The sequence below is a fragment of the Pyrus communis genome, chromosome 14 (assembly GCF_963583255.1).
Source record: "Pyrus communis chromosome 14, drPyrComm1.1, whole genome shotgun sequence".
Classification (NCBI taxonomy): Eukaryota; Viridiplantae; Streptophyta; class Magnoliopsida; order Rosales; family Rosaceae; genus Pyrus; species Pyrus communis.
In genome coordinates, this window is record NC_084816.1 from 9,328,309 (window position 1) to 9,399,975 (window position 71,667).

Below are 71,667 nucleotides of genomic sequence, written 5' to 3' on the forward strand. Positions count from 1 at the left end.
ACATACTCTTTTTTTTTTTCTCTGACTATGAACGACAAATAAAACCTCTAAGTATCAAACCTATTTTGATACCAAGTTGAAACTAAACGAAAGGACGAGCAAACGAAATATAACTATGAACATTATTTTATTAACGAAAAACAAATAAACGAGAATGTCGAAACGGTTACAAATTGAGGACTATTAGATTGACTTATTTACAAGTAAATAACAAGCATACAATTTATAATACACTAAACTCTAATATCTAAACGAAAACCTAATTTGAACGGACGGGGCCCAAACCCTAATTATTTTCCAACAATAACAACAAATATAAAACAGCAAAAATAGAAAGCTTGAAAGTACTATGTAACATTGGAAAAAAAGGAAAGAAAAAAGTATTACGTAACCTAGAAACTACTAGAAAAAGGACTAGGATTCTCTCCCATCCTCTTTCCATCCCCTCCTCTCACATTCTCTATTTAGTCCTTCCTTTTCTATAAAAAAAATTTAATATAAAATGTTAATGTGGCTTAACCGTGACTATTCAAATAGGAAGGGAGAGAAAGGGAGGGAAAAAAAGAGAGGATAGAATCCTACTCCATTAGAAAAGAAAGTGGATTCACTAGAATGTAGACCCTAGTTTCGGATGGGGTTGGTTAGCCGTTCTCCCCTTCCTTTCATTGTCTTATCTTCCTACCTTCAGCTGCGCTTTCCCCCTGCTCTCTATTTTGTTTTGCCCTTTTCTTCTTATCCCATTGACGTCCCTCCTCCTTGTTCATCCATACTCTAATATGCAGTCATGCTTTACTGAGATGGTGTGTAGAAATTCGGTGCTTGCACAGGCTCGAGTGTTCCCAACACCACTACCTTCTCTATGTCTGCCTTTGCTGGTAGTGTTGCTCGTGGATTTTTATGGACTTCTTTCTTCTGGTAGCCGGAATTCTTCTTCTGGTCTCTTGATTTCTTCAATTAAGGTTGCATACCAGGTGGTGCTTGAGGTTGGATGCTATGATCTACAAGTCGGCATGAGGTTGGAGGCGTGGAATTGGGCGAATCATGAAATATTGTTGCAACGTGGCTGCTGCTGAATTCTCAGCTTTCTTTAGTTTTTTTTTCTGGTTTGGGCCCACGCTGTTGGTTGGGCTTTGCTTTGGTTTGCTTGGCTGGTCTATTTTGCTTGTCTATGTACTTTTGTCTTTGGATCATTGATCGTATAGTTTGTAAGTTTGTTTGCTTCTTGTGGTAATATATTTACCTTTTTACCCAAAAAAAAAAAAAAAAAAATCCATTCCGACTTTGGAGGGGCAAAGTAATGAGAATAAAAATGTTAAGCTTAATTAATCAGTTTATATGAACATTATCAGGGTCCGACCGTCATGGGCCATGGCCCCAATTAAACTGGAGCCGGAATGACATAGCGAGTGACGTAAGAAAGCTCACTCTCAAACTCAAAGTCAAAGAAGCATCTAATATTTCTATAATATTTTTATGTATGCAATAATTTGATTGTCACGACTCACGATTTGTTTGAAAAAGATTATTATGTGTCCAGCATATCGTGTCAAATAGTGAGGGTTTAGCACTAAACACTGTACTACTACTACACTATGAGAATTTTTTTTAACGTTTAACATAATCATTAAAACCAGAAAGTCCCCTTTTAAAGTCAATACGAGCCTGACGGCCCACCAAATGCAGCAACGAGACTACCTCAATCCGAAAAAATAAATTCAGGAAAAATAATGAAGATGACTTGAAAATTTTGAGTTTTAACCAAAATAACAAAAAGATATTGTAAGTGAATTATATCAGGAGTGACTTTTTAGCAGTGTTCTAAAAAACGGTTGAGGCGGCCGCCTAGGCGGCGGTGCTCCACCTCAATTAACTCAAAATCGTTTCTTAAATCGGCAAGGTCTGTGCGGACACAGAGACGGATCTATTAAGGGACCTGGGTGGTCCCAGGACCACTCGGAAGCCCAAACTAGTGGCTGTGAGACCTTCGCAGACCACCCAAATATAGGTATATGGTGGAGGAGAAAACAACGGCGATGGCTTCTCTGTTATGGTCTTCTGCAAAACCAGAAGGTGGAGAAGAACTGAAGAAGACGACTAACCATTTAGTAAAACAATGTGTTTTTGCTATTGGTTTGAAAACACTTTCCTCAGCCACGTGGGAGGCTTTTTAGCCTCACCATTCTTATTAAAAAAAAAAAAAAAAACTAAAAATCACGTGGGTTGCTTTGCTGTACAGTCCACTTTATCAATTCTAGTATGTTTTCTCCTCCACCACTTAATCCTCTCATTCCTAAATTTAAGTGTTATATTTTAGTTGAAATTAATACTATAAAATATCTTGAATGTAAGCCTTATATGTATATTCCCATCTCTACCTAGCACGAGGCATTTTAGGAGCTCACTGGCTTCTGGTTCTATCGGAACTTCGAAGTTAAGCGAGTAGCGCGCGAGAGCAATTCCATGATAGGTGACCCACTAGGAAGTTCTTGTGTGAGTTCCTAGAAACAAAACCGTGAGGGCGTGGTTGGGGCCCAAAGCGGACAATATCGTGCTACGATGGAGTCGAGCCCGGGATGTGGTGGGGGCCTAGGCGAGAATCCACACCCCTGGGCGATATGGGATGTTACAATCCAGCCCCTTAGGGGCCCGACATCCTCTTCGGCACACTTCCGGTCAGGGATTGGCTCTAATACCAAATTGTTACATCCCGGCCTAGGCCCACCACATCCCCAGCCCGCTTCACTACCGTAACACAATATTGTCTGCTTTGGGCCTTGACCATGCCCTCACGGTTTTGTTTCTAGGAACTCACACGAGAACTTCCCAGTGGGTCACCCATCATGGGAGTGCTCTCGCGCGCTACTCGCTTAACTTCGAAGTTCCTATGGAACCCGAAGCCAGTGAGCTCCCAAAAGGCCTCGTGCTAGGTAAAGATGAAAATATACATATAAGGCTTACATGATCCACTCCCCTGGGCGATGTGGGATGTTACATAACCGTGAACTTCGCAAGACTAGCAACCTTATCTTCAGGCTCTAGAACCCGAAGGCTGAGACATGTTCCTTTTTCAGCTGCAGTCGTGAGATTCAGAAGTCAGCAGCGCGCCCAACACAACATCAACTTATTTTACTCACCGGCCGAGCTCGACCATCGAGTTGGCACGCCCCACACACAACCAAATGATGTAGTGAACTGTTTAATTACTCGACCTGCGCGTCACGTAGGCTTAGTAGTTTATAGGGTCAACACGTTAAAATGAACAGTACCGAGAGTGTTTCATTAAGCCTCCCATCAAACCTTGGACTATTCTTCTTTTGATTAAACTACAGCAATTGAATTGAAAATGAACTAAGATAAACCTCTATTATAATTTGGATTAGGCCACAAAAATCAAGCTTATGTCAAGTGTATTTTAAAATCATATTCTCTTTTCGAATTTTAAAGATCTAAAAGCTATTATTATTATTATTTAATTTTTAGTAGATCGATAAATTTTTAAAATCATACATACCTGACATTTTTTTTTTTTTTTTTTGAGAAAGGATAGCGTTAGTGGGTTAAATTGTTAGTTTTTAGAGGAATGAGATCAAACCTGCACCATAGTGCATTAGCATGATTCCTTTTTGTCACTGCCGTAAAACGTCATATGCTATATAACTAACAAATTTAAATCTTATATTTTTACCAATTCTGCTTTTCTTTTTGTGGTGCTATCCACACACATTTTTCACACACTCTTTGTTCATTTATGTCCTTTGATCTTCTTCAATTTCATTTGACTTGAATATGTGTTGAAGGTAAAAAGGGGTGTGTTGATAGGAACAATGCTTGGTTACTCAAGAATGAGTATGAGCTCCTAATCAAAACTCATCATTTTCGAATCACAGAGTTTTATGCTTATGATCAAAACCATTCATATTATAAATCACTCTGTAGAAATCATTTTTACAAAAATTGAATTAAAACTAAGGTTGTTTAGTTAATCTATTATAGCAAATACATAGACGGTTCGTAATACTTTTACCAATTTCGTTCATCTGTTTTTATACAGTTCGATGACCAAACGACTTTAGTTTTAATTATTATTTTTTTCGCAAATGCGATCTTTATAGAGTGATTTATGAATATAAACAATATTAACCATAAATACGGAGTTTTATGAATCGGTAACAAAACAATTTTGAGTAAGAACTTATCTCATATTTTGAGTACTCAAATATTATTATGTGGTAGCACCAATTTCTTTTTATTGAGAATTTATTTTTACCGATTTAGGTAGTCTCGCTGCTGCATTTGGTGGGCTGCCGAGCTCGTATTGACTTGAAACGAGGACTTTCCGGTTTTAACTATTGTGTTAAACGTTAGAAAAATGCTCATGGTGTAGTACCGTGTTTCGCGCTAAACCCTGACCATTCGACACGATGTGCTGGACACAAAATAATCTTTTTTAAACAAATCGTGAGTTGTGACAATCAAATTATTTGCATACTTAAAAATATTATAGATATATTAGATGCTTCTTTGACTTTGAGAGAGAGCTCTCTTGCGGCACTCACTATGTCATTTCGGCTCCAGATTCATTGGGGGCATGGCTCAGGACGGTCGGACCCTGATAATGTTCATATAAACTGATTAATTAAGCTTAACATTTTTATTCTCATTACCTTGCCCCTCCAAAGTCGGAATGGATTCAAGGTTCTAGTGAATCCACTTTCTTTTCTAATAGCTTCTCGATCACGTAGTACTTTTTTTTTTCTTTTCTTTCTTTCCAATATTACGTTGTACTTTCAAGCTTTATGTTTTTGCAGTTTTATATTTGTTGTTATTGTTGGAAAATAATAAGTTTAGGGTTTGGGCCCCGTCCATTCAAATTAGGTTTTTGTTTAGAGATCAGGGTTTAGTTTATTATAAATTGTATGTTTGTTGTTCACTTGTAAATAAGTCAATTTAATAGCCTTTACTTTATAGCCATCTAGATAGTCTCGTTTATTTGTTTTTCGTTAATAAAACAATGTTCATATTTATATTTCGTTTGATCATCCTTTCGTTTGGTTTCAACTTGGTATCAAAGCAGGTTTGATTCTTAGGGGTTTGATTCTTAAGGGTTTGATTTGCTTCGGTTTTGTTCGTATCAATTTATCTGTTTCCGTTGTTGTTTTGTCCAGTTTCGTTCTGGGAAACTTTTTTTGGTTTTTGGTTTGAGTTACCCTTTGTTTGTCGTTCATAGTCAGAGAAAGAGAAAAAGTATGTTGAAGTATGAAGCTGAGTCGCATCGAACCAACTGCCATTGAGATCAATTGTTGTGCACCACCACCTTCTGACGAAACCAATTATGTCTTTGCTTAGCACCACCATCTGTAAACGCAGCTAGTTGAATCGCATGATTGACCTGCATCTAACTTGACGTTACCTGTGATCATATGTTGTTGATCAACACTGCCGCACCACCACCAACCTAAAAATCTAACAAGTCGGTCTCGACGAACCCGGATCTCACGATGCCAGTCGTCATGAGGAACACTTTATGAGGAGCACAATTTCCTTATGTTCTTGCATACAAATCAACTTCATTTGAAGTGTGGTTGGACTAAAAGGCAAGGAAAATTTTTCACTTTGGCCCCAATTAAGTCTTAGCATAAGAGAATTATCAATTTGGCCAAGGAAGAAGTTAGGTCACTTATTTTTTTGTTTGAAAAGGAAAATACGGTCGGCCTGGAAGAACAATTGAAATTTCTTAGCCAAGTACAAAAATTGATTTAGAAGGCGATTTGTCGACCAAGGTCGAAACACAGGCTCAGACGCAAAAACCATGTCAATCGATATGGTTATCGGAGATGAATTTGATGTGGAGCAATCTTGTTCGACTGAGTTGTTTGAATTAAAAGATGAATTTGACGAAGTAATTATGCTCAGGGGCCATAACAATTTGGATTACTTTATAGTCGAAAACAAAAGAATTTAAAATTGCCATTGTTATTTTACATCAACGTCGAAAGCAATATTATTTTGAAAATGGTCATATGCAAAGCTCTCGACTCAGAATAAAGCATCATTGACCTCCTCTTCAGAAGGGGTGTTAAGGGGGAGCGAAATATGCAGTCGCACATGGGCTCGATTTTGAAGGGTTCCCCAAAATTTTTGTCATCTAATCTAATATTTATATGTAATAATGTTCTGTATTTAAAAATTGCTTTTGTTATGTAATAATGTTCTATATTTAAAAATTGTTTTTGTTAGCACTTTAAAAATTCATTGTGCTCTCCTTATAAGCGTATTTTATTTCCTTTCTAACACCTTAAAATGGTATTTGTTTTTCAATTTTATTATAAATAATGTTATATATTGAAGTGAAATTTTAAAGTTAGAGTTTTTTAAGGTTTTTTTCCTTGTTTGCTTGTTTAAGATTAAGTTGCTTTTGATTATTTAGTGAACATTATATTTGTAGCTCTTTTTACTTATTATTAATGACATTTGTAAACATGCAACCACTGAGTGCTAAACTTTGTTTTGATTTAAGTGATTGTTTTCTAGCGTTATACATTGTCCTACCATTTTTTTTTTTTTTAAACTATCTGAAGGAGGAGCCCCTTCATAAATTTCATACAGGGCCTTCAAAATCTCAAAGACGACCCTGCTCCTCTTCATTATGGTTTGGCCACTTTATTTTCGTTTGTTAAAAAAAAATAATATGAGAATTTCATTTTCTTAACCATTCGGTTGTTCGACCGATGCTAAGGAAATAAGGGGGCAACAAACCGTTGTTTGAAAGAAAAATAAAACAATTTCAATGGCCACCTATTTTAGTCAATAGGCCTTCATATAGGCTAGTTGGTTAATCCGGCCGAAAAGGTTCACATCTAAGTCAACCGAAAAGGCGTATAGGACGAAGCTCAAGGAAACTGGGGGGGGGGGGTGGAGGCACGTTTGAGCCTAAATTAACATTTTAGGCCGAATTAAGTCTCGGCATTCTCAACCTAGTAGTGTTAGAGTAGCCAAGTCCTAGACAAAGTAGGATTGTTTGAGAACTAAAGTGTGGCCAAGTCCCAAATAATGTGTAACTATTTGAAGATTGGGTATGGTCTTTGGATAGAAGCTCGAACTGATCATGATTGGTTTTGGATGAGATATGAAAAGATCCTCAAACAAGTTTAGGTTTAGAATCCTAGTTTAAGATGAGGACGGCGAGACTATGTGATAGAATTTCAGCTGAGAATAATTTTGAGTATATTCAGAGAATATGTCTAGGAATTGGAATATTATCAGAATTTTATCAGTCGACTGGCTTGGGCACCAAGAAATTTATCCTATAAATACAATAAGGTGTTCAATGTAGACAACTCATTCGACACAACAAACAACTTAAACACTCTACACGAAAACCCTCGCTTTATGTGAAACATTCTCACACTTTTTGAGAAAACACTAACTATCCACCTCCCGTCAACACATATTCAGTTAGGACTAACAACACTATGTTAACAACCGGTAACATATTCAATTTGGACTAATAACACTGAAGCCGTAGAATCAAGTGATCAATGAACATATTTAGTTTGAATTAACAGCACTACTTATGGTTGGTTGGTTATCTATCCAAGTCTCGGGCGATAAAGAGTTTCTAACTTTTTCATAGAAATAGGTCATTCCATTAGCTTCCCAACGAGTTGAAGTTTTCTATGATTGGTTACTCTTAAGTGCATTTTGCAGTTTGGCATTCAGACGGTTGAACCACATTTACCATACAAACGCTTATTTCATTTGCATACTTCTGTCCTTGTAGGCTGATGTTAATTCAACGCAATATTCTCACGAATATAGTCGAGGCAGCCAAACCTGGAGTAGGAGATCCTGAACTTCGCAGTGATCTAGACAATCTTGTCTTTAAGTTTTAGAACCCAAGATCAAGACGTATTCCTTCGTCGATCGTAATCACTAGAGTACAGAAGTCAGCAACTCACTTGACACCACCATCACTAAATCTATTCTACTCACCCGGCCGAGCTTGGTTGCAATTTGACACGTCCGCATTCACTAGAAAGACATAGTTAGCTCATAGTTACTCGACATGCGCTTTGTTATTTTTAGGGTCAACAGTACTGTTGAAGTTATTTTAATCAATGTCACTCTTCCTTAAATTAATAATGGGGGAGGAAATGAGGCAAATTAAAAAAAAATAAAAAAATAAAAAAATAAAAAATAATCATCTTTTGACAACGTCTACGTAAGACACTGATCAAAATGGTGAAACATTCAAAATACCATAAATTGCCCTTTAAGAAGAGTGCTGATAAACCCACCTCAGTGTTCTATTTCCAACCCATATTATAATTTCACCCACCGTAAAAAGTTAAAAAATTAAAATACTATTTCTCCACCCACTGTTATACCTAAAATAACCTCAACTATACATTTAAATTCTTTTTTAATTTTTAGTAGAATAAATATTAGCTAATAAGCCCAGCAACTTTGTTTTGCAAACCCAGCGAAAGATATGAAGAGCTTCCTCCCCGCGATCTTGTTTTGCAAACCAAATGATGATGTTGTTCCTTGAGACAGTGCTTCTTCTTGGCATCTGCTTGAATAACTTATAGGTGTCATCAATTAAACCACAGCTAGCATATATGTGCATGAGTACTCCCCAACTCACAACATTCATCTCACGCATACCATCAAACAACCGGCGTGCATACTCCACACCACTACCCAACTCTCTACTCGTTGCATACAAATTAACCGAACTCGTCTGAACAAACACTTTGGACCCAAACCCACTTCCCAAACCCTCCCGTGCACATGTTCCCTTTCTCTCACCAACCTTGACCTTGCACTAATACATACGAATAGGTAAACCCATCAGCCTCTGCCTCCGAACCCATTAGCCGTTTATACAATTTAACAGATTTTCGCGGTGTGGCCTATGATCATCTGGTTCCCCTCATTTCGACATTTTCAAAAACTTTGAGGGCGTGATCGAGACACCCAGAAGCAACGTAGAATGATAAAATCCGAACAAGAATGTAGCTTTTTTGTGTGAGTCTGTGAATTGTTATTTTTGGTGTGAATTAGGGGTGTACTTGCAAATCAATGGAAGCAAGTACTTTTTGGTTTTAGTCTTTATATGTCATTTTATAAGAGGGTAAAAAGGGCATCAAATTTTTTTATTAAAATGTGAGTGGGGAGAGAAGACATTGGGATGAAATTATCAGCTCTTCTTAAGAATTTTAAAATTACAATTGAATTAAAAGGAGTTATGATAATAGTTCAAGTCGGTAAGAAAATATTTTGCTCACCTCCTAGGGCGGGGTCAGGTTCACCCTCCAAGAGGTAATAGGGCATATGTTACTCTTCAACTGGATATCTTGGAGGATGGTAACAGGGCATAGGTTCCTTTTCAACTGGATATCTTGGAGAATAGTAATAGGATCTAGGTTCAGCCTCTAGGAGGTAATAGGGCATAGGTTTCTGTTCAACTGGATATCTTGGAGAATGGTAATAGGGCAAAGGTTCCTCTTCAACTGGATATCTTGGAGAATAGTAATAGGGCCTAGGTTCCTCAGGACATGTTGACTTCAAACTCTTAAAAAGTATTGGCTTCAAACTCATAACACGCATTGGCTTTAGGTCCAAAAAACTAGTTTTCCTGTAAGATTGACAGACTAACAGCTCGGCACTATTGTCAATTCTACTTCCACTGACTTCCTCTTCAGACTCATCACTTGATCCACCGTCTTTGGGCTCACTGGCTTCAAAATCATCATGGCGTATTTCTTCTTCTTCTTCTTCTTCTTCTTCTTCTTCTTCTTCTTCTTCTTCTTCTTCTTCTTCTTCTTCTTCTTCTTCTTCTTCTTCTTCTTCTTCTTCTTCTTCTTCTTCTTCTTCTTCTTCTTCTTCTTCTTCTTCTTCTTCTTCTTCTTCTTCTATGACCTGAGACGAAAAATGTAGTACTTTATTAAAATTTCTTTTAATAAACTAGGAAAACTGGGAGAATTAAGGAAATTTTTGTTTTTTTCTTCTCTTTTTTTCGAGTATACGATGAAGATGGATATTTTCTTCTTCTTCTTCTTCTTCTTCTTCTTCTTCTTCTTCTTCTTCTTCTTCTTCTTCTTCTTCTTCTTCTTCTTCTTCTTCTTCTTCTTCTTCTTCTTCTTCTTCTTCTTCTTCTTCTTCTTCTTCTTCTTCTTCTTCTTCTTCTTCTTCTTCTTCTTCTTCTTCTTCTTCTTCTTCTTCTTCTTCTTCTATGACCTGAGACGAAAAATGTAGTACTTTATTAAAATTTCTTTTAATAAACTAGGAAAACTGGGAGAATTAAGGAAATTTTTGTTTTTTTCTTCTCTTTTTTTCGAGTATACGATGAAGATGGATATTTTAAAGATACATGTAACATAAATGTATTAAAAAATGAGGCCTCTTTCAAAGTGAGAGGCCCAAGGCATAGGCCTTACTCGTTTTGCCTCTGGGACACCTCTCATGATGACATGATCAAATTTGAATCTCTCATAATCTTCCGCATACAATGGGCATATCCCACAGTTTTCCACCTTCATGTCGGAAGTGGGTTCGCCGGAATTCTGATCCACCAGGAAGAATTCAACAGAGGCTTCATTGGCAAGGTTGCAAAAGTCGGGGGAGCATTTTTTTGCTACCTCTTCACTTTCAAAGGCCTCATTCCACAGGTACACGTGATGTTGGTCGTAACAGTAGTCATTCAATTTCCAACCGTCTTCTCCGGTACGGAAGTCACTAGTGAGCATTTCATGGCTTTCACCCATGAATTTGGCATTGAAACTAGCTCTTATTACCATCCATTTCAGCTGGCAGTTCAACTCGCAAGAAACAACAACAGCAAGCGCGAAACCCAATAATCCTGTTCGAAACCAATCTTGACGAAGCTCGATGTTTACAGAAGATTCCTCACTTTGATAGCTGAACCAATTTGGAATTTCTTTTCCCGGACATACAATGCTAAACCAAGGCAAATAACTGTAATACTCCTGTAACATTAATGGGAATTATATTTATTTAAATTTGTGAGAAACTAGGAGCTGCTCCAACCTTAATTTGGTCAGAGCACAAAATCATATCTATTCAATTCAACAACATGCGAGAAAGACAAAGGGAGACGTACATGGTCGTCGTCGTGTTCATCATCTTCTTCTTTTTCTCTTGACTTTGACGATGCAATTGCCACTTGCATAATTCTAAGCTGTGCATAATCCATCATGTTGCTCCTTGCATTATGATCCAAATTTCGGCAATTAGAAAAATCAAGTTCTTGATCAGAATATTTATAGTTATCCCAACCTTGTGTGTAGTGTGTGGTCCTTGAACTTGACACCGTCTTCAGTGATGTGCAGCCATGTGCTCGAAGTGAACATTCTACTGGGAGCTCTGGTAAAGCTTGAAGCCACTTGCAGCCAATTAAGAAGAGTATATGCAATCGAGAAGCTTGTTTAATTCTCGCAGGTAAGCTCCTAATCATGCTTCTACTCAAATCTAAAGATTGCAAGGAGGTTGTGCAAACTAGGCCATCGGGGATTCCTAAAAGACCGCTGCGACTGAGATTTAGAAATTCCAAAGAGGGCAAACCGACAGAGTTGGAAGGCAATTTTTTTAGTTTCCGACAGGCATAAAAGCTGAGATTTTTAAGATTGGTCAACTTGTAGATACTTCTTGAGACAACCTTAAGGTTCTTGCACATGCCAAGATCTAATGAGTGAAGCCCAATTAGATTTCCAATAGATGAAGGAAGCTTTTCGACCGCTGTCGTTTCCAAATTAAGAGATTGCAGATGTTCCATTGGCTCCAAGATTTGAGGGAATCTGTAAAACATCGAGCACCATTTGAGATCAAGACTCACAAGAGATTTCAACTCACAAATGCTCTTTGGGATACTTAAAAGCTTTCTGCAGCCTCTTAAGTCAATTCTTTCGAGCACAGGGAGAAACTTGATTGATGAGTGTAGCTCTTGAACAGCTGTTTTATTTAAAATTGGAGACTCCAAATGTTTTATTGGGACCACAATCTCTGGGAAGGATTCAAGTTTAGAGCACCAAGACAGATTAAGGAACTTGAGAGATTTCAACTTGCAAATATTGGTAAGACTGATAAGACTCGTGCAACTTCCAAGATCAAGATAAGTAAGCTTGTCAAGATGTTGAAAATACGAAGGAATTTCAACCAAACTTTTACAGCCATGAAGATTTATGTGCCCAATTTTTTTGCTCCGAGAGAGATTTGGAACTTCAGTTAGATCGCTAGAGTACTGCAGATTGATCACCTTTAAGTTCACAAGTCTCTGTAACAAAATTAAAGATAACTAATAAGTGTGACTTTCTACAATGCAATTTATACAAGAACTAAAATAAACATATATACCTGGTCCTCTTTCCAAAGATGTTTAACTCGGCTATTGGGCATATGAAGCTCAACTAGATTTTCAGGAGAAAATTTTGACGGCAAAGATTTCAAAGGATATCGATCCCAATGAAGATAACGAAGAGAATTGGGAAGACTGATGGGACAACTTGTGCAACGTCCAAGATCAAGATAAGTAAGCTTGTCAAGATGTTGAAAATATGAAGGAATTTCAACCAAACTTTTACAGCCATGAAGATTTATGTGCCCAATTTTTGGACTCCCAGAGAGATTTGGAACTTCAGTTAGATATCTAGAGTACTGCAGATTGATCACTTCTAAGTTCACAAGTCTCTATAACAAAATTAAAGATAACTAATAAGCGTGACTTTCTACAATGCAATTTATACAATAACTAAAATAAACGTAGATACCTTGTTTTCTTTCCAAAGCTGGTTAACTCGGCTATAGGGCATATGGAGCTCAACTAGATTTTCAGGAGAAAAATTTGACGGTAAAGATTCCCAAGGATATTTGTACCAGTAAAGATAACGAAGAGAATTGGGAAGATCTAGAGAAGTGGTTAATGTGCTGTAGTTTCCAAACGGTTCAGAATAAACAATTAGCATTTCTAGGTTAAACGTCACTTTGAAGTCTGCACGTTTCAATGGTTGCTTTTCAGTCTGCCAACATTTAATCAATATGGCTTGAACATGTCGAGTTCCCTGACAGTAAGAGCAAAGTTCAAATGCGAATATATATACAATAAATTTCAATCACATTAAACTTTCAGGAATCTGATTTTTATTTTTATTTTTTATGAATGAGTTCTTTGGTGTTTTATCATCTAAAGTTTGCTATACAATTTTAGTAGAAAAATAAAAGAAACAAATTGAATGCATTTGGCTCTTACCCTGTTACTTTCTAGTACACGATAGACATCCTCATCGTTGAACAACCTATTACGTTTACGGGGATCTTCAATACATTGTTCGTGAACAATTGTGCATCCCATTTCTTGAATCAAATCATGCATCTCTACCTGTGCTGAATGAATTGATATGAGAGAAGCATCAACGAGAGCTCTAATTCCAACCGCCGTGCCATAGAATCCACGAATGTCTAACATTTTTTTTACATCCTCTATATGCCTCCCTTGATGAAAACAAGCTATATCTAAAAATATCTCCTTCTCAATTAATCCCAATTGGTCATAACTTAGTCTCAACACTCTCTGGATATTTTTATTGGGAAATTGTTTCAACTTGTTCAATTCATCTTCCCATTCTTCTTTGCTCTTGCAATTTAGGAACAAGGACCCCAGAGTTATAACAGCTAATGGAATGCCTCCAGCATAATCCACCACCTTTTCTGGCAACTCCTTATAATCTATTGTAGGAGTATTGTTATTCTTGAAAGCACGTGAACAAAAGAGTTGGAGAGCATCATGCGGTTTTAATCCCTCAACCTCGTAGATCTTATCCTCTTCAACAGTTTGCCCAAATGTGCTCCTATCTCTACTTGTGATAATTATTCTGCTTCCAGTGCCATACTGAAGACGATTACCAACTAAACGTTCCATTTGTATTGAATCACTCACATCATCAAGAACAATGAGGACCTTTGTACGCATGAGCCTTTCTTGAACAAAAGTTGATCCTATGGACAGACCTTCTTCCTTTAATATCTCTTTAAGAAGGGTTTTTTCCAAGTGATTTAGTCCATTTGGTTGTTCTGAGTTCTCCCTGACATTTCTAAGAAAACAACAGGCTTCGAATTTAGAAGAGAGTTTGTGAAATACAGTTTCAGCAAGGGTGGTCTTGCCAATACCACCCATGCCCCAAATACCTACAGTGGTGCAAGTGTCCTGTGAATGAATGCCTAATAGCGATTCAATTTGCTCGATGCGGTTTCTAATTCCAACCAGACCTTTCAAATTGCATGATGATTCACATTTCAATCTGGTCCAAATGTGATCAACGACTTTCTTAATTAGATCTGCCTCCGCCTCCATCCTAGCATATTTAAGTATGATTATGTACGAAATCAAAAATTAGTCTTAAATATGCCTTACCAAATCTTAGCACAAATCAAATTGTCACAAGTTAAACAAAATTATTATTCTATACAAGTTAAAGAATTAGTTACCTTGATTTTACTGAATAATCAAACCCAGACAGATTGGCTGCAGTGGTCAAAGCATCCCTCCACTTCTGCACCTTGTCGATACTGTCGTTGAAACGTTTTTCAAGTTGACCAAATGCACGCGCATAACTCCCTCGCTGTTGTCGTACATCAGATGGATTGATGTCATAGAATATGGGTATAACTATCTGGCCAGATTCTTCCTTGCATTTGAGTATATGCACAAGTTCTTCCAAACACCACGTGGAAGAAGCATAGTTTTGTGAGAAAATGATCACCGAAAGAGTGGATTTCTCGATTGCCTCTAGAAGGGCAGGTGCGATTTCTTTTCCTCTCTTGATCTTGAAATCTATGAAGGTTTCAATTTTCTTCTCAACTAAGGCAGCATGAAAATGGCTGGTAATATTTAAGCGGGTGTCCTCACCTCTGAAACTGATAAACACATCATACTTTCCCCGAAGAGGGGGGTTATCAGCACCATTATCATCGGCAGCAGCAGCACCAACATCATCGGCAGCAGCAGCAGAAGATGGAGAAGAAAACTTAAACAGTCTGAAGCACATGTGCAAGAGAGTCATGAAACACTCCATCGTTGTCGCCGTCTCTGTCTGTCTGTCTCTCTCTCTCTCTCTATCTGTCTCTCTCTCTGTCTCCGTGTCTCTCGCCATTTCTCTCTCTCTCTGCACTAAGCATATAGACAGAGGTAGAAATTGGGGAGAAAGCAAAGGGAGGAGAGAGCAATTACACTAGTTGACTTGACTTGCACCTTCCGCGAAAATCATTTTTCAGTTCAGCAATTACACTAGTTGACTAGACTTGAAATCTCCAAGAAAATGATCCAACTCAAGCACCTTCCAAGAATATCATTTTTCAGTTCAGCAATTACACTAGTTGACTTGACTTGAAATCTCCAAGAAAATCATCCAACTCAAGCACCTTCCGCGAACAAATATTCAAAGTGTTCACACAAATGAAGAAAGGCAAATTAAGACATAATCATGAGTTCATACATTTCATAAAGACAAATTTGTTATATAAGCGGATGACCCAAATAAAAAATATGCAACATCCAACGTGTCTTGCTAGTCAACAGACGTTGAAGATGCGCTGCCTACTTTTCACATCTCTTGGCTTTAACATAGAAGACATAGGTTTCTTATACAAAGGTCCATCAGCTCACAAATATGTAGAGAATATATAGAGGAGAAAAAATACAATCTCTTGCTTCCATTGCTTTGTAATTTCAGTTTGATAATGACATAACTACTGCTATTGTTCTGAGAATGTAAGCACATTTGTCGAACTTCGTAAATATTATGTCTTATTTATTTATACCTGTAACATAAATGGTACACCACATGTTATTACATAAGTAGTGAAATTTTTTGTTTTTTATGTTATTAATGTTTTAACATAAAAATCTCACTACTTGTATGAAAACATAAAAATTAGCCATTGGATGTTCACCTTTGCCACCGTGAATAAGATCAATGAATTGATCAAAGTTTGCATCATCTATGAAATCAAGTAACTCAGAGTTGTTGATGTTATGACATGCTAGATGGTTTCCAAGCGCATCCATTTCGTATTCTTTGTTTGATGGTGAGGTGCAGCTGCTAATTGTGTGACATAAAGTATATACTTGTATATACAGAATTCGTAGATGCGAGTTCCTGTTTATGTTAAGTGTGAAAGGAATCAGATGGGGGGTTTTTTATGACGTTTGAAACTGTAGCTCTTAGTATATAAGTACAAAATACTATTGGTCGTATATGTGTGGACTAAATGATGTAATTTACATAAAATAACCACCAAATAGGCATCAAAGTTTCGTTCACACTGAACGTTACTATAATAAAATCAATACTAAAACCCTGGACTATTCTTCTCTTGATTAAACTACAGTAGTTGAATTGACAATGAACTAAGATAAACCTCTATTATTTGGATTAGGCCACAAAAATCATGCTTATGTCAAATGTTTTTAAAAATCATGTTCTCCTTTCGAATTTTAAAGTTCCAAAAGCTATTATTATTATTGTTGTTGTTGTTTAATTTTTAGTAGATCGATAAATTTTTGAAATCATACATTCCTGACAATTTTTTTTTTTGACAAATAATAGCGTTAATGGGTTAAATTGTTAGTTTTTAAAGGGAGAGGATCAAAGGGGATCAAACCTGCACTAGAATGCATTAGCATGATTGCTTTTTGCCACTACTGTAACATCCCACATCGCCCAGGGGAGTGAATCCTCTATGCCTTATATGTATATTCTCATCTCTACCTAGCATGAGGTCTTTGGATCCTCTATGCCTTATATGTATATTCACATCTCTACCTAGCACGAGGCCTTTTGGGAGCTCACTGGCTCCCATGATGGGTGACCCACTAGGAAGTTACAATTCACCCCTAGCACGATATTGTCCGCTTTGGGCCCTGACTACACCCTCACGGTTTTGTTTCTGGGAACTCACACGAGAACTTCCCAGTGGTTCACCCATCATGGAAGTGCTCTCGCGCTCTACTTGCTTAACTTTGAAGTTCCTACTGAACCCGAAGCCAGTGAGCTCCCAAAAGGCATCGTGCTAGGTAGAGATGGAAATATACATATAAGGCATAGAGGATCCACTCCCCTGGGCGATGTGGGATGTTACAGTAATGGCAAAAAGCAATCATGCTAATGCACTCTGCTGCAGGTTTGATCCCCTTTGATCCTCTCCCTCTAAAAACTAACAATTTAACCCATTAACGCTATTATTTGTCAAAAAAAAATTGTCAGGAATGTATGATTTCAAAAATTTATTGATCTACTAAAAATTAAACAATAATAATAATAATAATAGCTTTTGGAACTTTAAAATTCGAAAGGAGAACATGATTTTTAAAAACATTTGACATAAGCATGATTTTTGTGACCTAATCCAAATAATAGAGGTTTATCTTAGTTCGTTGTCAATTCAACTACTGTAGTTTAATCAAGAGAAGAATAGTCTAGGGTTTTAGTATTGATTTTATTATAGTAACGTTCAGTGTGAACGAAACTTTGATGCCTATTTGGTGGTTTATTTTATGTAAATTACATCATTAAGTCCACACATATACGACTAATAGTACTTTGTACTTATATACTAAGAGCTACAGTTTCAAACGTCATAAAAAACCCCCCATCTGATTCCTTTCACACTTAACATAAACAGGAAACTCGCATCTACGAATTCTGTATATATAAGTATATACTTTATGTCACACAATTAGCAGCTGCACCTCACCATCAAACAAAGAATACGAAATGGATGCGCTTGGAAACCATCTAGCATGTCATAACATCAACAACTCTGAGTTACTTGATTTCATAGATGATGCAAACTTTGATCAATTCGTTGATCTTATTCGCGGTGGCGAAGGTGAACAATAGCTAATTTTTATGTTTTCATACAAGTGGTGAGATTTTCATGTTAAAAAATTAATAACATAAAAAACAAAAATTTTCACTACTTATATAATAACACGTGGTGTACCATTATGTTACAGGTACAAAGAAATAAGACATAATATTTACGAAATTCAACAAATGTGCTTACATTCTCAAAACAATACACTACAAGAAAAATGAGCTTTGGGTACAAAATAAAGGGCACAATTGAGAATTTTGTGTCAGTTTGACCACCAAAAAGCTTAAACAATTCCCATTCCATAGAGGGCACCATTTATTGTGCCCAATGTTAAAAAAAGTAGACACAAAACACTAATGGGCACGGAAATCGTGTCGAGTGGGGTCACATGACAACTTTTTTACTGAAAATGGGCACAAAAAATATTTTGTGTCTATAAAAATTATTTGTCAGAGGCACTATATGTTCTCTCTCGTTTGTCTTTACCTCCACTAGCACACCAATAATTAAATTTATAAAATTGTGGTAAATAATTGTATGAAGCTGTTTATTACCGTGCAATATTTTAGCCTCAAAATAAGTTAGCAATAATGTTGTTCAAATTTGTTTTACCCGAAAGCTGAACCTCAGATCTCTCACTTACAAGTAAAGAAGAATACCATTACACCGTAGTACTAAGTGGCATGTTTTAGATTTACGAAGTATCATTTCCAGGTGCAATGAATGTTTGTTAGATTCGTATCTTTTTGAACTGCTTTTTAGATTGTTATCTTCTTGCAGGTTTGTTTTTCATACTTGGTGATATGGTTTTTGGTTTAAAGTCCTACCTGCAGTGACACATAACCAACAATTGTGCCCTTAGGGTTGGTCTCTGTGCAAAAGTTAGTTGGTCTTCAGATAGACAAATGAGTTAATAATTGTAGATTCCTTTTTATGACACTAATGATGGAAATTGTGTCCACTAAATATTAATAAATAATAAATCACTCTACTTCTCATTGGGTCTTCAAATAGAGAATATATTTTAATAATTATAAATTCCTCTTTTCTGACACAAATATTAGAAATTGTGTCTAGTAAATATTAATAAATAATAAATACTCTATAGCAAAAGAATATGTTGGCACAATTATGGATTTGTGCCTTTATTCTACTATAAAATGTCCACACAGTCCATTACTAATTTGTATATGGAAATTAAGAAGGTTGCTTCATACACTTGTGTTTCTTTTGAATTTGATCAAGTTCTACATCATTGAGAATGGCGAACAGGCGACGTCGTGGAGTTAGAATTGGAACTGAATCTCCAGCATCACATTCGTATATTGCTTCCAACATTACAACAGCAAATTCCACAACGAATCCTCCAGTTCAACGTCCACGACAACCTGTTAATGCCGGGCGCATACCTCGTTCTTTTGATAATCAGTACATTCTTACTACTTTTGTTGATGGTCGCCTTGGCTACGCATTACCCTTCAATAACGGATGCGTACACGCACCTCAAGGACGTGTATTGCCAGCATGGGCAAACCCAGGTAGGACAGAACAATATCCTGTCAATTTGGTTTCTGCTGAAACAACAACTGAACAGTCTACCAGTTCTGTCGTTATTATTGAAGAACGACGCACTTATCAAGCACAAATTCGTCCTAGAGGTCTGTCTCTCCCACAGTTGAGCTCACGAAATATGCAGAATGTTACCGTTGAGATTTTAAGCAGCGATGACGAGGACAATTAATATATTTTGTATTATGTTATATTTCATTGGTGTACTGTGAAAATATAACTATCTTATGCTATGCTGGACTCCTCTTGGGTCCTTTTATCAACTTATGTAGTATTACAATATAATAATATTTTCTTTCTAATTGGCCCATGATATAGATACTCCCAACATTATATATTTTTTGGTTTATAATTATGTTTTCTGGTTCATACAAAAAAGATAAAACAAAAGAAAAGAAAAAACAAAAGAAAAAAAGAAAAAAAATAATAAAAGAACAACGCAAGCCTTTTATCATGCTAAACACAATTAACCTTCGATAGAGCTTCAAAATTAAAACAAAATTGGACTATAATAATGGCCTTGTGAAATCCCATCCTCGAAATTTCACTATTAATTACATATCTCGTTATTTAAATTCGTATTTCACGTTTACATTATTTTCATTAGTTAATTTTAATTCCATTGATTTTTGGAATTAAATCGAATAACTATCGGATTTGAATTTTCGTAATCAATCTTTAAAATTCGTTGACCTTTCAACTTCACAATCGATGTTTTCAAATAGATCTCGAGACAACGAACGCACAGATGAAAACCGTTTGCGAATCTGGATTATAACGGCATAGTTACAAACATTTGAAATCATTTAACTAAACTATAGATTTAAATGAATATAAACTCCCACCTTGTGGGAAAGAGGCCATTCAGGCCAAAGGGAAGGAACCAATAAGTTAAATGGTGGAGGACCAATCAGAATTTTTGGGGGGGGGGGGGGGTGTTGGAGGTTGAGCAACCAATCAGAAATTAGGAAGAAAAAAAAAGTACTATGCGAATCAATGCTCGAGTTATGTTTTGCCATATCCTGAAGACGAGGTATGATAGACGTACGAATATTTGATGACGTCACGCGTCAATCCGGGACGTATGTCGAGATTAGAAGTGATAAGCTTATAAAATTGGATTTATAATAAGTTTCCCCATTCTCCAAATTGGACTTCTCCCTCTCTTTTATGGTGCAAGTTTGGGTTTCCCACTACTAAATTCAAAAACTTAGGTTTCCACCACCGCATTACACAATTGTGCCCACTAACTCTTATAATAATAATTAAAATTCTACCCTAATTCTATCTCGGGTCCCTTCTATCTCTTTCCCTTTAGTTTCCCCTTTCGCCCTGCTTCCCCTCAGATTATTTCTCTCACCTTTGTCTCTCTCTCTCTTTCCAACCCCTCTTTCTCTCTCTACCTTCTCCAGACAAATCGTGGAGGCTCTTGAGCCCCATAATCGCCAGAATCCCCTAGCAGAAACCCTATGCACGTAATGGAGGAAGGTTTGGGAAGATCAGGGTCTGTTAGGGAGAGATCAAGGGAGGGGGTGGGTCGGGTTTGGGATGATCGGTGGATGTAGAGCCTGAATCGGAAATCGCGTTGGGATCGGAGTCCGATAGGGAGGGATCATGGGAGGGAGGTGCGTCAGGTTAGGAGGTGTTGGTGAGGGAAGGGCAGGTGCGAGTCGAAGAGGGAGTGAGGAGTCGTGGTTGTCATCAATATTTCATCGCCGTTGTGGAAACCTTCGAATTCGGAAAAATGGTTTGTCTTCTTCCCATTTTCTGGAAAAATGGTTTATGGGTTTTCAATGTTATTGCATGTTCCATTCAAATTATGATCTGGGTGTCTCGGATTTTAAATTTTAAATCTTGGCATGGCTTCTGACTCCATATTGTTGGTTGCTCGTGGGTTATGTCCCAGACTCCAAATTTTACTAAGTTGAAGCGATTCTGAGTTGCAGAAACGATTCACTCATCTGTTTGGTTCTTAATTTTGTTTACGTTGATTGTTTATAGCTCTGCTGCATGTCTGCTGTGCTTTTTTCTTCTATTACTTTTGTGTGTGGAATACATGAGGTTATGGGTTTCTCTTTCATCTAATTATTTCTTAATATTTGCTATGATTATGGGACAAGCTAGGCCCTGGCGAGTTTTGCATGTTTCTTTGGTAAGAACTGTTGAACCTTAAACACAGCATACTGCATATTAATTAGCATTGCATTTTGCATTGATAATAAAATTAGGAAAGCAACAAGTTGATGTTTCAAATTTTGTTGATTGGATAGTAGGAAGAATAGCTCTCTGTTTCTAAGCATGTGTAGTTATCTAAGCACCATCCCATCTTCTTCTGCAGTTGCCTTTAATCCTTTTTAAACACTCAAATCCATTTGCATATATCGAACACATAGTCACGACTGATTTGGATTGGAGTTCAAACACGATAAACATTGAAGGTTAATGAAATTCTAATCTAGAGTGCCATTGATGTCACTGGACCTAAATTTTGATTGCGGTGTGGCCTGTTGCGACATGTCAAAAGATCAATTAGTAGTTGTTAGTCGTACCACTATACAATTCATTTCTGGAATTTAATGAAAATTGTTTGTGATTATTGCTTGGAATTATAGATAAGATTTTGAAAAGTTAATTCCTTTTATTGCTTCTTCTTGTTCGTCATTGCGGTTGCTCATAAAGGATATAAGGTGATGGGTACAATGTTAGTAATAAAGGGTTAGTTTGTTGACAGACTGCTTGAACTATTGAATAATGTTGCAACTCTCCCCCATATTCCTGATGTTCTTTCCTCTTGTTTTTTTCGTCATGCCATACTTCGTTTTTGGGTTCATCTGTAAGTTTTTGCTGAATCTTTGAACCAGTTTTGGCAGTTGGTTGTTGATCCTGCCACCAAAGAACTATTGCATTATACTGAGAATCCAGTGACTTTTGTATGTACATGATGCAATTACTGTCCCAAAATTGTTCATTTAGTTGGTGCTTCATGATCTCAATTCTTTGTTTTATGTACTTTGTTACATGCCACATTATGTAAGGGTTATCTATTTTCTAAATGTAGATGAGCGATTTGATCAATTGTGGTCTATATGTATTTGTTCCCACATATTTTACTGCCATTCAAGAAGTCTCCAGTCATCGAGAAGGCAGAGGTTGGTATTTTTCTTCACTGGCATTATAGTTGTGGATTGGTTTGCACTTGGGATCAAATTCTGGCTCTAAAAAATTTATATCACTTGATTTGTAATTATTGAGAACATATTTGATCTCATGGCCAAATGAATTTTGTAGATTATGGATGCAATTATTTCTCATGGTTGCTTCTTGCGAGAATGTAGCGTTCAACACTCCATTGTGGGTGTGCGCTCACGTCTAGAGTCTGGAGTCGAACTTAAGGTGAGCTACCCTTTCTACGCATTGGTAACAACAGGCTACCAGATTCCAATATGTTAATCATATAATATTTCAAGCAGCACTTAGAATGCGCTTGAAAACATAAGCATGCTGGTGTTACAAGCTCTGATCACATTTGGTTATTTTAAATCGATTTTCAGGATACTATGAATTCTCAATGTTGATTGGATGTTTGGGTAGTTAAACATCACTGAAAATATGTGATCCTTTCCCTTTTTCATTTTTCCTTTGGTTTGGATTTCAGGAAGGTGATTGCATAATCCACTGAGCTAGGAAAAAGGGTAAACTCAGTTACGGGTGGCAATTATGTAGGAATGCATGGATACATTGATAGGAAAATCTCATTATTTTGTTGGTCTTTTATCTTTAACACTTGTAAACATGTTCTTTATGTGGAATATTTCTGTAGTTTCATTATAGACATTCCATTTCTACTATTGGATTGCTTGCCATCTTTGATTTTATGAAAATTTTAAATTTTTGGTTTTATTTCAAAATTTTGCATTTCTATTTTTTTTTTTAAATGGAACCTACTGGGCACAATAACAAAAATAGTGCAAACATGGATGGAGAAGGTCATCTGACAAGTTTGTCAGAACATAGACACAAAAAGGCCTTTATTTGTGCCTGTGTCTTTGAGCACCACACAGTGTATTGTGCCCTTTTAGTAATGGTGACGCCCATAGAGGGCACAGATACAAACTTAGTTGCTGCACGGTTGCCATTGGTCTATGGACGCATATGTTGGTGCCCTTTGACCTCAAAGGGCACAAATAATTTATGGTGTGCAGTGCCCATATTTTTTGTAGTGATAGCAGTAGTTATGTCATTATCAAACTGAAATTACAAAGCAATGGAAGCAAGAGATTGTATTTTTTCTCCTCTGTATTTTCTCTACATATTTGTGAGTTGATAGACCTTTGTATAAGAAAACTATGTCTTCTATGTTAAAGCCAAGAGATGTGAAAAGTAGGCAGCGCATCTTCAACGTCTTTTGACTGGCAAGACATGGTGGATGTTACATAACCTAGTCTTCAAGTTTTAAAACATGAAGACTAGGTTATGTAACTTGCTATGAAGTTCTGGGTCTTTTGCATTAGGTTCAACAACTTTAACTAAATTAGTGAGAATATAGGTCCAAACTGGAATTAGACTGTAAAGGCAAAGATGAGATGAGTGTCTTTATGATAAAAGTAGTTCGGCGATTGATATGCCTAACATTGGATGTCACTTGGGAATATCCGATCATAGAACACTCTATTTTGCCAAGTTAAACAAGTGACCTCGTTTAACGAAATAATCAAAGACTCTTTTTCGGCAGAGACTTAGGATAGATAACCAGTTGAAAAAGGAGAACTTGCTATTTAACCAAACTGTCAAGACTCCTAAACTAAACTGATTTTACGACTCCAATATTGTTTAACCAAACTGTAACCTTTGCCGGTTGCCTCTAAGAAATTTTGTTTAACCAAATTGTAATAGTCCATCAGCTACTAACTCCAAACCTGTTTAACCAAACTAAATTTGTGCTGACTTGTTCGTAGAGCAGGTAGTCTTTTTCTCAAGGGTGTGAGAGGGTTTCGTGTAGAGCGTTGATTTGTGTGTTGCGTTGAAGGTCTCTTCTATATTGTAAACTCCCTAGTATTTATAGGAGCAAATTCCCTTGATGCCCAAGTTTGTCGAGTTGCAGAGTCCTAATAACATTGCAACTCCTTGGCATTTTCTTATTATACTTAGAATTCTCTTTGACCGAAGCTTTATCACCTCTGAGTCTCCCTCGTTGACTTAAACTAGGACTCTAACCCTAGACTTGTTCAAGGAAAAATCCATATCAAGATTCTAAAATACACTAGGTGCTAGTCGGACGGCAAGTTAGGGTCTAACGCCTAGATGGAGTAGGCGGATTTAAGTAAAGTTATTATATATTGTATAAATAAGTGCATATTTATACTTAAAAACACACATAATTATATTAGGATATTGCAAAATAAATTGACATTTAAATTATGAAGTATTAGACACATGGGGAACAAGCATATAATAATTGTTCGTCCAATTATTCAATAAGTCTCTTACATTTTGTTGAAAAATTAAAATGCAAATGAAAGTTTTCGATTTTCTATTTATGTGAGAGTCACAACCTAGGCATGTTTAGGGACTAATTGGGGCGGTGACCAGTCACCTAGCTCCTAGGTAGCAAAATGTGGGGATTTTTAGAACAGTGATCCATATCCCATCCAAAACCATCTTGATGAGTTCAAACCCTTGTCCAATCAATTATAATCCCTAGACATCCTAATTTGTATAGAACTCAACTACTCCACTAGCACTGCACCATTGGGCCGAGACTCATAACCTCCTTTCTGGGCTAACATAAATCAACTTTGCCCAAAAATTAATTCTGCCAAAATGTGAATTTCAGACCCCAAACATTAGGATTTGGCTGAAATGTGAATTCCAGACTCAAACAGTAACGTCAAGTAATAAATTTGAAATAACTAGTTACTTAGTGCTACGATCTAATAATATTTTTCTTAACTTATAAAAGGGGTTAAGTTCGAATCTCGTAAATGACGAGTTCAACCTCAAATTATTATAGCCCAAAATTTTCATCCCTTATTGCCAAAAAATACAAATGAATAAGTGATGATGCGTAAAAGAAACGATTAGAAGAATGTGGCTATGAACAAATTTATTTAAACTTGAAACAAACTGGGAACTAATTAAGAGCGTGGACTGCACATGCATGCACGAGTCCTAATGAGGTGTCTTACAATCACGTGTGGTGCAACACATGCACAACTCAATCCAATTATTCTTTTGTTTTCATTGCAACTAATTGATTGGATGTAAGCTTAACTAATTAATTGGTTCTTCGAAAATTATTAGTACCCGACCGCCTGAGAATATGATTAACTTTGTTTAAGAAGATGATGATGCCGTCATGTGGCATGCCTTCAAGCAATTCACTGCCAAATGACACATTGGCCGACGCAAGGAAGCTCTCTCCAAGTCAAGGAGGAATTAATAATAATTTAGGAATACTTCAAGTATGTTATTAATTTGATTAGGTGATTTGTAAGAAAAATTTGTGTATTTGTCTTGCGGATTGTGTTGAATGCTTAGGTTTGTCTGGTGTTTGATTGAACTTGATTGAACAATTAACTAGATTTAATGCACGTGTAAGAAACAAATGGATACTAATTTTAAAATTTGTGTAATTTAAAAGTAGAATCGTAGATGAAATAGTCGCAAAGAAAACTTATTTTCACTCCTTGACATACATTTCTTTATTCATTTCTAATTCGATTATAAACACTAAAATCGACCTAACGGTTTTATCACCAAACACGTAGAGTTCATCACCAAAGGGTAAACCTTATGAATGACATAGTCAGCAAGACGTACAAATTAATAAGTGTTTCTTCAAATGAGTATATATATTATCAATTATGACATAACTGATACGTGTAGGCATTAAGTGTGTTTTTTAATTTTAATTTTTTTAATAAACGATATTATTTACACTAAAGGGAAAGAGGTAGACTTAGCTTCACAATGAGCTAGCAATAATGTGATTCAAATTCGTCTTTAGCAAGAATCGAACCTAAGACCTCTCACTTACAAATGAAGATGAATACTATTAGATCGTATTACTGAGTAGCGGCATTAAGTGTTTTAAATTGATAAATTATACAAAGACTGGAAAGTGAAAAGTCATTGTCGTAGGAGTTCAACGGCGCACCGAATCGAGCAAAGAGAGTAGCTAAAACAGAAAGTTTCCCTGTGGAAATAATAAAATGAGAAGTTTGTACGAGGCGAATACAGAATTCATGGAACCTCTTACTTTGTTGACAATCACTTGGGAGGGCATTGGATAAGCTAATTAACAGCCTATAGGTATAAATTAATATCTCATAAGACATAGAAAAAAGATTTGTTGGGAGTTGACTAAAAAAGTGGACTAATCGTAAGAAATAAGATTTCTTTAATTAGTCTTTAATATATGTATAGAAATGTTTTCTTAGTCATCTAATCACCAAGACAGTTCTGCTGAATCATAAGATTATATTAATTTAAATCCAGAAATTTTAAAATATTTGACAACCTAATAAAGCTCCGTTGAATCTGATACAGAACAATACTTTACAAGCATATTCAACTCTCTAAGGCTTCATTTAGCCTTAACGATTAGAGTGAGAAAGGATAATATAAAATATTCAAGGTATTTTAATAAGAAATGAATAAAAAATTTTGCTACCAACTTGAAGTCATAAGATAGGTTACTCTCATTAAGAAAACTTATACAAAACAATCTCCCACCAAAAAGGAGGTTAGATGATATTAGTTTTCTTCATGTCTGATTCACTTCTAATCCCTCAAAACGAAAAAATCAAGTACGTTTACCTTCATTATGGTAAGTTATTTATTCAAATCCATTTCTAGCAAGGAACAAACGAAACCTAGTGGGTGAGAGTTTTGAGGCAAGCCACACAATACTAACCATGGTAATACAAAAACATTTAGATATGCTAGAAGTGCTTTCATTAGAAAACCTTTCAAACGCTTAATTAGAAAGCACTAGAAATTTGAGATTCTATGACCATAATTTCTAAATTTTTTTTGTCAAAATTCAAAAAGTGATTTTAGTTATTTGAATGAGATATAACGCTTCTAGAAACAATCCCAAGCATGCTCTTAATCTTTTATTAGAGTTACTTTTAGTTCGAAACTTTGATGCTTATACTTCTCTTTGTGAAGTTACATATATATATAGAGATACAATTCTAAGGAAAACAATAACTTCTAATCTATTTACAATAGGAAATAAAATCTTACAAGATAATAAAACAAAAATAATTACATTCCTTCATAGAAATTACATCATTTAGTCTTTAAGTATATGACAAAAACATTTGTACTTATTAAGAGGCAATGATTTGTTGTAGTTTTGTCAGCTCCTTCAAACGTTAAATAAATGGCTAATACTAGGGAAATCTTAAATCAAATTTGCAAATTAAATGATGTGTCACCAATAATAAATAAACACATTAATCAACACTTAAGTAATAATCCGCTCATCAACGTTCACATCATTTGATTTACAAAATTTAGTTTAAAATTTGGTCTCCCTAACATTAATCTATACAATAAGAATTCCAGCGTCTTAGAAACCGCATCTGATTTCTTTCACACTTGAGAAAAATATGAACTTTACTTCTACGAATTCTATATCTATATAAGTATATTTTAAGACGAGGTTAGCTACAACTCACTACCAAACAAAGAAAAGCAATATGGATTCGCTGGGAAACCAGCATCAAGGAGGTCATAACATCAACGATTTTGAGTTGCAAGACTTCATAGATGATGCAAACTTTGATCAATTCATTGATATTATTCGCGGTGACGGTGAAGATCCAGCGGCTAATTTTGATCCTGACCTTATGATGAATGGCTGCTTTGATGATTATAGCCTGTTTGGTCAAGCTGGTTCTACTACTCCACCAGGTCTTATGTTTGGTTTTAATGATGTAATTGTACCGGATCCAACTACTTCTTTGTTTGCTACATCACCAAATTTTGATGGAGAAATGAAAGGCAGGGAAGAAGAGTACTATAATGACGGGGAAGATTCGTCTGGAACAACCACAACCATGACAACAACGAAGAGGCAAAAGGTTGACCGGTCACGGACTTTGGTGTCGGAGAGGAAGAGGAGGGGGAGCATGAAGGAAAGGCTATATGCATTGCGGTCTTTAGTTCCTAACATAACCAAGGTAAAGAATACATATCCAATCCAAAACTTGTAAATGCGTACAGAGGCTTAAGAACTTTATATAGTTTTGCGGAAACTATCTTTGAAGAACAAAAGTTATGTGTGCATGATTGTTGTTTAATATGTTGGAGATGTATATACACAGATGGATAAGGCCTCCATTGTTGGAGATTCTGTATTGTATGTACAAGACTTGCAACAGCAGGCTAAGAAGTTGAAAGCTGAGATTGCAAGCCTCGAAGCATCCTTAGCCGGAGCAGATGATCGAGAAGGACATCTGGAAGGATCAACCAAACCTAATAAAGATTCAAACAATGACCAGTTCGTTTCTAAGGGCATCCTTCAGGTTAGAGTAATGTTATTTGTACCACGTCTATTGATCATCTTGCTAACCACCGGTTTACTAAAGACAGACTCACCTATGTATATAGGACCCACTTGTATTAGAGAGATGGTTAACAATATGGTCCTATAACAACAATCTCTGATTGTTCCAACAATCAATTTGTGCAAAATTGTTGAAACTAAAATAACTAGTTTGCAGATAGACGTGTCTCAAGTGGAGGAAAAAGGGTTTTATGTGAAGGTGGCATGCAACAAGGGAGGAGGAGTAGCCATATCACTTTACAAGGCACTTGAATCCCTAACAAGCTTCGATGTTCAAAGTTCTAACTTAAACACAGTTTCAGCTGACAGATTTGAAATCACATTTGCTTTGAATGTATGTATAAATATTTTTTACTTTCTCTGATCTGTTGGCAATTGTTACACTTCTAATTTTATATATACACTACTTAAAAACAAGGTATAAAAGATGAGTGTTAAAATTGCTACCCTCTCGATGTCGTCAAGTGTTCAGTCTTTGTCCTTCTTATTAATTACCTAATTGTTAATATTTGTCAAAAACAGGTAAAGAAATGCGAGCAGGACGTCGTCAACTTGCCAAATTTGAAACTTTGGGTCACGGGTGCTTTTCTTAACCAAGGTTTTAAATTGGCTTCTGGATTCTCAGCCTAATCTCTCTCATATGCATGTATGTTGTAATCTGAGTATTTAAATTAACCCAAATTTTCATATAAAGCAGAATGTAACAAAAAGGTCTAGTTATATAGGTTTCTACTTGCCAAAGAGCCATGAACACATGCATGCATGCAACGAGAACAATTTATGCTTTGTAATTTATCATTTTCAACCATCTTCGACGCCCATCGATACATGTATAATATTTCTTTCATGTTATTCTATCTAATAAATTGTTTCTTATCTAGAAATATGCTTTTAGATTTCTGAATATGGTATTAATTTCCTCTAATAATAACAATGATTAAGGTGTCAGTCAAATATACAAATCGATGATGATAGTAGACAAAGAGTTTTACCTGAAGAGCTAAAAGGTTGCTGGAGGGTCGTCGAGAAATTTTTTTAGTATAACGTCATATATTACCAGTTTTCTGTGTTATAATTAAATGGACGACACAAATGATATATTAGTGATTTAGTCTGGAATATCTTCTTCAATATACTTAAACCGATAGTGGTTCTTGACACCTGAGTGTTTTGCTATTTGACACCCATTTCTTCATAACGTGCAAATTGACCCTCTTCTAATACTTCAGCTAACAGAAAAAAAATAATAACAAAAGTTGATGAGTTAGTGATTGTAACCGAGCTCTAATATGGAGGTCGTCCGCATCACCACCGACATACAATTTTTTTTTTTTTTGTATGAATGATCTATAAATGAAACTTCGAGAACGATTCTAATCTATGAACAGTACAGTAAGTGAATTTTTTAATTTTTTTAAATTAATGTTAAAATTACTTGTAAATGAGGCTTAAACAAGAAACAGCAAAATTTTATTTTGTAAAATTACATTATTACCCTTTAACTTTTTTATTGTGATAGAAAACTAAATAATCTTTGCACCCTCTTTTGGTTAACAAAAAAATTCGATTAATATTATCAATATGTAGTTTAGATTTAGATAAAAAAAAATAGGCAATCAAAACGAAACCGTGATTTCAAATTTGGAAGGATTCCAGAGAGTGCCAAACAGAAGCCAAAGAATCCTCTCTGAAGTTTTGCATCAGAGGACGGTGCAGAATACACCAACAATACATCAACCAATAAGTTTTGCATCACCCTCGACAACACTAATAAAAGTTGGGGAATTAGTGCAATTAGCACTTGGAATTTCTACATTCAAAGTCTTTTTGAAGGCGTCGCATTGAACCGCGAATGGACTGGTACATTGAGTGGTGAACATGTCAAACAGGGATGAAGAGGAGGATCACTCAGGATCCCTGAATCCACTACACTCGCTCGTGAGCCTTCTGAAAGCAATCCCAAACATGCTTTAAATGATTGGCTAACTATTAGTATAGTGAGAGAAGAAAGATTGCCCAAATTGACATTGCAACCACATCCATCATGTCGACCATCTAGTGCAACTGTGCAAAAGCTCCTTCCAAGATATGGAAGCATCGCAACACCGCCACAATTTGCCCGTATATTTTGGCATGACAACCGTACTCTAACAAGGATTACAGGCCAGCCGAAATCCAGGGCATCCAGCGGCATGCATAGCTTCTTAAGCAAGCATAAATAAAGAGTGAACTGTCACACAAGTATGACCATATGTTATCAATATGTAATATAACACAGGATCTACATATATTTGCAATTAAACAGAAACAAGCTATAAGTTGTAATTATAAATCTCAGAGTACTCTCTCTCTCTCTCTCTCTCTCTCTCTCTCTCTCTCTCTCTCCTGATGTCTTCTTATCTCTCTATAGTCTATATCTTTGTAAACTTCAGGTCTATATATTGGGTTCCCGCTGTAAAAAAAAAAATATGATCAATGGAACTATGGAGGACTGATTTTGAAACCCTAGTTCAATCCTACATACAATTCAAATTCAGCTTTGATAGCCTTTACAACTGAAGAAAAGATGAAAACTGAATAGAAAGGAGAAGGGATGCTACTGCTTCTTAGTTTCTCATATTTTCCTCTTAATTCATCTAGTATGAAATTTAAGTTGAACCGTGAACCCGGTTCTCAAAATGGCATCTGTTTGATGACAAGGTCACTGTCGTTCTGACACGGATTATAAACTGGGGCCCTCGGCTGAACCTTACAATCGTGGGGGAAGGAAACACTGGCAATCGCTAATGAGGTACCTTGAGGTTTAAAAATATGACCACAGAGGACAAACCGATGTGCCTCAGCCACTCCCACTGAGTCCCCGTTGGTTGTTTTAATAACTTGTTTGGGTCATACGAAACTTATTTATACGATTCTCAAAATTCAAAAAACCATAGGTCTAGATTTGCATTTTTGATATGTGCAAAGTGACAAACGTGAATTTTTGTAGTTCACAGAATAGAACTGGAACACGGTATCCCAAAACATAGAACAATAGAGTCAACTTTAATGCGACAAGACAATACAATATAAGATGTTTAGACAATACAATATAAGATTAAACATCTTCTATCTACATATTACTATCATGTTTTCTTTTAGAAAAAAATTAACATGATAAAATGGAATAACATTTTTGGATCTGATGGTCTGTAGGACCCGAAGTTAACCACATGATGGAATCCAGATCATGAGAAGTAGCATTTGATTTTAAGTTTTAAATAGAAGGAACCGCCATTCCAGTGTAAGAGAGGATAAAATAAAGACCAGAGAGCATACCACGGCTCTGAAAAGCTTCGCTCAAGCACCAGCCACCAAGAGGTTCAAGAATCAAACAGTTCCTGGAAAACAGGCAGACCAGAAAAGATTAAAGAACTATTAGTAAGTTTTACTGAAATGACGTCACCAAAAACAATACCTGGCTGCAAATGAGAATGCTCATGTGAGTTTTGAGGTTGAAATTTATCAATCACCATATGCAACATCATGTATATCGATGAAAACTTTAGCCTGCATGAATATCTTCAATCATCAGGTTCAAATTATAACTTCAGAAGATTAACAGATCCCAACCGTTTGGGATCAAAGATGAAATTCTGTATAGTCATCCAGCCCTATCCAACCGAACGCTCATATCATCTATCAGATCGACAATAACTAAACTATCCTGGCCACCAATGCAAAACATTCAGCCTAATGTTTATGCTTACTAAAATGCTCTATACAACTTGGCTAATCCCGAATCTGCATTAAACATGGGTAAGTTTAATCCATAAAACAAAAAATAAAACAAATGATTATAAAAAAATTTAGAAATGGCAGGTACTGACCTGACCGTAATGGAGCCAACTAAATCTGCCTTTACAAACTCAGCAAGGACAAAGCTAAATCCTAAGATATACAATTCTGACTATGTTAGAACTCCATCTTGACCAACACAGTTTCTCTTGGACATGACCTGCAATGTTGTCCCTTTTGTAATCCAAGCGGTTACTTCAGGTTGATGTTCGAAACAACCAAGAGAATGTAAACTTCCATCTTCCAGTTGCACACCATACACAAATGGGAGTCTAAGGGTAATGAAACTCTCTGGAGGTAGAACCACTTGGGATCCGAGGTTGAACTGCAACTTCTGCTCACGTTCTGGGATTGAGGGAGGTAGAGATGATGCCTGCAAGTAAAATGATTGCAATAACATGAGAACAAAGATTTAAGTTTGTAAGAAATATCTAATAAAGAAAAAAGGGGGAAAATTGTGTAGAACTAGCAATACATTTTGAAAGAATAAAAACAGCAACAATGAACAGGTGCGTGTTACATGCACACTGAACAACAATAATAAACAACATGAAGGATTTGTGATTCTGAAACAGAAACTGAACCGAGAGATACTAGCAAACTGATTTATTAAGCTTAGAGAATTCTAACTATTCGGGTGTCAATTCTAACTCATCAGGTGTCAAATTGTAAAATAAAATATACCAATAAATTAAGGTAGGCAATATCATTAAGGTCATGCATACTATACTTGAGGAGGGATATAGAAATACCTCAAATTGTATAACTGGGCAAGTAGCTAATATCACTGGAAAGGGAGGTGTGACCTACAAGCAGAATCTTTAGTGAGCATCGGTAAGGGAGAAAAACATTAGCATAAAACCAAACCTCCTTTAGTTAGGTTAGGTATAGCATATTCTGGATATTAAAAATGGTGCTGCATATTTTAAATGCATGTAATAGGAAAAACCTTGTAGATAGCCAATCCAAAGCAATAAGCTTAATGACTAAAACAACCTACTTATTAACTATCTGTAGAATGTAATGAGAAAAATGGATTATAAGAAACATTCCATACCACAAAAACCCTTTGAAGCTGTGATATTGTGCCAGCAAACTTCGTCTTCAGTGAATTTTGCTTATCCCTAGAGAGCTTGCAGTGTGGGCAGTTCATATAGATTGGTAAATTTCTATTCAACATAGAGAAGGCACATCCACCATCATCAAGGCTAATCGACTGAAAGCTCCCTTCAAGACGTTTGGACAAATTCTGGACTGGAGATGCATTAAAAGATGTGTGATTCTGCTCCTTCCCTGGTCCTGACTGCATTAGCCCATCTATATGCAGATTACCAATAGTTACTATCTCTTTTGACTTAGTTACATGTCTCTCCTTATTTGCACCGGTAGCAGTAGCAATCCTATTTGAATTGCGGTGAACTTTACCATGGAAACCATTCCTACTCATTTTCGAATTATCCAGCAGGCTATGGTCTAAGTTTTCCTGAGATTCTTCAGGCAATTGATATGAGGACCCAAGCTCATGAAGATGCTCTGGATTTAATAGAAAACGGTGGCCATGGGGGCACTCATGCTCAAATCCAACATACACTACTACCTGTTTTAAAGAAGGGTTCATTTTGAACTTTTCACCGCTATTCAGGTTAACAGGAACTACATTACTACCTATCTGTAGATAGGGGTCACCATTTGTGCTGTTGGTCTCACTAAAGTTTTCCTGAACAGATAAAACATCTTCAGATTTCCGATTTCTATTATCACTAGTCCGTTCTACACGCTGCTCCATTGTCCTAGTTTTCTTGATAATCTTATCTAAACCCAATGAAGACTTTTTCCTCGGCTGGATAGGAGGAAATCCTGAATCTACAGTCGCTGTTCCAGCGACAACCTCAGAAAAAGCTTTACGCATGGTAAAATTGGGAAGACCTTTCCCAAAACTGATTTTATTATCATCAGACACTACGTCCTCTGCAGGTTTTCTATGACTTGCTACTCCAGATTTTAACTCCCCTGTGTACAACTGCACACCAGCTTTAGATTCAAACTTGAGGTTGGATTCTGACCTAACTACTGAACCTTGTTGCACTGCACTGGTAGGTAACTCATTCAGGCTTTTCTGCTTTCCCAAATGTATTATCCATTTCAAAAGAAACTTCTGAGTGGAAGAAAACCCGCTTTGAAGCAAGCCTTTAGAAGGTTCATAGTACTTTGCAGCACCAATGCGGACCAAATTCCATGAGGAAGGTTGAATAGGGCCTGTATTGCTTACTTCAGGCAGTTGAAGTGTGGGAAGGTGCTTGTCACAATCTGGGAAGCAATTGAAAGTAATGTTTGCTGACTCGAAGTCAAAAGGATCAGATCTTAGCTTCCGTGAACGACCACAAGAACATGCATGAAGGAAAACATATCCACTGGAATGTTGCTTCACAGGAACTCCTGAAAGTGATTCACTAGCTTCAACATCATGTCTCTGGTGCATACACGGTTTTCCAGTCAAACTAACGGCATCACACAGTTGCCTTCCAGATTTCCAGATGGATGTGCATTCATCCTCCAACTTTTTTGCAAACTGTTGCACTGCATGTCCTTTCACCATTGAATGGAAAGCTTGCAAAGCCTTCTCTAGATGGGCTTCATGCTGTGAAGTTGGGTAACAAGCAGGCAAGTCTTTGAGATAAACCTCTTTAGCAGCTGGAAGAGTCCTTTCACACCACAAAATTGAAAATTTTGTGTTTAGCCTTTTACCATTCTCCAGGCAAGATACTGCTAAATCTAGAGGATCCGTACCTTTTGAAGAAACTCCTTCAGCCTGCTGAGGAACAGTGTTTCTTAGGCGAAGTTTTCGTTTGCTAATTTCAGTTTCATATAAGCACCCACCTTTTGCAGAAAGAACTCCATCAAGAATTTGTTGACTGGAAGATAACCAAATTTGGAAATTTGGAAGTTCAGGAGTAGACATCGTCTTTCCAGATGCAGCGGATGAAGATGCAGCAGATGAAGATGCAGCTGATGCAGCGGCAACAGCTGCAGCAACAGCAACCATACCTACACCAGCAGTTGAACCACTACTGGAATTATTTACCGGTCCCCCCCTACCTCTTAGAATATCAGATTGTCTGTAAATAAAATCCTTGACTGATATGATATCCTCTTTGCTTGCATTCTGACCATGACTTTCAAGCAGAAGAGAATCTGAGGTTGCCTTCCCATTCAAAACATCTTCCACAAGTCCTGTGGCAAATTCAAGAGATTCACCTCTCTGATTCGTAGACCTATCTAACAATAGGACAGCCCTTGATGCATCAAGGGAGAATAAAGGTGCTGAATTTGAAGCACCCCCGCTTCTTGACCCCGCATGACTGCTTTCAGAACCTGAGAGTGTTCTACACTTCTTAATTAAGAAACGAATCTGTGCTTCAAGGGATGAATGCAGTTTCTTCCGAAAACTGCCCTCAGATTTACTCACAGGGCGGGCAAGCACAACCACTGAACCCGAACCTTTAACAGGCAAGCTTGGCCTTGCTAAACTGTTCACACTAGACGATTGATTAAGTGAGGATGTATCTGCTGACTCCTCCAGATTAGAACTGGGATTTGGCGCATTACAGAAATCATCAATAAAAACAAACAGTGTGACTGGGGTACACTGTCCTGGGAACAAAGAAGTGTAGGAACCTAAACCTGACATAAGTGAAATGGAAGAAGCATTGCGAGTCAAGATGCCACCACTTCTACCTTGAGAAGAATTGCTAGTGGAGGTAGCGGATGTGGTAGGCCGTGAAGATGACGATGAAGGTGGCCTGGACGATGTTGGCTGCACAGTTCTAGATCTCACAAACGGAGCCAAAGCATGCTTGGCAGTTTGTAACACTCGAAACTTTTGTAGGAGTTGCGAATCAAACTGTGATCCCTCCAGAATATATACTATTACATGGCAAACCTGCATTACTCATTGGGTTAATCACAGTTAAATTAACCATTCACCGACATTCGTATCTCCTAAACATTAAAACCTCAAAACTTCCTTTTCAAAATTTTAACTGCTCCAATACAAAAACTGGTCATGTACTGAGTACAGATTAGTTCTTGTACTAGCAACTAGATACAAAACAATGCCCACGAAACCCGTTGTCTGCGAAATTTTCACACAGATTTTTTGCAATACTCCGATGTTTATACACAATTATAGAATCCATTTCTGTTAATTTCTGTACTACACCATAACATATCACAATCCCAATATCTGAACTGAAATGCTTCCTCTAAGAAAAAGAGAGAGAACCAAAAAAGCAACAACTTACAGAGAACATGAAGAGCAGCGCCTGAAGGTCCCGAAAGTCATGCTCTTCCACTGGAGAGTCAAAACCCGACCTGGAACCCGAGAACCCATCAGCCACGGCGGGGCACCGGGTAGAGCAGAACTGCAAAAACAGAATGCCTTTTTTCTGTTCATGGAAGTAACTGATTCTTCGCCACCTAAACCAGTCCCTGAGCTCCTCTTTGTCAAGAAAGAGGCTTTTGTCGAGATTGCCCGACCCGAACACGTTGGAGTCGAGGATCCGGTTGATGAGTTGAGCAGAGTCGTCGGGGCTCCGGCCAATGAAGCCCACGACGACAACACCGTCGGAAGAGGGAGGGTCTGCGGAGGAGGGAAGCGGAAGGGTTTGGGTGGGTGAATTGGAAGTGGGTTTGGCGGTGGGTGTAGGAGGTGGGCGGACTAGGACCCGCATGGATGATGGGTTTAGGTTTGGGTTGGGGGTGCCCATGGATGCAAATTGGAAGCTCCAGGATTCTGGTTATTTGGTTTGGTTTATTTGGACTTCCATTGACAACGGATACAGAGTAAAAGGAGGAACCTATAAAGCGAAATATAAGAGCGTGAGAATCACACAACATTTTTTTATTTTTTACTTTTTTGGTAACATATAAACAAAATATCGAAGTTAACATATAAACCTACAAAAATGGGCCTAAAACACAACAAAAACACTAAAAAGCCCAAAAACAGTTGGGCCGAAATTAAAACACATCATTTGAAACCAGAAGCTTCTACTGCTTTCTACGGACACAATTCCAGGCAATTCATCCGATTCCTTGTCGACCAGCGAGAGTCACCTCCTTAGACGCCACATCCAACCCCGATTTGCTATCTGAGCACAGCCATAAATGAGGCGAATTTTTCTTTTAGTTAAGGGCCAAGTTGTTACGCTAAAGTGTTTGTAAAGTGATTTGGGCTTTGCAGGATAATTGGATTAGGCTAATTTATGTTCCAATAGTAACGACATAAGGATCAAATCTTTTGGTTGGTATCCAAACAAAAAATTAACTTAATATAATTTGTAGCTCAATTGATAAAGAATTTTCACCACCTGAAGCTCTGAATCCGATTTTCGCTATCCCAAAATTAAAACTAAAAACATTAAGAATAAAAATTTGGGTCCGAAATGGTATCAATATAAAGGAAACCACTTTTTACAGCACAAAATAGAGAGCGGTTAAACCCAGAATCTTCCGAAAGCTGTCGAAAAGAAGGAACCAAAGTCCCAAATAAAACACCAAAAGCGCCCGAGTGGCAGCTCCTCACTCTCATTTTATCATCTCAACCGCCCCCAGCCACCACCCAATCCAAAGCAAACAATGCAAGCAGCTTCGGCGGTCATGGCAGCTCAGACTGTGATGCCTTCATCCCCCACTCTCTTCTCCCAGCTTAAAAACCCTAACCCTCGCTCAATTCCTCATTCCTCCTTCCATGGCGTCTCCCTCAAGCTCCCACTCAAATCCCAATCCATGTCCTTCGCCGCCGCCGCCCCTAAGCCCCTCACCGTCGTCGCCGCCACCAAGAAAGCCGTCGCTGTTCTCAAGGGCACTTCCAGTGTTGAAGGAGTCGTTACCTTGAGCCAAGAAGACGATGGTATCTTCTTTAACTCTGCCCCTTCAATTTGTGATTGCGCTATCGATATCTGTTTCCTTACTCTGATATGGGTTTTCGATACTATTCCTGAATATTGGTTTATATTCTTAAATGGTCAACTCTGCTAGGTTTAATCTCATATTGTTTTATGTCTAAGAGAATGGAAATGTTGAAAAGATTGTGTGTCGGTTTGAATTTTTCGCGGTTTAGAACTAAATTTGGATTCTGCATAATGGGTAGTGAATAGGTTGTTTGGACTTAAAGCAATAGTTTAATCTGTAGATTTTCTTGTTATCTAGTTTCAACTAATATTTGTTGATAATTTGAAGATGTGGGTACTCAAATCTTCCCAGACTCGGATTATATTTGATTTAGTTGATTGCTCTTTCAATTGTTCCTTTAATTGTGTGTGATTGGTCTGCATTCCGTACTCAGAAACTTGCGTTATCTGCACTCATAATTTCAGTGACATTTGATGGTGCAATGACTGCTTATGACTGATTGTGTTTTACTGTTCTTAGGTCCTACAACCGTGAATGTTCGTATTACTGGACTTACTCCCGGGCCTCATGGGTTCCACTTGGTAAGTGTTTTTGAATTAGCTTTTGGCATCTGTGGATTAGTAAACTTGTTTCTAAGTGTTTCTCTTTCTTGTGTAGCATGAGTATGGTGATACGACAAATGGATGCATATCCACAGGTAGGATCAACTTAAGCTTAAAGTGTTAGGGTTATAATATTATGTTATATTTGTGATTCTATTTTGATGTCATTCTAATGAATTTCTTTTCCCCTTACTAGGAGCACATTTCAATCCTAAACAGTTGACACATGGTGCTCCTGAGGATGAAATCCGTCATGCGGGTGACCTGGGAAACATAGTTGCCAATGCTGATGGTAATTTCATATTTTAATTCCCTTTTCTAACTTTTTTTTTTTTCCAATATCACAATCCAGTTAATGTACTAAGTGATTTATTGTGGGGATGCAGGGGTGGCAGAGGCAACAATCGTGGATAACCAGGTAATCAGCTTGGGTAATACTTTCCTATAAGAATGTGTGTACCTTTAGGGCATGTTTATCTTTATCTTCATACAAGTTTTGGTTTGGTGTCTGACATTTTTATGTTTTTTGGTACCGTATTCACCTTAGTAGTATTTGATTACTAAGATTTTGGTTTTGGCTAAAATTTGTAGATACCATTAACTGGTCCTAATGCTGTAATTGGAAGAGCACTTGTCGTTCATGAGCTTGAGGATGATCTTGGAAAGGGTAAGTATGTTTATAATCAACTTGTTGAAGAAACTTGTTACTGCATTTAAAGCATAAGTGGAGAAATTTTACGTGCAATGGTAGTGTATGGTTGGCACTGGAAATTAACTCTTTTTATCCTTTTGAACAAACCATTTGGGTGGGTAATGACAAGAAAAGTTTTTCGTTCCCTTCCATTTTCATTTGTTGGGGGATGTAGAGAAGCAAGTTACTACCCTTGATGTTTCTTCCTCCCTCTTTGTATTACTTTCCCCAATCACATTTGGTTTGCATTTGTAGGTGGACATGAACTCAGTCTGAGCACTGGCAATGCAGGTGGAAGATTGGCATGTGGTAAGCAAGAAAATTTGACTTACAATTTATTTCTCTGTTCTTGTTAATCCCTTTTCTGTTTTACTGTTTGAAAGAAGATTGTATGTTGTTCCTTTTTCTAGTTGTGAGTTGGAAGAATATGATAAATTGATGATGAGGAATAATATTCTCAGGAAATAGGGTAATTATTTCATTAGACATGGGCCTTTGTGCATAATTATTTCATTAGATGTAGCACGACAGGTTTTCCTCTAATGTATGCTTTTATGATGAGTGATAAACTAAAAGAAAATGCCCATGACTAACTTGTGTTAAGGTGCTATAACATATGAAATTTGTGATCAACAAGTTTGTTATGCATAGAGCCTCCGGAAACATTATACCTTTTATTAACGTTCTATTGGGTAAATTTGAGGGATAAGCTTTTATATTTGTGCATGTCTTTCTGTGTGTGCGTGTAGCATAAAATTAGTAACTCTTTCAAAACCACTAAACATTTTCCATGTTTAATAAGGGTCTTGAGAAACCTTGATATTATTAGCTTCAGTGTTTTACTGTATCTTGTATATATGGATAATTTTAAATCAATAAATAAAAATGTACAGGCCATGTTTTCTGTTGAATTATATCCGAAACTTTGTAATTGTTTCAATAAAAACACAGCCAACTGATTTAACTAAAAAATTGTTGGAATGATGAATTGCAAATCTTGTATCTGTTGATGAATTCTTTTTTGTCCCAACCTATGGGTGGAAATTCCTATATGGCCGAGCATGTGGATGCCTGTTGCAGTCTATAATACTTGAAGGACATAATCCAATTGATAAGGTGACTTCAAATATGACATATTTTGTTGGGAACTCAGACATGGGTTTGGGCCAAATAGTTTCTGTATGGGAGTCATCTGAGATACTTATATGTTGATAAATGGCTAGATCGTAATAGATTATAGATGCATTCATGGAGCCGTTCTGCTTATTTAATGGGTCATCAATTACAATTATTCTAGGATTAATTTCTCTCATCATTAGCCTCATAAAGGAGGTTTTCAGAACCGTTCAGAGAATCCCTCTCTCATTCTCTCTCCTATTAAATTGTAATTCTAGTGAATAGTTAGTAAACAGTGCAAAGGGGATTGGGTTGAGAGTGAGTATCTTGTGCATTTCGTTCCGGTCATAGTAACGGCGGCCTATTCTTCATTATTTTTCCATCGCGTAGTGCTCTTTAAATGATAGGCTTTGGTAACAACATTATCGATACACATAATGGTTTATATTAGGCATACAACAGCTATGTTCAACATAGGAAGAAAGGAAGCAGTGTATGGTTCCCCCCCTCACCCCACCCCCCCCACCCCCCTCCCTCCCTTACCATCTTAGCTAGTTTGTAGTCCGGTGAATGTCACTTCTAAGCGTACTATTTGTTATTCTCCCGGCTGTGGAACCAATTCCCACATCAAAAAATCTGGGCCTAGACATCTTGTAGTTGGACACACACTCAGACACATGCATTTCAGTCATATCCTAGTTAATTACTATGGAGGATGGTTAAGCAGATGATAATTAAGAAAATGGTTTCCAAGTTTTTCTGGACATGCTGTGTGTTTACGTAAAAAAGTACAGTTGCTTTAATTCTACAGGTACATGTGCCGATATTGGTTGAACTTTCTTTTGTGAATTCCATAATCACTGTATCATTGAGTTTTAACTTGAATATGTTCTCCAACACTGCAGCATACATGTAACTTCTCGTAGGCTTGTTTCCGTAATTTCATTAAATTCTTCAATTTTCTTCACTTTTTGTTGTGATCTTGTGTGTGCAGGTGTGGTAGGTTTGACACCGGTGTAATCGGAACTTCCTTTCCAATCAGTCTGCTATGTAGAATTGGCTGCTGTCGTGCTAGAGTTTGTCATATAGAACTTAAACTATTTAGGGTGTAATGTTAAATTATGGACAAATTCATCATAACATTTGTGGAGTATTTTGATCTTAATAAACTTTGAGTTGCTATGTTTGCAACATAAATGGAGAACTCGCGATTGACTTTTGGAAGCAGCGAGATTGGATTTATAATGTTCTTTCATCCCATAAGATTGAGCACGATTCTTGAGTCGAGTATGCCTGATTGAGCACAATTTTCTTCACTTTTCATAGCATTCTTTTATCGAATGCGCACAATGCTACGTGCGCATTCAATAAAATTAGAATGGCACATGCAAGATTTCATGCTGTGAGTGCAAGGATGCATATAAATGAACTAGAGTTGCACCGTTCGATAAGATTGAGCATAACTCTATAGTGTTGTTACCGTAATTCACCGGATTTGGATTGTGAATGGCATAGTTCGAGACTGATTACCTGACCGGTATGTGCAAACAGTCATGAAAACCTAGGCGGCAAGACGCCGGGTTCTGTTTTTTCGGTTTGGTGGTAATGAAAGGGAGGGAGGGAGGGAGGTTTTGTTTTTGGCCTTCTATTTTGGACAAAGGAAGAGTTATAAAAGAGCAGAAGGCTTAGTTTTGCCTTTTGTTTCTTCTATTTTCTGGTTCAAGGGACCTCAAGTGGCATAACAAACTTCCAAGCATGAAGCCGGGCTGCTCAACCAGCTTGCTTTCTCTTGTCACAACTTGTCTGTTCATATGATTCTAGTCCATTGCCTTTTAACCTCATAAATAATTAGACCTATAAGTAGATTAAATTTGTCAAAGATCTACTGGCGGTTTGTAATGGAGAGTCCACATTGACATTGATAATTGAATAGAAGGTAATACTCTTAGCTACCAGAGTTACAAGCCCGACAATATTGACATTGTTTGAGACTATGCTAACTTGTTATAGTTGTCTTGTGAACTCTCTTTTTAAGGGTACACTTGACACCATGAACTCTATCCAACCTTCTTGTTAGTTGATAGTGATTAGTCAACTTTAATCACGAGTTGTTTTACATTAACTCGGGGTCCTACACAAATAGCTAGACACACTAGGCTTAGTAGGCTAAGCTCATAATTTTAATCAACACGTAGCTGGTGGGATTCGTGCCATCATTCTGGTAAGTGTAGCCAACAAACTGTTTCTCTTGTACCAGATCTAATAAGCATCTCATCAATCGGAATTGCCGGACCTATCTTAGGCTCGAGGGAATAATATAATAGGGTTTAAATTTCGCGATTGATCTCCGTCGTTTAGGTCAGGTTTTATTTAGTCCTACAATTTTTGTGACTGTTGTTTACTTTTTTTTTTTTTTTTTTTTTTTTTTTTTAATCGATATTTATTGAACATAAGAGCAACTCCAGCGTTGGAGCCCTCCCCCTGGCAATGCACTATTCAATCCACCTAATGAACAGTAACTGCCCTTAATAAACAGTAAATAGCCCTGGCAATAGAATTTGCATCTCCACCGTTACACTTCAATAGCCATGACAATAGGCAATAAAATATTAGTATTTTTTATTTATAAAATAATACAAAATAATTTTAATTGTAATATCAGATAAGATTTTTAATCGTTCTCGTTGCGCCACGTGTCATTATCCGAAGTATTATTAAATAATACAAAATAATTTTATTTGTAATTTCGGATAAGATTTTTAATCGTTGTCGTTACGCCACTTGTCATAAAATCCGAAAAGACAATTATTGGAGATGGATTTCCGATAAATTTTTTAATCGTACTCGTTATGCCATGTGTCATTATCTGAAAATACAATTATTGGTGATGGATTTCTGATAAGATTTTTAACCAATCACGTCGCGCCACGTGTCATAATCTGTTCACAATCTTTGAGGATAGATTTCCATCAGATTTTTAACGAATGACGGCATGCCACGTGTCATAATCTGTACACAATCTTTGAGGATAGATTTCCATCAGATTTGTAACGAATGACGGCATGCCACGTGGCATTATGTACAACCTAATCCTTTCTGAATCCTCTATATAATCCACCATCCATCCTCACAAATCTCACACCAATTTTCTCAAGGTCTCTATCATTATTCATAGTTTCTGCTTCCTTATTCACAAAAATCTGTATCATTATTCATAGTTTCTGTTTCTTTCTTACAATGTCTTCTTCTTCTTCCTCAAGGATGATGTGGGAATTCAATCAGGAAGAGAGAGAATTGTTTAACGAATCAGAAGCAATGTTCAATCACCAGGGGGTAAGAAATGAGAAGGAAGAGGATAAGGAGCATCAAATGAGAGATGACGAAGTAAGAAAGGGCAGAGCCTCACATTCCCGTCGAGTCATCCAAGGTGCGGCTCAGATCTGTAGGTCCAGCCGTTCCAGAAACCTTGATAGAAGCAGGCAACGACGAGGTATGGAACTCTTGGATGATTATTTTGTTCCTAATAGTGCATTCCCTGATACGTACTTTAGACGTCGTTTTAGAATGGAACGACATTTGTTCAACAAAATCATGATTGCTGTTTGCAACCATGATTCTTATTTTGTGCAAAAGAAAGATGCTTTTGGTGCTATGGGTCTACTGCTTGAGCAAAAAATTACTGCTGCCTTGCGGATGCTTGCATATGGAGCATCTGCAGACCAAGTGGATGAGATAACGAGGATGGGGAAATCAACCATTCTTGAGTCCCTGATGAGGTTTTGCGGAGCAATCGAATCTATCTACACCGCTGAGTACCTCCGCAAACCTACACACATGGACTTGGAGCGGCTGTTGAAGAAGGCGGAGATGCGTGGCTTTCCTGGGATGATTGGAAGCATTGATTGTATGCACTGGACGTAGAAAAACTGTCCAAGTGCATGGCAAGGCGCTTACGGGGATAGAAAATGAGCAAAAAGTATCATTCTGGAGGCGGTGACATCTTTTGATACATGGATTTGGCACACCTTTTTCGGGGTCCCAAGAGCTCAAAACGACATCAACGTCCTTGCCCAATCCCCAGTGTTCAACGATGTCCTGCAAGGAAAGGCACCAAAAGTTACGTATGAGGTCAACGGACGTATGTACGACGGGCCATACTACCTAGCTGACGACATTTACCCGCGATGGTCAACATTTGTCAAAACAGTGCCACGTTCGCGGAGTGCAAAGGAAAAACACTTTGCAAGCTGTCAAGAGGGGTGCAAGAAGGATGTGGAGCGTTGTTTCGGTATCCTCCAAGCTCGCTGGGCGATCGTCAGGGGTGCTGCCAAATTGTTTGATGTAGAGTCGCTTCGATCCATCATGATGACATGCATCATTCTTCACAACATGATTGTGGAAGATGAGTACGATTATGAAGCTGTTGATGAATATGAGCCAGACCCGATGAACAATTCAAGAACACGTATATATTGTGCTCATAACGCCACCGATGAGCCCGTGCAACATGAGCCATTACAAAGGGATGGACGTTACAATGAAAGGCTCATTCAACGATATACTGCATTTCAAATCCCAGACATGCACAATGCCCGACAAATTGACTTGATAGAGCACCAGTGGGCATTGAAACAAGCTGAAGATAATTAACTTCATTTAGTGTGTTTTTTTGAATTTGGTATGTTTATGTTATTTTATTTGGTGTGTTTTATTATTTGGTATGTTTATGTAATTTTTTTATGTTTATGTTTATGTAATTCTTAGTATGTTTATGTTTATGTTTATGTTTATGTAATTCTTAGTATATGTAATTTTTTTATGTTTATGTTTATGTTTATGTAATTCTTAGTATAAATAACTTACCAAATTAATTTGAATAAATATTCAAGAAATTGGAAACAACATAAATAATACAAACAATAAATAATAAATTACAACCCAAAGTGATTGGAAAATTATGGGCTCCGATTACAAAAAATAATCTATTCATCATCACTTAACCAATTGTGGTGCTAGGATGATCTTCTCTTACGGTGCTAGAACCACCATGGCTTGCTATCGTTTCTCTTGCATGCCTCCTTCGCACCACGTCCGCTTTCTCTGACTTCCAAAAAAATTTAGAATTTGGAGACTTCCCTTCTAAAGACATGTTCATAATCTCACGATCTTGTTGAGCCCGTCTTTCTTCTCTAACATGTTCCCTTTCTTGCCTAAGTAGCTCTCTTTCTCTCTCATTAGCATAAAATTCTCTCTCAACAGCTGCTGCTTTTGCTGCTTCTCTAGCCTTATCAGCCTCATCTTTCGCCATTTCCCTCGCCAAAGTCAATTCACCTTGGCGAGTAAGTTCTTCCATGAACTTTGCATAATCATTCTTGGAAGCACCCCCTTTTCTCTTTGAAGCCTTCTTACCTTGAGGCCTAATTGGATAACGGGTCGAACCTGACGCTTGTTCAGGGAGGGGTGTTTCGGGCACTTCTTCTGCATCATCTTCATGAACATGATCGGGTGTAGAGTGTAGAGGGGTGTTGTTCATGTGCACTTCTGGACCGACTGGCACAACTCTAAATTTAGGACAATCTTTGACAATTTTCCAACATTCCCACCGGTTGAATGATTTATTTTTGCTTTTGGTTTTGGCATCGTACCAAGCTTGTGCTTGAAGTTCCTACACAATAAAAATAAGTAACAAATAAATAATACAAATAAATAATTATAATGAAAATAAGTAACAAATAAATAATACAAACAACATAATTATAATGTAAGTCGGTAACAAATAAATAATACAAACCATAAATAATAAATTATGTAGGTAACAAATAAATAATACAAACAATAAATAATAAATTATGATGGTAACAAATAAATAATAAATTATGACGGTAACAAATAAATAATACAAACAATAAATAATAAATTTTGTACGTAACAAATAAATAATACAAAAAATAAATAATAAATTATGTAGGTAACAAATAAATAATACAAACAAATAATTATAATGTAAATTTGGGTATCAAATAAATAATATATTGTTACCTGATCCGAGTAATTTTCCCCACTTCGAATATTACTACTAGCTTGTGCCAAGGTGTCTCTCCACGTACTAAACGATTGGCTAAGTAATTTCCAACGACTAGACATCGATTCTTTGGTTCTTTTCCCACCAATTTTCTCAAGAAAATTGGTATGAATAAGACTTCACATTTCTCGCAACTGCATCTCATTACTCGTAAGCGAACTATGAGTAACTTCAACCCAGCTAGTACACAACGCAACATCTTCAATAAGCGACCAATTCGTACCTGCACCAGTGGTCATTTTGTTGAAAAAAATGGATTCAAACTTTGAGACAAAGAAAGGAATGTGATTGAAAGTAGTTGAGAAAATATGAAATTGTTGTGTAAGGTAGATGATAATGAGAAGGTATTTATAGAAAAGTAAAAACACTTTTTTTTACAATTCTTTTCAGATTTTTTTTTGAATTTTTTTGAATTTTTTACAATTTTTATTCAATTAATTAATCTCTGTCGTTGGATATAAAAAAAATTGAATTCCAACACTCCAGATTGTGCCACGTGTCACAACGGTAACTTTTCTTAATTTTAAAACTATTTTTTTTATAAAGAATATTAATATCCACCGTTGATCTCAGATCGAACGGTGGATATTAAATCTGACTTTTTTTTTTTTTTACCGTTGAGATCGAACGGTCCAAATTAAGTGACCGTTGAGATCTAACGGACCGTGGGAAGCCACGTGGCTTCCCAACGGTAACTGACTGCCTTTTTTTTTTCTTCTGATTTTTGTGTCGGAGACGCGCCCCCACGCGCGGGTGGGGTGCACGCGCTTGACACAAAAAAAATTAAATATTGCGCTGACGCCAGCCTGGCGTCACGTCCACCTCGGGCTCTCGGGCTGGCAATCCCCCACAGGCCCAGAGCTCGGGCCTCCCCCTTCGGTCGGGCTGGCCTACGCTGGAGCTGATCCCCTGGCCCTCGGGCCCTTGTTTTCTCCACTGTCCCCCAAGCCAAACCCAACGCTGGGCTTGCTCTAACAAACTACATAATATCCGGACAGAGGTGATCATGAATAAGGACAGGAGGCTCCTCAAGCCAAACAACTTCACTACCAATGGAAATGGCAAACTTAGCTAATTTATGGGCAACCCCATTACACAATCTTGGAACCTGTTGAAACTGAACCGGAGAGACCAACTCGGCAAAGAAACCAACATCCTTCGCTAGTAGCCCAAAGCCAGAAATATCTGGGGAGGGATTATTAATAGCCATAATAGCCAACGCTGAGTGACTCTTGTTTACTAATCGTTGCAATTGGATAACACATCTATTATTCCGCTAATTTAGATTGACGGAAATGACATACGGGCATTTTAGTCTCTTTACGTTTTATAAATATATTAATTGAAAATCACTTAAAATTAAAAAATGTAAACACAAAAGCCTAATATCCACAAGAAGATGATAAATATGGAGAAGATCAAACTAATTACTGAGACTACTTTTCCCACCATCTAATGTGTTGGAGTGTGATTAGGATTTGCTTATTTTATGGTTGAGCTAAAAGTGGTCAAGTCATGAAATGAGGCAGGTACGAAGATACAATTTGTATTTTGAACACTGTAGTACTCAAAATATAGGGTATATTATAAAAAATTACCTCAACTATTGGTCCAACGACACTTTCATACCTCATCTTTTAAAAAGGACAATGTCATACCTCATCTTACGAATTTGTGTCAATGTCAGACCTCCGTTAGTTTTTCTGTTAAATGCTATCGTGGCTAGAGACGGGACCCACTCACTAATCCAACTGGATTTAAAAAAATATTTTTTTTAATAATTAAATATTCAAAAATTAAAAAAAATTAAAAATTAAAAAACTAAAAAAAAATAAAAAATGGCCTAAGGGATCCGGCCTTCCCTTCCACGCACACCAACCTTTTTTCTTCTTCTGTTCCACAACCACCAAACTTTTCCCTGTCCCCCCAACCTTCCTCCACTACACACTCTCTCTCTCTCTTCTCTTTGTCCTCTCTCTGGGATGCCGTCTCCCTCCTCCATCCCTCTCCCCACTCGCACTCGTCCTTCCCTCACCAACACCTCCCAACCCGACCCATCCCTCCCTAGTCCCTCCATACCCAACCTTCTTTCACCACCCCACCGCCGCCTCTCTTCCTCCATCTTCACCACCCCACTGAAGAAACCAAAAAAACCAAGCAAACAAAAATGCCAAACCCACACCCAAATCCCCTTCCCCTCCTACACAAAAATGCCAAACCCACACCCAAATCCCCTTCCCCTCCTACACACCCATCACCCTCCTACCTTCTCTCCACCCAGTCCCTCCTCCAACCTCTCTCCTCCGTCTGATTCGCCGTCAACCCCACACCTCCTCCAACCTCTTTCTTCCTCTCGACCTCTCGATTTCCTCCTCCTCTTAGCCGTTAAACCCCTCCTCTCCTTCCCACCTCCGCTCACTTCGCCTTCAAACCCTTTTCTCCTTCCTCTCTCCGTTGCTCTCCTCCTCGACATCTGTGGTTGCAGAGAGAAAAAGGAGTTAGAGTAGGAGACAGAGAGAGAGAAAGAGAGAGAGAATGGAGAAGATAAAGAGAAGAGAGAGAAAAGGGTTGGTGCGGGTGGAAGAAAGGAAGGCTCGCAACCCTAGGCCTTTTTTATTTGTTTAGTTTTTTAATTTTTAATTTTTTTAATTTTTGAATATTTAATTATTAAAAATATGTTTTATTATTTTTTAATCCAATTGGATTAGTGAGTGGGTCCCATCTCTAGCCACGTCAGCATTTAACAGAAAAACTGACGGAGGTCTGACGTTGGCACAAATTCGTAAGACGAGGTATGACATTGTCATTTTTAAAAGATGAGGTATGAAAGTGTCGTCAAACCAATAGTTGAGGTAGCTTTTTCTTATTTACCCCAAAACATATATATATATATATATTTAAAACGTAAAGTATTAGTGAGCTTTAGTTGAAAATTTTCTCAAAGATGTATGCTTATTTGAGGAACAATCTTGTAGGTTATTTTAATTGTATTTTGACAGGACTATCTATTTTTTAGATCTTTCTTTTATCTATTTTTTTAAAATCTCCTCTAATATATTCACAACAAATATCTCAAATCGAAAATTATATGAGGAGTAAATGATGGTCATTTTAGGGTTTCTTGGAAGTATTATATTCATAAAGTGTCTTCACCATAAAGTGTCCTCCAAATAAAACTATATAGAGGTTCTCGTAACCATGTACAGTATATGTATGTAAGAGCCTAATTTATATAAGGTATAAGTTTGGCACAAACAAAGTCCTTGTGGTTATAGAGAAACCTCAAGTCATTTTATTCTCCTTATCTTATGATAATTATGGTTATAATCTTCTTTTTCTATGTTGCATAGTTAAGGATAATGTTGTATTCTCTGTTAGGAGAATGAGCTCATTCTCTCACTTGCAAATAATGTATCTTTATCGTAAAAATTTCAAGATCAAAACCGTTCAATCTCTTAATAATGAGAGAGCTGTGGAGGAGAATTGGAATAATGAGAAGAAGAGGCCCCCTAAATCATGGTAGTATTTATTTGTAGATTATCCTCACAATAATCATTCGAATCGAATATAGTTTAGTCATCTACATGTATCAAACAACCAACAATATAGGTACTAAGTAACATATTAATGACAAACCGTTTATTTGTTTGATACATTTGAATGACTAATTAAACAATATCTGATACGAATGATTTTTTTTGTTTCTAAAGATAATCTTCAAATAAAGATTAATAGATTGGACAGTATCTAGTCACAAAAATTTTATGGTAAAGATACATCATTTGTAAGTGAGAGAATGATCTCATTCTTTAAAGTGAGAGAACCTTATGCGGAGGAATGCAAGTAATTATAACTTCCATCAAACACCACGACTTTTGAATAGAGTAGTGCTAAATTACGCCATCACTATTACTAGTGCCACTAATTACTCAACCAGAAAGAGAGTCCACAGAGAGGGAGATCTGATTCGGCAGATTGCTTTTGGCACCGTTGAGCTGTTGTTAGGGTTGTGGCTGGTGTGTAGTCAAAGATTGTAAAGCTACAGCTAGTCATGTTTCGTGACGTTGGGATGTATTCAAAATAATTTGTTAGTGGTTGCTTGCATTACGTATCTCTATTGCTTTTCTTCTCTTTTTTCGTTTTCTAGAAAACATTTAAAAATTAATAATGCAATTCCTACCTAATATTTTGTTTTACCAGTCGTATTTGAACTCTTAAATTTTCCTAGCAATGTGAGCCAACTCCTAAAAAAAAAAAAACTTGTTTAGCTTGTAACATTTGCATCCAGACACTTTGAGTATTTACTCGGCTACCAAGGCATCAAAACTTTTACTCATTGTTTTGGAATTTTTTTCAGCAATATTTAGCACTTAATGGTACAAAAATGAATAGCAACTTTTTTTTAGTACATAGGGGAGGGGGAGTTTGGCTAAACCACACAATAGGCATCCTAATTTGGTATCGAATTCATCATCCAAGAGATTCAACTTAAGACCTCTCACTTCTAAGCGAAGAGATATACCACCAAACAGTAGTACTAAGTGTCAAACAACTGCTATTCAGAATAACTAAACAATTGGAATTTTTTATGTAGCACTTAATGGCTAAAACACGCGTAACACTGAGTGCTACATAGCATTGAAGCTGGTGGTGGGATCAGAAAATTGAAAAACGAAAAACAGGGACTGAAAACCGAATTGAAATTGAAAAAAACCAAATTGGTTGAAAACCGAACTGAAACTAAAAACCCGAAAAATATTGGTTCAGTTTCTATTTTGATGGTTCAAAAACCAATCCAAACTGAATGAGAACTAAATTAATACTTATTTATTTATTTATTTGTTTATGTTGAGTATTCATTTTTAAGCCTAATTTCAAGTCAATTATTAGCCTAATTCCAGTCCAAGACTAGGGGCTCGTTTGGAAGTGCTATTAAAATGACCGAAAATGCTTTTAGCGAAAATATTTTTGGATTCTAAAAGTATTTAAAGTGCTTCTTGCAAAGTTATGTGCTTCTTATAGGAAGCACTTTAAGTGCTTTTTGAAGATTCACTTGCATTTTTACTAAAAATGGGTTCCAACAACATTTTCACCAGAAACGTTTTCAATCATTTTAAAAGTACTTCCAAACGAGCTCTAGGTAAACCCAACTTTAGGCCTAAATATGCTGAAAGTCTTATTCCCTAGATTTATATTCTTCATTTTCTCTCCAATTTCTAGTTAAAGAGAAAACCAATTTGAAAAAATCAAAACCGAATGGAATTGAAAAAAATTGAGCTAAAATTTAAACCGAACTGAAATATAAATTGCAAAAATCAAACCTAACCAAATACTAATTTCGATTTGTTTTTCAGTTTTGACAAAAAAAAAAAAAAATCAAACTGAATGAAACCGAACCCACCTCTATATATACCAAAAAAAAAAAAAAATTATTCATTCCACTTTCTTTCATCTTTGAACTTTTGTCGGTTGTAAAAAATCAAATCCTGAAACTATCTTAAAAGAAATTTTAAACCATTAAGTTAAGAGGAGTTAAAATCCAATTTTAAATAGATGTTGAGAATAATGATTTGGAAATTTTGACTTCTAAACTGGCTACGACATTACTACCTACTTACGCCATTTACCTAAAACATAAATACATGAACTGATCATACGGATGTAAAATAAAGGTCATCCTTTTTTTCTTTTTTTTTTTAATCTTTTTCTCATGCCCACGTAATTTTTGTTTGGTGTGGAACTTGCAAAGTAGGTAAAAGTTCAGAACCGAAATTATACGTACAGAGTCAGAGTGAATAAATTCTATATCCATTGTATTATCTTCTCCAAGCAGACCTCCACTAACATCGCCTCTGCGGCTTGGATTGAATTATGCCCTCCTCGTTCAGTCTTACTGGAAGGATAAAATATGCATGCTTTGCTTTCCTCCACCACCGCCACACAACCACCATCCAATAACAACAGCACCAAACTAATGGCTGCATGCATTGGCCCCTCTTGCATTACGTGCTCGGTGAACTGACCACATAAATCTTTCTGTGCCAAGAATCGTTGCCCAACTATTGATGATCTTTAAAATATAGTTATGTCATAACTAGTGGGGATGGATTCTTCTAGCACTGTTGGACAAATTAGATTTAAGTTTGGACTATAATTAAGGTTCGTCAAGTAATTAAAAGAAAAGGTGAACAAATAAAAAAGGTGAGTTTTTATATTAACGTATGGTGTAAAATTAACGGTATAATAAAATAACATATCGACTCGATACATGCATGTATGCACTCAAAACAAATAAAATCCTCATTTTGTACGAAAATAATTTTCAATGTACAGAGATCAAGGAGGTTGGAGTTTTTTGCAAGTAAAACTCTGCTACATAGTAAACACTCACTAACTATATCCCAAAAGTTCAATTAATTAGCTGTCGAAAAATGCATCAGTAATGTATATCAAACTAACATCAACAATATAATTTATCATTTCTGTTATTTACATTACATCTACATCGACCTCTACAAAAGTGAAGTTCATGTGCAAGATGTTTAGAAAAGTGGGGTTTATCTTTTTTGGTAAGATACGTAGTTAGTAAATTATGCACTTATCTTACCCACCATAAAAAATTGAGTAAACGAAATTTAACACTAATTAGTTCATATGGTTTGCTTAGTCTGTCAATGTCCAAGCATGGTGTACACTACCCACCAAAATATCATCGACTTTGTGATATTTTTTAGAAGGACGTGCTTGGTTGCAAGCGAAAAGGCTTTGCTCTCACTTATGAGTGGCTCACAAGTCACAAGCTTCTCACACTCCCTCAGTGACATCTCAACTGTTAAAAAAAGTGGAGTGCGTATCAAGTCCCCCACAATACTTCATCACCTTCATTGTAAAGAATACCACATTATTACTCAATTGACTAAACTACTGAATTGGATTATTATGACCCTCCCACCCCCAACACTTTTCTCCAACTTCAAACAACGTGGCCAACAAGTTGCAATCACCAAATATAAATTCGATCGGATAAATGTGCGCCATATGCTATAGTTTTATTCCTATTTTTTTTTTTTTTTCTTTTGAGGGAGCTTTCTTTGACCACTCAAACTATATGTAATGTGTAATGTTGGCGTACAGATTATGGCACCTTTTCAGAAATCTATGGATCGGTCATCATCACTGGTTGTTGATGCCTTCAAAATGACAAAGGATTAATGACTTTCACAATGACAAGCAATCCACATGGTTAGGGGGTGTAAGGTATAACTGAAATTTTTTACTTCAACCAAAACTAATCCGATATTTAATTTTGGGAAAATTTTATTTGAACCCATGTAACCTCTTTCTATACCCAACTTACTCTCTACATCCATATTATTTTTAATTAAAGAATTAATCTCTCTTTAAACCTAAATTTATTACGTAAAATGTCGTCCCATACCCAATTCAAAATGTTTATTTCTCTTTACACCCATTTATAAAACAAAATTTCAAACTAAGTAGTTTTGTTTTCAAAGAAATTCGAAAGTAAATTGCAGTATCTGAGGCAAGAAAGAGGAGGAAAATTTTCACGAAGCTATAGAGCGTTCATGGCCAGCAATGTTGAACACAATGCTGAACTTCAATTCGTGTTGACTATAAATTCTCTCCTAGTTTTCATGCAGGTCCTTTTATTTTGAGGGGACTCCTTGAAGATTTGAGTCCAGAGCACATCACCCAACCATGATTATAGAAGGTTGTTGACAATTGACATAAAAGATATGGCCTGTAACTTAGGTACTTCTTCAAGGCTTTTGCTTGTTTTATATGTTGTTTATTTAATTCGAATGGTTTGAGAGTGAGATGTTGGTTCATCCAACTCCTCCATCCTTGCTGGAAATACGGTTTTAGCCATCAATAAAAAAAACTTGTTTTTCTGTATAAGAGTTATTAGGGTTTTAGACGGAATGAAAGTAGGATAAACAAGGAGTGCTGGTAACGTTTAATTATAATGTGTGGGTTTATTGATAAATTGTAGTTTTATTATTAATTTCATCTTGTTCTTGATGGTAATTATGCAAGATGATAAAACAGACAATTAACATTTAAAATTTAAGTTGGGTGTAGAAAGAGGTTACATGGGTTTAAATAAAATTTCCATTAATTTTTACTTGAGATACAATTAATCTTGAAACTATTTTTGATGATTTAAAAAAATGCAAAACTAAACGTCAAACTTTTTTCCAAATTTATGTTTATTTACCATGAATGATAATACAATGTATGAGTATCATTTACATTATTGACATATCCCTCGTTTACTATAGCACACATGGAATAAAAACAATAAATTTCATTACCAGGGATTTTTGTCATACCTAAATAATTTAGGTATTATTCCCGCATAATCAATTATCTCATGCGATTCCTATTCCTGAAAGTATAAGTAAACATTGAACAACTAGATTGAGAAATTCTGGAACCAAAATGCTTTATGGTCTTATCCATTTCGATAATTTACATAAATCTGTTATCAGTGTTGATGCAGATTTGGTGGCTGCTTAAAAATTTTGACATAGTAAATCTCAAAATATAAAATGAATATATGTCATCCCCGAATGAAAATTTTCTGTTCTTTTTCTTCAGTGGTGGAATCAAGCACTTAGCTAGCATATGTAAGAGAATACATTTATATTCTACCACTTGAGCTAGAACACCCACTAAACAAATTTCATCTCGGTTGAGTGGTCGAGTTATGAGATGAGCCATGTGATCGATTAATGTCTCTGGCTTCACATATCAATCGGGACCCAAATATATGCTCCAATATCGATCTTTGGGGTTATAAGCAGCAAATCACGTGAGAATATTAATGCAAATATGGACATATTTTACTAGGGTTACAACTCTGGCAAACTATTCAATCTAATTTGATTGAATGTTGCCCTTAATTAGGAAAGAACAAAACCCCCAACAATAAACCTAATCAGATTAAAGAAAAAGTATGCAGCCACATTTTTCAGTCCTATTTATTTTCTGATATATGAGTTGAGCCAACGCATTGTATTTACTATTTAGTATGTGGAGTAAATACATAAATTAAAGATGAGATTACTGCAAACTAATTACATCCATTGGACTATGGCTTTATACTCTTCAAATATTCTATGTTTTTATCTAAATCTTTCTCAATTAGTCCGAGTACAGATTGGCACAAAGAAGAAGAATATCTTAATTTTGGTACACCATGCACCTTCCTTTGTGCTTTATGAGAAACGAAAACAGCAACAGTAGTAGCACTAGCAACATCACATATACAGTAGTACTTTACGTGCCTCACACGACTAATTAATCACGTTTATCTGTTACGCCAAGAATATCTACCTTACATTGCCTGCTCATTGTCTCACTACTGTTCCCTTAATACTTAATTTGGAAATTTGGATGTCATCTCTGTATACTTTGTGTTCCTAAGAGGAAAACAATCAAGAGTTTCATTCTTGTATACTTCACAAATGCATGTAATTACCTACAAACTATATGTATTAACTATCAAATATACAAGAGTTGTTTTTGCACCCACGAAAAGGATCCAATAAAAATCGCATATGCTTAGAGCCACCTCACCCCAAGAAAAATTGCTTGAGCTATTAGGCTATCCAATCCCCCAAGCTCCCCAAACCACTCTAGCCCTACCCAATCAATTGGGCTCCAGGGGAGTCTGACTCACCACACGGAAGAAAGGCATATGTGCTTAAATGCTTGAATGGTGCACGTCGGTTAGATAGATTCCTTTTACACATTTTAAGACCATCCTTAACCCATGGAATAAAGCTTAAAATATAAGCTTTAAAACCCTCCAAACCATCTCCAACCGTTGGGCTAAATAAGCCATAGGGAGAAAATATATTTCTAGGCTATATTCCCCAGGAATTTGAGTCCGGCTTAAATTATTTTGAACCCTCAAACTGTCATATTGCAAACTATTTTTTGTTTTTTACTTATAGTCTAACGGCTATGATCAAATGAGATTAAATTTAATTGTAAAAAAATAATTTGACGGTCCAAAATTAAATCTAATTGTAAAATTATTTAAATCAAATTTATCTTAAAACTTTATAAATACCTGTGGATTTGTTTGATTTTTAATTACTTGTCGGACTTTAAATATTTTTAGATTAAAATGTTCATAAAATAAATTAGGATAACCTACATAAATTATTTTTAAAAAAGGTACCTTAAAAAAAAAAGGCTAAAATCATTATTTAATGATTAAAATTTTAAGCCATAAGGGTTGGAGAAGAAAAACAATTTCTGAGTTATGGCTTAAAATGTTTTGGCTTAAATTTTTAAGTTTTATCCCCAAGAGTTGGAGGTGGTCCAGTGTATGTGTATCACACATGATAAGTATATTTTTAGACCAACAAAAAGAAAAGAAAAAAAACTAAGAAGAGTTTCAATTTTTCCAAAAGAGATATTAGGATTTTTAATGGGACAAATTTTATTATTATTAAAGGGAGGGCAATGATTTAAAACTGTTACAGTAATTTAGAGAAGGGGAGAGGGAGAGTTTTGAACACGGAACACACGAGTGAAAACCATATATTGTACCAGTTCAACAATTGGAGCAGTCTATTGTAAGTCCCAATTCAAAGAAAATATACAAAATTTAGTTGTACAAAACAGTGGTCATCTATGAAAATTTATTTATGTTATTACCATAAATAAATCCACAACTTAAACTTGAAGTATCATGAATAATGAAGGTTCTGTTTGAAAATACCTCAAAATATAATGAAATTTCTAATAAAAATGTAAGCGCTTCGTGACAGAAGCCCATAGCACGTGTTATTTTCTTCTTCTAAAAAAACACTTGTAAGAAGTGCAAAATGAAAATTTTGAACTGCCAATAACAATTCTCTTACCAAATTTCAGGCCAGTCATTATCAACACTCATCCTCCCCCGTCACTTGAACTGACCCTAAATGCTTATGTGTTCTTAACATTTTCACTTACCTTTATTATTTCTTCCTTGCATTGCTCTCGGATTAATGCTTAAGTTTAACCCATAATTAAACTTTTCTTCAATCACAAGCAATCATAGTCTAATTAAAGCTTCAACGTCAACGTAACATAATGACGTGCGTTATATAATCATGAATTTCTTCCGAAACTTTTCTTGTATTGCAAGGAATTCATCTTTAACAACCCTTACGAGGCCTATTCACTCTAAGGGCTTGTTTGTTGGCTTCACTAAGGGTGCGTGTAGTCCTGTGTTTGTTACTTACATGGATTAAGTTTAATGGGATAAAGCGGGACTCGCGTGGACTATCTCCTTCACTAGGAGGTCTTAGCGAGACCTCCCGAATACCATGGGATTGCTAAGACCTCATCTGCTCGCTTCGCCAACATTGCCTACACCCACCAACCTAGAACCGCGAAGAACCTAGAATCTATAGAATCAAGTCATCTCATTTTGAATTATGGAAACCCAGAATTGCCAACTCTTCGTCCGCTTGTTTCGAATCGTGAAGAACCCAGAATCACCAACTCTTCGTCCGTTCTTTCGAATCGCGGAGAACCCAGAATCTCCAACTCTTCATTTGCTCGTTTTGAATCTCGAAGAACCCATAATCAAGTCACGCTTTTTCTCTCCTCTTTGCTTTATCTGCTTTCTCTGCTCTCGTCGTCGTCCGTTCACCTCCGAGTACGCCTGGGCCCTCGCCAGTAGACAAAGACAGAGAACTTGGTAGGCGAACAACCATGGCCGATGCCCACTTCCATCTGCAACCACAACTTCATCTTAGTCTTCTGCACATTTGCACAATTTCGATGAAATAAAAAAAGAACCCAGATTCGGTGAAAGTGCAAAACCAATCTTCAAATCGTGAAACCCATATTCGAATCGCTAATTGCAATTCCCAGAGAGAGGGATTTTTGAAAAACTAACCTATTTTCAATAGAGGGAGAGAGTGTTCATGCAATAGAGTTCTGAAAAACTGAGAGAAAGGAGAGGGAAGAGTGTTCGATAAAAAGGAAAAGGAAAAGGAAAAAGAAAAAGAAAATTATTATTTAATTTGTTAGTCCGACACTGCACCAAATGCTTCACTAAGATAATCCAGTTTAGTCTAGTCTAAGCCAATTATCCAACTTAGTCCCTGAAGCTAGTCCAGTCCGAAATAGTCCAGTGCAACCAACACACCCTTAGTATTCTTAAACTAGACTGGATTAACCTTTGGTGTAGTTCCATCAGGGCTGGTCCTGAGATTTTTGAGCTCGGGGCAACGCCAAAAAATGTGCCCTAACTTTATATAAAAAAAAAATTATTTGTTTTCACTCGTAAGACTTCAATAAAATTATACTTACAAAACGCACTTCAAACTCAATAATTTAGAAATAGGGAAAAACTAATTTATTTTGTACCGAGAAAGGGAACCAAAAAACCCCAAGCATACAAGTAGAAAGTGTAAAACCTTGTTTGAATGACAATGAGATTACAACTGGACTGCTTGTGTGGCGCATAACTAGTTGTACTGGTTATGTGAAACACGAGAAGTTTGAGAGCCCTAATGCGATAAGAGTCGTGGAGTTTCATGTATTGTAGCTATCCTATTTTGATCCTTATCAGATATGCACTAGTATATCGAGTCATGATGGGACTAAAACTCCTTGAGATAGAGATCACCACTCATTCTGATAATAGGCTGGACCGAGTGGATCTCTGATGATGAATGATTGTATAAATAGTTGAAGTCCCTGCTTCCACACTAAGGCTTCTTTGATATCTAAAACCCTATTCACTTAGTGAGGAGTATTTACGAGTGTTGGAAGTAGAAGACTTCTTCTGTTGCCTTCATAATGGCGATACCTCCAGGTAAGTTGATCTCTTATAGTGTACAGGTTGTTTCCCCAGTTATTGAATCGAGTATTCTTATGGTAACCCTGGTGTCGTGTTGGATTGCTATGGAGTTGTAGTTTGATTATTCATATAATGCTTACATGTGGTATCAGAGCCAACCCAACATGGCTAGGGTTCCTTAATCAATATATGGTTAACTCTCGATATGAATACATGCATATATGTTTTGATCCTGTGTCATTAAAATGCTTCTGCTGCATACTGACAATTGATTTTGCATGGTCACTATATATATAATCAACTATTGTTGTGGATACCTCTGTTTATGTTTGCTATTTTGTGCAGATAAGATCATTTAAAGAATGGTTACAATACTGGAAAATTCAACCAAGAAGAACTTTTGGATTCACATGTTATGTATCAAAACCAAACTAATAAATGAGATTTGAATCGTAAACAAGGATCTCAACACCTAATCTGCTCAAAAGTGTTTAGTTTGTTGATTTTGGCTTGTTGTCTAAAGAATCAAACATGTGATTCATCTGTATCAAGTGAATAATAATCTGCTCAAAAGTGTTTATTTATTCAAGTTAAACAAATGAATCAATGTATAGTGAAGTATTGAATTGACAAGATTACATTCTTCATCTGCTCAAAAGTGTTGAAGTTATGTAAACTGCCCTTGTATTCAATATTTTGGCTATGCAAATCTAGTATACATGGTTTTTGTCCAAAGATGATACTATGCTTATACGATTATGTGTCGGGAAAAGATTACGTATCATTTTCCGTCTGTTTGTTGATACTTAGATGACTAACAACTGTAAAAAAAATTAACATTTGGTTTTGCAGCTCCTCACATGACATCCCTCAATTTCAATAATATTGAGACTTTGACCAGTTCTAACTACAAGAAGTGGAAGGAGGATGTTGAAATGGTTCTTGGCCTTATGGATCTCGATTTGGCATTAAGGGAGGAAAAACCTGCAGCTGTTACTGCAGAGAGCACTGCAGATCATAAGGCAAAGGTTGAGAAGTGGGAGAGAACAAATCGAATGTCACTGTTGATTATGAGGAAAGCAATGGCTCCATCAGTTAAAGGGGGTTTTCCAAAACAAGATAATGCAAAAGACTTCTTGGCTGCAGTTGGGGAAAAGTTTAAAGAATCTGACAAGGCAGAAACTGGGACTTTTCTAACTCAAATTACTTCGATGAAATTTGATGGTGAGGGAAGTGTCAGGGAACACATTTTGAAGAAGATTGATCTTGCTCAAAAGTTGAAGGACCTTGAAGTACCCATGACTGACCAGTTCTTAGTTCATATGGCTTTGAACTCCCTGCCTTCAAAATATGGGCAGCTCAAGGTTTCATATAACACTCAGAAAGTTAAATGGGGCATCAATGAACTGATCACTATGTGTGCACAAGAAGAAGATCGGCTCAAGAGTGACAAATCAATGGATGTAAATTTTGTGCAAGGAGAAAAACGCAAAAGGGACTTCACTCAAGGTTCAACCGTGGCTGCTGGTAAGAAGAAGAAGAAAGAAATTTCTTCTTCATTTAAAAATGCTAACATCATCTCTAAGGGATCTCATAAAATAAAGGCTTCTAATGTTGAAACTGAGAAAGAAAATGAGTGTTACTTTTGCAAAGAAACAGGTCACTTAAGAAAGAATTGCAATGGCTTCAAGAATTGGCTTGTTAAGAAAGGTAATGAAATAAATGTTTTCGTGTGTGTTGAGTCCAATCTAGTTTACCTTCCCCCTAATAGTTAGTGGTTTGACACGGGCTGTTCTATTCACATAACCAATTCCTTGCAGGGCTTCTCAAAAACAAGGGTGATAAACAATGAAGTCTACAATGTCTATGTAGGGAATGAGAGCAAAGTTGCTGTCGAATCCATAGGAAATGTCAAATTAATTTTTTCCTCTAGCTTTGTTTTAGAGTTGAGTCCAGTACTCTATGTACCTTCCATGCGAAGGAATTTAATTTCTGCATCTAAGTTAGTTAAGTCCGGCTTTACATTTGTGGGTGACAGTCAAAGTGTAAAGTTTTTCCATTCAAATGACTCGAATAAATTGCTTGGTGAAGCTAATCTCAAAGTTGATATGTGGCAAATGAATTGTACTTATGAGATTGAATGTTTTAATGTTCAAAGTGTTGGTTCTAAACAAGTGCTCTCTCATGCAAAAACCTCAATGCTTTGGCACAAAAGGTTGGGGCACATCTCTAAAGAAAGGATCATCACACTTACAAAACAAGACTTGTTGCCACAACTTGATTTCAGCAACTTTAAAGAGTGTATTAATTGTTTTAAAGGAAAGCTCACTAACACTAGGAAAATAGGGTCAAACCGTAGCCAATGTCTATTGGAAATTATACACACTGACATTTGTGGACCTTTTCCAATTAAAACCATCTGTGGAAAATCATATTTCATAACCTTCATTGATGATTTTTCACGGTTTGCACATATTTTTCTTATTTCTGAAAAAACTGAAGCCTTGCATTGTTTTAAAACATTTCATTTGGAAGTTGAAAAACAACTAGAAAAACACATTAAGATTGTGAGATCCGATAGAGGTGGTGAGTATTTTGGCAGGTTCACTGAGGCTGGACAACACAAAGGACCTTTTGCAACTTATCTTGAACAAAATGGCATCGTGGCTCAGTATACTACCCCTGGGACTCCTCATCAAAATGGAGTTGCTGAACGAAGGAATCGAACCCTAAAATACATGATCAGATCCATGTTTGCACATTCAAAGCTTCCAATGTTTCTTTGGGGAGAAGCACTGAAAACTGCAAACTATATATTAAATCGGGTACCAAGCAAGTCCGTGGAAAAGATTCCATTCGAAGCTTGGACTGGAAGGAAACCGAGTTTTAACCACTTTCATGTATGGGGTTGCAATACCGAGGCTAGATTTTATAATCCAACAGAGAAGAAACTTGATCCAAGAACCATCAGTTGCAAGTTCATTGGGTATTCTGAGAAGTCTAAAGGGTATAAATTCTATTGCCCTAACAGTCACTCGAGGGTCATGGAAGCACATAATGCAAGATTTCTTGAAGAAGATGATGAGACTGACTTCAGTAAATCAGCAGCTTCATCCCCAGATTTTGAAGAAATCCCACTTGACAGTGAGTTACCTGATCAGCACGCATCCACTCTCATTATTCCCATGCAGCCACGTTCTCTTCATAACGGTTCACATATGTCCCATAAAGATGAGATAGCAAATGAGGAACACATGACCCATGCAGATGCCCAAGAAAATGAAGTACATGCACCAGTACAACCAACTGAAGAAGATCTCATGAATGCTCCAGTCACTACAATTTTGGAATCGAATGTTCGAAAATCACAGCGGGTACGTAAAGCAGCATTATTGCCTGATTTCGTGTACCTAAATGAGGCAGAACACACTATAGGTGATGAAGATGTTCCCTTGTCCTACAATCAAGCCATATCAAGTGCACGATCAACGTTATGGAAACAAGCCATGCATGAAGAACTGGAGTCTATGGAGAAAAATAATGTGTGGAGTCTAGTTCCACAGCCAACATGGATAACAAAAATTATTGGTTGCAAGTGGGTGTTCAAGACAAAACGAGACTCACAAGGCAACATTGACAAACACAAAGCAAGGCTAGTAGCGAAGGGTTTTACACAAAGGGAAGGAATTGACTACAATGAGACGTTTTCTCCAGTTTCAACAAAAGATTCCATGAGAATAATCCTAGCTATCACGGCACACTTTGATTTAGAACTTCATCAAATGGATGTCAAGACGGCATTCCTAAATGGAGACCTTGAAGAAGATATCTACATGTAACAAGCACCTGGATTTGTTGAAAGGGGGAAAGAAACGATGGTTTGTAAGTTGAATAAGTCTATATATGGCTTAAAACAAGCTTCGAGGCAATGGAATAAGAAATTTGATCAGGTAATGACAGCTTCAGGTTTTCAAGAAAACAAGATGGATGAGTGTATTTATCTGAAAGTCCTTGGCTCAAAGGTTATATTCTTAGTGTTGTATGTGGACGATATATTATTAGCCAGCTTCGATATGTCCCTACTACAAACAACTAAGAGTATGCTCATTAAAAACTTTGACATGAAGGACTTGGGGGAAGCTCGATTCGTTTTGGGAATAGAAATTATAAGAGATCGTGCTAAGAAGTCTCTTGGTCTCTCCCAAAGGCAGTACATCGACAGAGTCACTAAAAGATTCAACATGGACAAGTGTTCGAATGGAGAATTGCCTATTGGCAAAGGAGACAAACTGAGTAGTGATCAGTGTCCCAAAAATGAATTAGAGAATGAGGGAATGAAGGATAAGCCCTATGCATCTCTTGTAGGGAGTCTTATGTATGCCCAAGTATGCACAAGACCGGACTTGGCTTTTGCAGTAAGTGTTCTAGGTAGGTTTCAATCAAATCCTGGTACAGCTCATTGGGTTGCAGCGAAAAAGGTACTGAGGTATCTTAAAAGAACAAGAGATTTCATGTTAACTTACAGTTATGTGGACAAGCTGGAGTTGGTGGGATTCACAGATTCAGATTTGGCAGGATGTGTGGACGACAGAAAATCAACTAATGGTTACATTTTCCTGTTGGCTAATGGTGCAGTATCGTGGAAAAATGCAAAACAGAAAGGTATTGCATCTTCAACCATGGAAGCTAAGTTTATAGGGTGCTATGTAGCAACTTAACAAGTCATTTGGCTTAAAAACATGGTGAAAGGATTGGAAATCATTGACAATGTTGACAGGCCCCTCAAGTTGTATTGTGACAACAAAGCTGCAGTTTTCTTTTCAAAGAATAACAAAAGGTCATATGCTAGTAGATTGATGGATATTAAGTACTTAAAAGTGAGAGATGAAGTAAAGAAAGAGACTGTCAAAATTGAGTACATCCACACGAGCTTAATGGTGGCTGACCCGATGACAAAGGCCTTACCAGTGGGAGTCTTCAAGAAACATGTTTACAACATGGGAGTGAGAGAGCTCTTTGATTCCGTTAATGAGTGGAAGTAAGCACTCCATGAACTGCGTTGGCTTTGTTGCAGTTATCTTTATTATTGTTGACAGTTGTTAGTTGCCGTGCAACTCATTGTTATTATTGACTTGTTTAAATAGCTGATTATGCTTCGACAAACGACTTTGGTACTGGAATCATTTCAGTTTGTTATGTGGAACTGATATATGACGGTATAAATTATTAGTTCTTGACATCATGACTCTTAAAGGTGGCATAGTGTTTTCATGATAAATATGTATGTGATCACAGAGTGCAAAGTGCAAGCAATGCGTGCTTTGTTTTCTGTGGTCCTATATTTTTCTTAATGATCAGTTGCAAGATTTTGTGAACTCAATGATCATCGTGATTCTTATTGTATTGAGGCATATCATTGACATTCAAGTGGGAGAATGTAAAACCTTGTTTGAATGACAATGAGATTACAACTGGACTGCTTGTGTGGCGCATAACTAGTTGTACTGGTTATGTTAAACACAAGAAGTTTGAGAGCCCTAATGCGATAAGAGTCGTGGAGTTTCATGTATTGTAGCTGCCCTATTTTGATCCTTATCAGATATGCACTAGTATATCGAGTCATGATGGGACTAAAACTCATTGAGATAGAGATCACCACTCATTCTGATAATAGGCTGGACCGAGTGGATCTCTGATGATGAATGATTGTATAAATAGTTGAAGTCCCTGCTTCCACACTAAGGCTTCTTTGATATCTAAAACCCTATTCACTTAGTGAGGAGTATTTACGAGTGTTGGAAGTAGAAGACTTCTTCTGTTGCCTTCACAATGGCGATACCTCCAGGTAAGTTGATCTCTTATAGTGTACAGGTTGTTTCCCCAGTTATTGAATCGAGTATTCTTATGGTAACCCTGGTGTCGTGTTGGATTGCTATGGAGTTGTAGTTTGATTATTCATATACTGCTTACAGAAAGATGATGAGTTTTGTTTTCCTTTTGTTCGAACTTTTAAAGTGTTTTAATATAAATCATGATGTGTTTTTTTCTTATTTACTAACCTTGTCAATATGAGACTAAAAAAATAATGATGCTTTCAAGTCTTTAGTTGATATGGATAAGCAATGAATGGGCACTAAGTTAAACCAATTGGTGACACATCATATGATTTACAAATTTGATCTACACGTTACTCTTTGTTGAAGGTTAGACTTGAATTGGAACGAATGTTTAAAAACTACAAGCCACATGGCTACTAGCTAGTAATTAAAAAGAAATTAATAACCAAACAGAAATTCGTAAAATTTGAAAAGAATAAACATGCACATAGCATTTCAAACTCAAGAACTCTCGTTAATTTTAAACAAAAAAAACCGTTGCTTTTGATTAAACCTCTTGATCATTTAGCCAAATTTCATAAAGTTAAGCTCATATGAAAAGAAATTCGTAAAAGTTGGAAAGTAAAAAAACACACATGTTTTGAACCCGGGACCTCCTTGGTTATTTTGAATAACATAAACCACCACTTATGGTCAAACTTTTATCTTTTAATCAAATTTTATAAATTTTACTCTTATGAAAAGAAATTTGTATAAAAATTGGAAAGTAAATAAACACACATGGTGTTTTCAACCCAAGACCTCGTCATTATTTCACACAACAAAAACCACCAATTCTAGTTAAATTTTTTTGTCATTTAAACAAATTTAAGAAATCTATACGTAAATTAATTAACTACAAAATAATATTTTATAATATAATAATAGTTGTTTTTTGTTTTTCAAGGCAAAATTAAAAATGATAAAAAGAATAATTTGGGCCCTAAACATATTTTAATTCATAATTTAGTCCCACACACCACCAAACACTTCATTATTTTTATCTTGCTTAGTCCAAGCTAAACCGGTCCAAGTTAAACCGGTCCAACTTAATCCCTGAAGCTAGTCCAGCCCGACTGAGATAATATGGTACAACAATGCAACTAATATCTCATGAATCAATAAAAGAACAAACTGATATATCAAACAAACTCGCGCATTTGGTTAGAGGGTTATATTTTAGGCTTTTAACAGATATGTAATTGTATGTTTAAAATATTATGTTCTTGTATTGTGAAGGAAAACCTAAAATTATATTAACGTCGCAGTCTAATTAATCTGGCTCATTGATCCCGGCCGGCCTATACACTCGAAGTCTCATGAATCAACAAATAATCTAACTTTGACAACAACCAAAAAAAAAAAAAAAAAAACAAATAATCTAACACTTAATATGCCAAATATGTATTTGCACAACTGATCATTCTTAACTGAAAAGTATGGATCTAAGTGACTAAGTAACTTGCTTTGATTTATCAAAGGAATTGAAAAACTCTAGCTATTGAGGAAAGCATAAAGGAAGTGATACATCAAACAAATAATGTAGCATGAGTAGGACAAGGATTGTCTGCCCTTCCACTTCCGGTACTCTTCTGTGCCCTCCTGTTTTGTGTGGTCACAGTTAAGCCACATCAATATTTTATATTGTTTTTTTTTTATAAAATAATAAGACAAAAATGAATAGTAATATAAAATGTTGACGTGGCTTAACCGTGACCACACAAACAGGAAAGCACGGGAGGGCACCGGAAGTGGGACAAGGATTGTCTGCCCTCTCACTTCCGATGCCCTCCTGTTTGTGTGGTCACGGTTAAGTCACGTCAACATTTTATATTACTATTCATTTTTGTCTTATTATCTCTATAAAAGAAAAAACAATATATAATGTTGACGTGACTTAATCGTGATCACACAAAATAGGAAAACACCAAAAGTAAAAGTGCAGACAATCCTTGTCCAGATGAGTAAGGGGGTGGCTCCTTGGGAATAAATAAGTGGGTCAACGGTACATGAACCACTAGATGAAGTCCCGAAGAAGGTACCTAAACTTTGGTAGTTGTTCTCAGACTTCACTCTGATTTTAAAAGCAACATTTTCATAAGAGGTCGTTGTGAACTTGTGACACTGTACATTGTTAATTTTAAAATATCTAATACGGTTGTCATGAAAATTGAACCATTTAATAGTCGAGCATCGAATAAAAAAACTAAAAAATTCTAGGATGTTATGCAGTATTCAAAACTTTAGGTGTTTTAATCGTTTAATTTATATTTTTTATATTTATAAATTAGATTTAACAGTTAAAACATTCAAAGCATTCTATACTCTAAGGTACCGCTAAAAAAATCCCTGAAATAACTGTCATAGTAACCGCTTCTGTATTGCAATCAGTAAGAGCTATTGCATGAGTTTATAAGTAAGTTGGGCTACTTCCCATATTGCCAATTGGTTTTATGGTGGAACCTCAACTTTCTTCATGATATCAGAACAAGTTGTCATATGTGTAAATTCAAACGACCACACGTGCTCCATGTCATCTTGTTGTGTTGCCCACATGTTAGGTTTGAAATTTCGCCATACGTGAAGGGGCGTGTTGAGAATGAATCTCACATTGATGAGAGAATAGACCTTGCACGGGCTTATAAGTAAGTTGGATTACTCCCCATATTGCCAATTATGGTGAAACCTCAACTTTCTTCAGTCCCCCACCAAGCCTCAAATTCCTTTTTTTTTTTTCTTTTTTTTTTAATTTTTTATAGGTAGGTCGTATTTTCATGAAGAAAAATAAACACTTTGAGGTCTTTGAATAAGTTCCAGGGCAAGTTTTATTTTTCATTTTGTTGTTAAAACCACAACGTTTATTTGAAAATTCAATTCAAGGATTTAATTAACCAGTTAATGATAAAGATCGATGAAGATGCTGATGATCTTGGCCATAATATATAAAATTTGGTAATCTAGTGTGAGAATATGAGTGTTGTCACATTGAAAAGGTAAGGACTTTGTATTTGTTTATAAGGAATTGAGTTTTTCCTCTTATTACCAATTGATTTTAGGGTGGAACTTTAATTTATTTTTTATTTTTTATGGTATTAGAGCATGTTGTCTCACGTGTTAAGTTAAATGGTCATATATAAGTATGTTCTTACTTGTGTACACTTGTTGGCTTGAATGTCGTCACACGTGAGGAGCAAGTGATATTGTGGAGTATGTTTAATTATAAAGAGTTGGACTACGCTCCCCAGCACTATTGTCAATAAATTGCAAGATGAAACCTCAACTTCTTCGTTAATTAGGTCAACTTAATCCCGGGTACTTAGTCTTTGTTGTGATGTATTAGGGATTATTTAAATTTATCTTAAAACTATATGTTAACTCACTCTTATATCTCGAACTAGTTACAGAAATTACTTTTTTTTTTTTTAATTGGCATCAATACAGGACGAAATATGTTTACTGTCTCGTTGTTATTCAATTATGGTGATGCTATCTACACACTTGTTTTTACTTCTCACACACCTCTTTCAATTTCTGGCCATCAGATCGAATGAATTGAAGTACATCAACGGACAAAAATTAACAAGAATGTGTAGGAGGTAAAAAGAGATGTGTGAATAGCAATACCCATTCAATTATACACATATATAGCGGTGGTTTATATGTACTATTTTTTTTTTTCCAGTTTCCCACATGATCTATCTCAAAAATCTCATGACCGACTTTGCAAAATACTCCAAGAAATTTTGTTTACATCTTTTAATACAATTTACTTGGTCCAAAAAATATAATGCTTTCACATGGCAGTGTTCTAACTGCAGCCGTATTATATTTCTGTTTCCAAACAAGTATGTGATAATCGAACCACTTTTTATACATCAACTTTTCTGTGATAATCGAACCCTTCTTTAGAATAATTGGAGCTTCACTATTGAACTAATAATGGACTTGAACTGCAAACAATTGTTCCAGCATGAAAAATATTATATAGCACTAATTATGTTCTAATAAGATGTATCTTAAGTTTTTATTTTTTGTTTGTCAACTACGTTGTGTGCTCATTTGAATTTGATTGGTAACTGGACCTTCAAACTTGTTTTATAGTTATTTTATAAAACAACGATATTATTTACACTAAGGAAAGGGATATTAGGTTAAGCCGCACAATGAGTTAGCCATAATAATTGGTATCAAACTTGTCATCCACGAAAATCGAATCTATGACCTCTCACTTATAAGGGAAGATGAATAATGCTAGTGGTAACTAACCTTCAGACTTAAGAAGCATTGGTTTTTTAATTATTGAAATCGGCTAGCTGCACCAATAGCTTTATACATTGAGTTCTTAATAATTCAAACGAACAATCAATGGTTGAATTAATCGTTATAAACGAAAAAGAGGGTATTTGTAGACATCACAAATTAATTAGCTGCAAGTGCACCCAAAACTACTGCTTTTAAACAAGATGATATAGCTAGTCACAAAATACCCGTGTGCATATATACTTGTATTGTGTGGTAAACATGCCCTACTTATATATCACTTAACCAAAGCCTACTTGATGTGGGCACTCCTTGTGCACACTACTTAAATGATGTATCGATCCCTTTCTTTTCTTGCTAGGCTGGGCACTTTTGGTGGCTTAATAATAAATTCTTTTGGATGTTAATGTGGCACTGTCACGTGATGTTATGATTTAATTTATGCATTAGAATATGAGTGAATGACGAGTTTATACTTTAGAATATAATATTAATAAATAAGGCATGTGTTATAGTATGAGTGAATGGACAATATTACATAAGAGTGTTACGTTCATAACGAAAGCTTTCGTGCTTAATTAGTTGGTGATGCAACCTCATTCATATATGTATAGGTACTACTTAGAGCTAATGTAGGTTACTGGTACATATTGGGCACGAGCTTTAGATGAGTGAGCAAGTGCCAAAGAAAGAATAGTTGACAGAAAAAAAAGTAATAAGGGGTTTGATTGAAAGCCACCCGAATCTCCCATCAATTACTCAATATATATGAAGATGTAGTGCTACTTTTCTTTAACAAGAAATGAAGTGAATGAGGTGTAGCCATGCTTTTAACGTGCAATCCTCCTTTGCTTTGATGGGTGTGTTTATTCGTGACTTAGTTGGCTTACTATGTGATATGAGAAAGAGAGTGTGAAACCAACTCCAAACGTTTGTACCAAACATTCTTGAACTGTGTCTCCATTATAATTTTAATTTTAGTTTCCTCTCTCTCTAACGCTCTCATTTTATTTTCTCCTCTAATAATATAACAAAACTTCTTATAACAAACTAACACAACATATTTTAGTATTATTGTATAAACACTAAACAATAATAGAAAGCAAAACTTTTTGCCATGCACTCCAACGAGTCATATATTTTAGTTTAGCTATAAAACAACAAACCCACCACCTAATCATTAAAAAGTCTATGCATGGATTGTATTTGCTGATCATTATATTATAAATTACATACATAATATATATTTTTTAGTGACAAAATTATTATGTTAATACGTCTGATACGTACGTATAGATCTGACTTTAAAACGAGTTATGATCAATAATGTGCTTAGTAAAAATATAAGGAGTTTTAACGAAACACTCCTGATATTGTTCATTTTTAACGAAAAATCACATTTTTACCTTTTTGGTAC

The 71,667-nt window shown here is 36.4% G+C and overlaps 5 protein-coding genes across 7 annotated transcripts; 3 read left to right on the forward strand and 2 right to left on the reverse strand.

Annotated features, from left to right (window-relative positions):
* Nucleotides 1–10,391: 10,391 nt before the first annotated feature.
* On the reverse strand, nt 10,392–15,089 carry LOC137714337 (TMV resistance protein N-like). Its single transcript, XM_068453576.1, has 6 exons — nt 14,503–15,089; nt 13,268–14,369; nt 12,789–13,079; nt 12,376–12,708; nt 11,112–12,295; nt 10,392–10,962 (listed from the first exon to the last, which is right to left on the reverse strand). The coding sequence occupies exons 1-6, from the start codon at nt 15,087–15,089 to the stop codon at nt 10,392–10,394; spliced, it is 4,068 nt and encodes a 1,355-aa protein (XP_068309677.1).
* A 12,963-nt stretch (nt 15,090–28,052) lies between these two features.
* Nucleotides 28,053–29,986, forward strand: LOC137714100 (transcription factor FER-LIKE IRON DEFICIENCY-INDUCED TRANSCRIPTION FACTOR). The gene is made up of 5 exons (XM_068453389.1): nt 28,053–28,435; nt 28,478–28,652; nt 28,797–28,997; nt 29,196–29,372; nt 29,561–29,986. Exons 1-5 carry the CDS (start codon nt 28,170–28,172, stop codon nt 29,666–29,668), a joined length of 927 nt encoding a protein of 308 aa, XP_068309490.1. The 5' UTR covers nt 28,053–28,169; the 3' UTR covers nt 29,669–29,986.
* Nucleotides 29,987–30,683: 697 nt separating this feature from the next.
* LOC137716392 (uncharacterized) lies at nt 30,684–37,750 on the reverse strand. Of its 3 annotated transcripts, XM_068455838.1 has the most exons (7): nt 37,177–37,750; nt 33,933–36,815; nt 33,628–33,681; nt 32,908–33,248; nt 32,496–32,587; nt 32,357–32,418; nt 30,684–31,268 (listed from the first exon to the last, which is right to left on the reverse strand). In XM_068455838.1, exons 1-4 carry the CDS (start codon nt 37,639–37,641, stop codon nt 32,988–32,990), a joined length of 3,663 nt encoding a protein of 1,220 aa, XP_068311939.1. In that variant the 5' UTR covers nt 37,642–37,750; the 3' UTR covers nt 30,684–31,268; nt 32,357–32,418; nt 32,496–32,587; nt 32,908–32,987. The 3 variants fall into 3 exon arrangements, with proteins under 3 accessions (XP_068311939.1, XP_068311940.1, XP_068311938.1); XM_068455839.1 differs by lacking the exon at nt 32,496–32,587; XM_068455837.1 differs by lacking the exon at nt 30,684–31,268 and having other exon boundaries at nt 31,524–32,418.
* A 612-nt stretch (nt 37,751–38,362) lies between these two features.
* Nucleotides 38,363–42,481, forward strand: LOC137714947 (superoxide dismutase [Cu-Zn], chloroplastic). The gene is made up of 8 exons (XM_068454112.1): nt 38,363–38,786; nt 39,308–39,369; nt 39,446–39,485; nt 39,587–39,682; nt 39,777–39,808; nt 39,982–40,057; nt 40,337–40,390; nt 42,192–42,481. The coding sequence occupies exons 1-8, from the start codon at nt 38,513–38,515 to the stop codon at nt 42,215–42,217; spliced, it is 660 nt and encodes a 219-aa protein (XP_068310213.1). The 5' UTR covers nt 38,363–38,512; the 3' UTR covers nt 42,218–42,481.
* Nucleotides 42,482–64,235: 21,754 nt separating this feature from the next.
* LOC137714338 (secreted RxLR effector protein 161-like) lies at nt 64,236–65,156 on the forward strand. The gene is made up of 2 exons (XM_068453578.1): nt 64,236–64,776; nt 64,864–65,156. Exons 1-2 carry the CDS (start codon nt 64,236–64,238, stop codon nt 65,154–65,156), a joined length of 834 nt encoding a protein of 277 aa, XP_068309679.1.
* The last annotated feature ends 6,511 nt before the right edge of the window (nt 65,157–71,667 follow it).

What these genes read in the sequence shown, in the direction of transcription:
- LOC137714338 (XM_068453578.1), top strand. Translation starts at nt 64,236, where the DNA reads ATGAAGGACTTGGGGGAAGCTCGATTCGTTTTGGGAATAGAAATTATA. An exon ending in GAAAAATGCAAAACAGAAAG is followed by an intron (nt 64,777 to 64,863) that starts GTATTGCATCTT and finishes ACATGGTGAAAG; the next exon opens with GATTGGAAATCATTGACAAT.
- LOC137714337 (XM_068453576.1), bottom strand. Translation starts at nt 15,089, where the DNA reads ATGGAGTGTTTCATGACTCTCTTGCACATGTGCTTCAGACTGTTTAAG. An exon ending in AGCTTTGGAAAGAAAACAAG is followed by an intron (nt 12,709 to 12,788) that starts GTATCTACGTTT and finishes ATTTTGTTATAG; the next exon opens with AGACTTGTGAACTTAGAAGT. An exon ending in ATCTTTGGAAAGAGGACCAG is followed by an intron (nt 12,296 to 12,375) that starts GTATATATGTTT and finishes ATTTTGTTACAG; the next exon opens with AGACTTGTGAACTTAAAGGT.
- LOC137716392 (XM_068455839.1), bottom strand. Translation starts at nt 37,641, where the DNA reads ATGGGCACCCCCAACCCAAACCTAAACCCATCATCCATGCGGGTCCTA. An exon ending in AGCTTCAAAGGGTTTTTGTG is followed by an intron (nt 33,682 to 33,932) that starts GTATGGAATGTT and finishes TTCTGCTTGTAG; the next exon opens with GTCACACCTCCCTTTCCAGT. An exon ending in GCCCAGTTATACAATTTGAG is followed by an intron (nt 33,249 to 33,627) that starts GTATTTCTATAT and finishes TTTTACTTGCAG; the next exon opens with GCATCATCTCTACCTCCCTC.
- LOC137714100 (XM_068453389.1), top strand. Translation starts at nt 28,170, where the DNA reads ATGGATTCGCTGGGAAACCAGCATCAAGGAGGTCATAACATCAACGAT. An exon ending in CCGGATCCAACTACTTCTTT is followed by an intron (nt 28,436 to 28,477) that starts GTTTGCTACATC and finishes AATGAAAGGCAG; the next exon opens with GGAAGAAGAGTACTATAATG. An exon ending in AAATCACATTTGCTTTGAAT is followed by an intron (nt 29,373 to 29,560) that starts GTATGTATAAAT and finishes TGTCAAAAACAG; the next exon opens with GTAAAGAAATGCGAGCAGGA.
- LOC137714947 (XM_068454112.1), top strand. Translation starts at nt 38,513, where the DNA reads ATGCAAGCAGCTTCGGCGGTCATGGCAGCTCAGACTGTGATGCCTTCA. An exon ending in CTTGAGCCAAGAAGACGATG is followed by an intron (nt 38,787 to 39,307) that starts GTATCTTCTTTA and finishes TACTGTTCTTAG; the next exon opens with GTCCTACAACCGTGAATGTT. An exon ending in GGCCTCATGGGTTCCACTTG is followed by an intron (nt 39,370 to 39,445) that starts GTAAGTGTTTTT and finishes TTTCTTGTGTAG; the next exon opens with CATGAGTATGGTGATACGAC.